The sequence below is a fragment of the Monodon monoceros genome, unplaced genomic scaffold (assembly GCF_005190385.1).
Source record: "Monodon monoceros isolate NGI ecotype Baffin Bay Population unplaced genomic scaffold, NGI_Narwhal_1 Super_Scaffold_5, whole genome shotgun sequence".
Taxonomy (NCBI): domain Eukaryota; kingdom Metazoa; phylum Chordata; class Mammalia; order Artiodactyla; family Monodontidae; genus Monodon; species Monodon monoceros.
Window position 1 is genome coordinate 102,850,524 of NW_021703782.1, and position 70,894 is coordinate 102,921,417.

The window sequence follows — 70,894 nt, forward strand, 5'->3', positions numbered from 1 at the left end:
CAGAAAGATGACCCTCTTGCCTCCGTGGCGCCCAGTGAGGCAGATCAGAATGGTCCCAGGAGTGATGCCAGCACGCAGTTTTCTCACGTTTACTGAAGGGTTTTTTGCCATGACTTAACAGCTTTCCAGGCACATTTTCAGTAGGATAATACCTAGGCGTTTTGTGAAGTTAACCACTCGGGTACCACCATTCTTGTCACCACCAACTGGTTTTGTGACAGTAGCAAGGACCATCACCTTCTTTTTCTTTTCAACCTTGGATTTAGCTGCTGAATACTTCATCTTGTACAAGGCCTTTCTGGAATACATAACCAATCAGGAATACTGGCCAATTCCTCTGACCAAGACAGGGTTTCAGCTGCAGTGGGGCTTCCCCTTCTTAACCTTTTTAACCCTGTCACCAGCATCAGCCTTTTTTTTTTCTTTTAATTTTTATCGGAGTATGGTTGCTTTACAATGTTGTGTTAGCCTCCACTGCACAACAAAATGAAACAGCCATACACACAAAGATATCCCCTCCCTTTTGGGCTTCCCTCCCATTTAGGTTACCACAGTACATTAGGTAGAGTTCCCTGAGCTATACAGTATGTTCCCATCAGTTGTCTAATTTATACATAGTATCAATAATGTATATGTGTCAATCCCAGTCTCCCAGTTCCTCTCACCCCACCCCTTTCCCCCTTGGTATCCATACATTTGTTCTCTACACATCAGCCTTCTTGGCTTCACATTTTTTCTCTTTAGTATCTGGCTTCTCAGCTTTTTCACTGCCATCTTGTAAGATGGGAAAATAGAGTTAGCCATTATTATCATAGTTGGGAAAGTCATTCTGATCTTCACCCTCCAAGCCACAAATATAAGTATACTTGTGAAATAGACTTCTTGATTAAAAAATATAAACCACTTTGCAGCAGCTCTAGGGAAACTGTTCCACTCAGTGCACACATAGAGAATAGGACCTTTTATTAAGTCATCACTCAGTGCTATTATTGAGATGTTGGCTTCTTGAGGAAGCTACAGCATTCATGTGAAAACTGACCTCTGGGTCAACCATTCAGATCTCAGATCACCAGACCAATGAAATAAATGACTGGGGCATGTTTGAGAGCTACAGATACTAGTCTACCCTGCCCAACTAAAATCATACTCTACTTGTATAATACATGCATCCTTTTAATTTTTGATACCTGTTATAAGGTCTGTCAGCTTAGGGGTAAAGTTCATCTTCTAACAGTATCATGCATTAGCATTAGCACAAACATAATGTAGCATTCTTACTTCCGAACATGTATCTCAAAACTAAGTGAAATACCAAAAATGTCACGCTTCCAGAGTGGGGAACCATTACTTGGTATACAGCACTTCTGATCTGACTTTAGCAATCCAGTTTCTGCATATGCTTCACATTCCTGAATAAGTCAAAGTGACCATATTTTTAGAATATTAGCTAATGATGTCAAGATGAGAAGAGTGTACTCATAAGGTCAACAAGGCAGACTGAAATACAAGCTGACCTGGAAACTGAAGTTGTGTAGACATACTGGTTGCTTACAGTCACTACCATGTTACAGTCTTCGTGTTTTCAGTTCATGATATTCATTTTTTTTTTGCTGTACGCGGGCCTCTCACCGCTGCAGCCCCTCCCACTGCGGAGCACAGGCTCCGGACGCACAGGCTCAGCGGCCATGGCTCACGCACCCAGCCGCTCTGCAGCATGTGGGATCTTCCCGGACTGAGGCACGAACCCATGTCCCCTGCATCAGCAGGCGGACTCTCAATCACTGCGCCACCAGGGAAGCCCACGATATTCATTTTTTAACTTGTTCCACATAGTATTAAGTAGCCTAATGTTATTTTGCTTTATTTCCTAAAAGCCATTAAGTATTACAATTCCTTCCCATTCCACACAGAGATCTACTTCTGTGTCACATGCCCAGGGCCAGCACTGCCTCCCTGTTTGCAAGGACATGTCCTAAATCCCACAACAGCATCCTTCTCCAACACCACTAATTGGTTTTGGACTTCATTCTTTTCCTTGGAAACACAAAAAGGTATCTTTTAAAAAAAAAATGGTCAGGGACTTCCCTGGTGGCGCAGGGGTTAAGAATCCACCTGCCAATGCAGGGGACACGGGTTCGAGCCCTGGTCCAGGAAGATCCCACATGCCGTGAAGCAACTAAGCCCCTGCGCCACAACTACTGAGCCGAGCCTGCGCTCTAGCGCCCGTGAGCTACAACTACTGAGTCTGCGCGCCTAGAGCCCGCGCTCCGCAACAAGAGAGGCCACCGCAATGAGAAGCACGTGCACCGCAACAAAGAGTAGACCCCGCTCGATGCAACTAGAGAAAGTCCACATGCAGCAATGAAGACCCAATGCAACCAAAAATAAATAAGTAAATAAAAATAAAATAAAATAAAATAAAATTTTAAATGGCCAGTTTAAAAAAAAAGTTAAGAATTTAAACAAGCAATTTTCAAGGGGCACAACTGTCCCCATGACTAAAAATGGAGGTGGCATTAACTCTGAAGTTTGGTTTTAATTTTTGCATCTGCCATTAAAGCAATGTCTTCTAAATACTAGACTCCTTAAGGTACAAATGGCCCTTAGGATCCTCCTCTATCAGAATATGGTGCTGAGATTCCAAGAGTGTGAGGCCTAGAGTCAAACAGCCTATATTTGAATCCCATCTCTCCCATTTACCAGGCCAAGTCACATAACTGCTCCCAGTTTTCTCATCTGCAAAATGACAGTAATAATGTAACTCTCCTTATAAGACTGCTGCACATAATTAGTACACGGTAAGCACACAATAAATTTCAATTTAAGAAAAAAGACAAACGCTTAACTACAAGATTTTCAGAAAAAGATAATGATCACAAACTAAGGACTAATGATACTAATTTTGCACATGAATAGAGTTGCTAAATCACAATTCAGCTAAGAAATTGGTTTGGGACAAAATTTTTTCCTTTCAACAGGAAGAACACAAATACTTCATGCTCTAATCAAGAGAGACATTAAGTTTTTATGATTTAGAACTTAAAGTGGTAAAATTCTAGATACAGCATATGAGCTAGATAATAAAATTTCAAACCCTTGTTCTAAAGTCTCCATTACTTCATACCAGGGCATGCTGACAAATCTTACCCTGGGATAAGCTCTGGGTTGAAACCCTGGGTTCAAAGTGTCAAAGAACAGTGAATCATATATTTTAGCTTATGCCAAGTACTAGAAAAATTTTATTAACGTATCAATTATACCAAGTTTGACCTGCCATACACTACACCAGTCTGGCCTCTGGGATTAGAAACCTATTAGGAATAGGTTTCACAAGATGATTTATCAAGAATCCACAGTAAATGTTCAAAGATATAACCTAGCACAGACAAAGCACAACATAGTAGACAGGAAAATCAATTCATGGGGACTTCCCTGGTAGCGCAGTGGTTAAGAATCTGCCTGCCAATGCAGGGGACACGGGTTCAAGCCCTGGTCCGGGAAGATCCCACATGCCGCGTAGCAGCTAAGCCCGTGCACCACAACTACTGAGCCTGCACTCTAAAGCCCACAGGCCACAACTACTGAGCCCTCATGCCACGACTACTGAGGCCTGCGCGCCTAGAGCCCGTGCTCTGCAACAGGAGAAGCCACCGCAATGAGAAGCACGTGCACCGCAAGGAAGAGTAGCCCCCACTCACCACAACTAGAGAAAGCCCACGTGCAGCAACGAAGACCCAGTGCAGCCAAAAATAAATTAAATAAATAAATTTATGTTTTAAAAAAAGATTTCTGCCAAATTAAGATCGATAGTTAGCACAGCAGCATTTTCAAGAATGTTCAATTTGTCTCTATCCCAGCTCTCTGCTGCTCCTGCAGCTGGAAAGAGCCAGGGCAGAGAGGGGACCTCTGCTGGTGGAAAGATACAGTCTGCTCTGGGCTGCAGGTAATGGGGGAAAAGATGGGGTACAGGAAAAGGGAGAGAAGAAAAGGGCAAAAAATGACAGGGTAGCAATTTAGAAGAAGGAAACTGACAACAAATTCTGTAAGTTCTACAAATTAGATTCAGCAAATTGATTTTTGTTGAACTGAATACTGGGTAAAGTGGATATTTGGCAAACCAGTTTCAATGACTTGGATTTCGGTGAACTGGCTTGCTTACCCAAGAAGTAGGTATATTAATGTTACTTACAGATAAGGAAATTGAAAAATGTTAAATAACCTTCGTACAGTAACACAGCTACACTCCAGGTTCTTCACACACTACATCAATTCATTCTCCAGTAACTTGTGTGGTGATTCTACATCCTTTCAGCACCACTACCCTCCAAAAAAATCAAAAAAGTAGGAGAGACAGGCTTTAAACCCAGGTCCAACTAGAGCTCATGCCTTAACACACCTAGTTAATCACTACATCATAATAATAGTTCTCTGAAATAATTTTAAATTGCCACCCATACCAATGCAGTTTGTCTACCATACTACAATAACTACTTATTCTACCCTCTTCTGCAAAAATTAGTATCTGCTGTTCAGAGGCTGAGTGGCACTGCTGCTGCCAGACTAAACTAGAATACTTTCAAGGCAAAAGTCAAGATTGTAGAGACATTATTACTTTATTTAGGCTGGACAACCTTATTACTCATGATTTTAGATCAAATTTTGCACAACTGAAATTGCTTGAGAACCCGTACTACCATCTTTAGGGATCCCACACTGACAATCCCTGATGTGTGTGTACATATACACACATACATATACACACACACACAAACACACACACACACAGGTATATAGTTTTATGATCAATTATTTTGGTCAAAGTGTAGGCTAGCCTCATTAAGTAAATGTAAAAACTAAAATAATCCTAAAGTCTACACAATCTATATAAGACATTAGTGCTTGCTCAAACTGTTTGCCTTACTACTGGGGTCTTCAGGGATTTATCACATTTATCATGCTAAGAGAAATGTCTTATCTCACCTACTGACACATAAAACTTGACTTTTCTTGTAGCAACATGTTCAACTTTCCTCCTATCAATAAGATAGTAGTTCAAGGCTCTCTAAACAACTGAAAATATATTTTGTTCTTTTTGGTAAGCAGAAAAATTCTCTACTCATAGATCTTATGATACAGCCCAAATATAAAGCATTTTTGCCTCAGCATAATCAGGAACTTTTACTAACAAAGTTCCCACTCCTGTAAAATATTTTAGGAATGAATTAAACTGTTACTTTTAAAAGGCATTAAACATTTATTCTGATTTTGAACACTGGGTTCAAAAATCTCTTTATGTTAAGATGGGGAAAAGAAAGATCTTTTAAGCAAACTGACACTTTGAAAAACATCACCCTACCTTAAACCTCTTCAAATACATATTTCAAATGCTCAACGAAGAAATGACAAAGCTAATTTTTTTTTGTCCATTCCAGGCTTCTCTTCTGCACTTTAAAAGTGCCTCTTATTATTTCTGATTTTCAACGTACACCCAAGGCTACCCTTAATGTTTTAGCAAATAGAATATGATTCTTCCTAACCTCTTGTGAAAACAACAAGGACTATAAATTTAACTCAAGACAGCTTTTGTCCTTCAGTTAGATTCAAGGTCATCTCAAGGCTTTTAATTACTAACCAGGATTTGAGAGGGTCTGCAATTGGTATAGTCGAGGGAAAGAGCAGCTGGCTTATTCACTTTCTTATTAAAGAGCCTTATAAAAACTGTGTCTTGGCAAATTGCAAACTCTCTTACCACCAGTGGTGAACACAAAGAAGCAGAGCAAATGATCTTCAAACATTTGTGTTTACTCTCAATCAACCTCAACTTTTAAAATTACTAGAAGACTCTTAAATCTTAATTTCAGCAAGTATGTTTTATGATTTAATTCAAAATTTGTAGATAGCCAGACTCTGAAAATATCTGTTTCCATTCTGAAACCAGCCCTGTTAAAAATTATGAATGCCCTTCAAATTAGCATAAAATTTATTTAGGTTTTTCACTATCAAACCCTGTGCAGGGTCAGTGTTTCAGCCACTGAGGAAGCCATGCAGATTATGCAGATATCTAAAGGAATGTAAGTTTAACTTCTCTCTCCATGTACTTAATTTCCAATCAAATTCAGTTTTAAGTTTCAGGACATATTCAAGACTTTGAGGAAGTTGATATAGTTGTATTTGAAGACACAGAGACACCCCCCCACCCCAATCCATCCTCCTGAAATTTTCAGAGGCAACCAGAGAAGGCTCCAGAGTGTCTTTGTGACCCATTCACCCATGATCTATAGGAAAAAGAAGGCAGCCTCAGAAGGGTCCTTAAGCACTGCTCTGACCAGGCTGGAGATACTGGGGTGGGGGGTAGAAGGCAATGTGCATGGGGGGCCTGGTGCCAGAAATCTAAAAGATTCAGAGGACAAAAGGCATTGGGAACGACTTCACATATCCCTCCATAACATAAGAACAGAGGAAATAGCCTACCAGTGTCTCAATTCTATCTCAAGCATGAGGCATTTATTTAAAAAATAGTAGTAAGTCCTAGACGTTAGTATACAAGATATCTTAGTGTAAATTAAACTGGTTGATGGCGATGGTACACCGAGGTAGATACATACTTCTAAAAATTTATCCCCCAAAAAATAAGCCAAAATAAAAGAAAGCACAAGATAGTCTGAGCAGTATTGTTATACCAGTGAGAAACTAAAAACTATCTTAATGTCCAACAGTGAAAAACAATGGGCTGTCATATAGCTATTAAAAGTTTTAAATAAGTTAATGTTGAATCAGTAAAGTTTATAACATGAGAAAAAGGCTTAAAATTAAACAAAAAGCATAAAACATAACGGTATATACTGTATGATCAGAACAATACGCTAAAAAACTAGGATTTGAAGAGTCTAGAAGAAAACATAAGAAAATGCTAATAAAAGTTGCTTGGAGACAAGATTATACATAATTTTCCCTTCAGTTTCCATATTTTCTACAGTGATTACACATTTCTAATTTTAAAATCATTAGATTCCTAAACAGCTCACACCTAAGGAACCTAAGGGCCACAGGCAATTCAAGCACAGAACTCAGAGATCACACCATTTAAAATCTAAATACAAGACAGAGCTAAATCCCTCCTGCTTGTATGCAAGCACTTCCAACTGTGTTGCCCAGGAAGCGTCCCTTAAACAACGCTCTAAACTTGCTTTCCAAACACAGCATTGGAAACACTGGGTATCCTTCAGCCAGGAGCCCTATCTATGCTCCTGAAACTAGCTTTGGAGAATAAATTTACAGTACTTCACACACTTCATACTACCCATAGATGCTCGGTAATTGTTTTTCTATTAATGGGCACACTATATGAAAAGCAAACTTACTTTGAAATATTTTTAAAAGGCTCACGGCAGATAGTGCATTTTATCTTCAAATGTTTAAATGCATTTTTTCATCACAGTAGTACTTTCAGTAACTGCTCACCAGCAGTTAGCTCTGAATTCCAGCCAGCCCAACTATCTTTCAGATTTAATCTGTCAGCAAGTAAGGGAATATTTTTTTGTGGGAAAGCAATTGTAATTTCCCACATTAGGTGATTGATTAAGTTCTCTCCCCTAAAAGGCTGATTGGTTTCCTGGTGCCAGTAAAATGATTGATGAATATTTCAACTGCAGCTCCCTTGCTAACCCCCCTCCACCCCTCCCCCATACATTGCCGCCCCTTTCCTGCTGGGTTCCCTTTTTCCAGACCAACAGCATTTAAGAAGGTTTTGCAATTTTCCTTAATGAATCCAAGTTCTCAAACTCAGAGCATTTGATCTTAACAGGATAGGACTCTTCTCAATGCTGAATGAGTTTTGCAGATAAAAATCCCTTTACAAGGAATAAGAGAAAACTCTGAAATGAACTGTGGGTTTAACTCAATGAATGAAAATGTACTTACAAAAGAAAAGTGTGACATTGAGGGGGTGGGGTTATAAATGAGAAGAAAAGTGATCGTGTTAAAAAGAAAAAAACAAATGAAAACTCTACATTGAATTTCGAGTTTACATTACAAATTGTCATAATGTCATAACTTTAACTGCAAACATTTCTATGCGGTAGACCCAGAGAACAGAATTTTCATGTAAATTATGTGATCCTACAGACTTTACAGCAGCCAGGTATTCTAAAATTTAAACAGGGAAACAAGGTATGGTAAGCATTAAGGAATGTAAATATTGTTTGAGGGATTATTGAACAGTATCTGTAATCAAAATCATCCCAATGAATTTGGGCTCTGAGTACCATAGTTATTTGCTTTAGGCAGGGCTTTCCTAAATTGCAACTTCCTGTTTTACCCAATTCATTTCATCATAAAGCTGGAAAATTCCTTCAGGGATTATCTAATTTAGCTCCTTCATTTTATACGTGGACCCATGGAGACATGCCTTTATAAGAAAGCTAGAATGAGAACCCAGGCAAAACCTAGGCGCATCAACTATTTCCTGAGCCTCATACCTCCTCAAATAATGTAGTTGGCCTCCTCTCACAAGTCCTTTCCTGCTCAAACTACATTGCTACCACAATCTATTAACCCCCACTGCCACATCAGTCTCACCATCTCCTTGCTAGGAAATCACTATCTATATTTTACAAGCTTTAGACAACTGGTTCTTATATTTCCATTTTCAAAGGGTCACATCAACCTTAGATTTGTCCTCCTCTTTTTCATATAGCCAGCTTTTGTGTGGCAGAAATAAAAAAGGTATAGGGGACAAAGCTCATCTTTTTCCTAAACCACATTCCCCAACATAGTCAAGCAAACAGCCAGGGGTTTATTGGCCATCGCATCTTAATCTGGTGTATCTGGTCACTTTAGGTATAATGAGAGCTACATTTCCAAACAGAAATGTAGCTATATTCTGGTTCCAGGAGGGCCTGTCAAACCTTGGATTTAGCTTCAACACATGGCTTGACTTACATACTTGCCCCAATTTTCTGAAGTGACTGAAAAGCACATTCCCTTCCCTTATATTTTGCAGACTTTCTCTGACTACCAGCAAAGAACTCAGACTCAAAGGGCTCTGATTAAAGCAAAAGACTCAAGATTCCTGACCTGACCGCTTTCATTCGTCCATTCATTCAACATTCATGAAACACCAATTTCTTGTGTTTTTAGTGCTGACGCTACAGATACAAGATATGATATCCCTGCCTTGAATGGCTCAAAACCCCTTCTTACCTTAGCACTCAAGGATTATCTCTGATTCTGCAAAATTATTTTCTGCTCAGTTGTTTTCTGGTTGGCTTATTAAAGCTAACATGAGAGAAAGAAAAAAAAATCACTTGCAACTCTAAGGGTGGATCTCTGTGACTCTCTAATCTATCGGGAGTTGAGTTCTGGGCCTCCTTAACAACTATAAATGGCCTGGATTCACAAGTGTCTGCTTTGAGGCAGACACTATGCTTGGCACTCTACAGACTTTGTCACGAGTCCTAATAACCCTACCCTCAATTTCAGAAACATTATAGTATGTGGGGAGAAGGAGTGGAAGGAGAGATTAAACCTAGGAAACAAATGATTAATGGTGTTACTAACTGTAAAATCTAGGGCTTAACCTCTGTGGGCTTCAGTTTTCACATCTGTAAAATGGAGATGATAATAGAACACCTACCTCATAGGGTTATGAGAATAAAGTGAGTTGATATATGTAAGGTGCTAAGAATATTATATAATAACAACTATATAAATGTTAGCTATTATTATTCAACGAGAACACTAAAGTTCAGAGAAGTCAAGTGACAAAGTCACACAGTTGTGATCTTTGTTCTGCCACACTCCAGAGTCCCTGCTCTTTCCCTCTCACACTATCTAACCAAAATCCTTCCTCCTTTGCTGAGACTACTACTGCGACTTCCAAAAAAACAAAGCCCTCTGAATAGATATCAGTGGGGGATTTCCCCCAGGTGGTTTATTATCCTGCTAAAAAGGCATTTTGGAGGAAGGACTGTAAGGCTAGAGAGAAGCCTCCTAGCAGGTTAGATTTCGAGAGCACAGCAAAAATATGGAAGAAAAAAAACAAATCTGCCTCAGTTATTAAGCTTAGTAATTAGCACGATTTAACTCATCTGAAACTTGAAATAATATCCAAGCATTAAAATGAAAAAGGAAAGGCATGTATCTTCTCATTACTAAGCTGCCCCCCCACCCTGCCTGGGGAACACAAAAATGCTTTGAAAGGTACATTACGTGAAACTCCAAGAACATCAAGATAACTAGAGAGCTCTCAGGAAGGTAGCCCAAATATCACACTGATCGTTCATCATCCACCAATCTTCATCTTAAATTCTGATCCAGTTACTCCTTACTGTTACTCACATTGTTCTGTGACATTTCTTCTGCCAGCAAGCTCACTACCTAGCAACTACCCTAAGGAGAAAATCCCTAACCCTTTAACAACACAGTAATTGACTTACACTAAAATGTTACTCACACTAGGAAAGGGTATTCTTAACACCAGAAGAGGAGATACTTCTCCTATACAGATTTTATTACCACCTCTCTCAGTGCAAACCAGGTTAAAGGAAAACCAATCTACAAATTGACTTTGCCAAAATCACAACTTTAGAAGTCTCTGTGAAAGCCAAACATGTCTACTGAAAGCAAACAAGCAAACTATTCTTTTCTTTTATGTTCATAATTTTGGGTTCTTTTCTTTTACTTATTTTTTTAATTGAAGTATAGTTGATTTACAATGTTGTGTTAATTTCTGCGGTACAGCTAAGTGATTCAGTTATACATCCATATACACATTCTTTTTTTTAATATTCTCTTCCATTATGGTTTATCACAACTATTCTTGATGGAAGTTTTAAAAAGCAAGATAGGATTTTTATCTCGTAAGTATTTAATTTTTATAGCAATGATTCTTATCAAGCAATAAAGTATTTCTGTGTTGTCAGATTTATTTCCACAATTATAAATCCACCCTTGGTGAGCAAACAGGTTCTATTGGAAAATTTCTAACACAAATAATTAACAGTTAAGCAACAGGTTTCATGTAGCAGGTAACAAAAGCCTTATCAGAGAACTCAGTGACGTGAACTTCATTTAGTCTCAAGTAAAGAAAACTTAATATGAACTCATTTTCATTTTTTTTTCCTCCATAGCCCCTTTACAGAGTTTTTAAAAAGAAAGAAAGGGGCTTCCCTGGTGGCGCAGTGGTTGAGAGTCCACCTGCCGATGCAAGGAACACAGGTTCGTGCCCCGGTCCGGGAAGATCCCACATGCCACGGAGCAGCTGGGCCCGTGAGCCATGGCCGCTGAGCCTGCGCGTCCGGAGCCTGTGCTCCGCAACGGGAGAGGCTACAACATTGAGAGGCCCGCGTACCGCAAAAAAAAAAAAAAAAAAAAAAAAAAAATCTGTTTAATTAATTATGTCCTTTTTCAAACAATGGTTTTAAAGGGAAAAATTAGGAACACAGAAATTTTGACACTACAATGATGGGATGGAAGAGCAAGCATTCACAGACCTCTGAAATGCTTTTATAGACAGATACAAAATTCCCTGATACTATGAAATATAAAGAGTTGGAAATAAAGAGTTGAGAGGGCTATCTACCTCTTCCACATGAAGAATTTAGTTGTGCATTTCTCTCCCTCAAAATTATAATTCTTGAGTATATTTTCTAAAAAACTACAAATTGTTTCCAATGCAAACAGTTGTTCAACCAAGTATCTACGTTTGATATATCCTTTGCTAATATCACCACTGCCATTCCAATGTGCTACAGCTTATTACTCAAACAATTCCATCATTATTACCAATTTCTCTTTATGATTTCTCACTCTGAGATGAGAGCAAAATCACTACTCTGGTTCAAACCACCCACAGAGTGTATCTTCAAATCAATTGCCCGGATTTGTTTCCAGAATACATTACATGTTGCTGCCTAGGGAATTGGTTTAGGAAACATTATACTTGGCAGCTGACGTATCAACAGTGCCCGTAGAATTGACACCAACCTAAAGGCCAGAGTCTGTCCAGAAAATAGAAAAATATGCTGCTACCGCCATCTGTGGTTTATGCTTGAATAGCTTCTCCCATGTAAACAAACTGAAAGGTGTAAGGTTCGCAATTAAGATCCAAAGACTTCATCATTTAAAGATACTTTTTAAAATTAACTCTTAATATAACAAACTATACAGTTTATTAAGTATATGACATAAGAATCTGTGATTCTCTATTTGAACTTTTTAATATAATGCTAATGGAGAAACCACAACTACTTTGAATGAAAATTTTTCCACTGCACAAAGGCTAACTTTTGTTTTCCCCAAACACACATTCCTAAAGAAATTCAAAACACTTAAGTGCCTCCTGTGGACTTACAATAAGGATAATTTCTCTTTTGAAATAGTGATTGTCAATACTAAAACACCCCCCAAATTTTTAAAGCAAAAAATGTATTTTTAAGGAAATTCAGGAATTTTCTATTTAGACATGAGAGTTTGCACCCTTCAAAATAAATTTTAAAGATTCAATTATCCCTATAATTTTTTTTCTAAGAACAACTTCCAAGATGCAAATGAAGCCTCAAAGTAGACTATTTTCGCAACTTATTTTCTCTCAGTTTGCTTTCTCAAATGACAACCACTGTAGCTTAGGGATCAAAAGATTTGGTGCTGCTGGGGGTGGGGAGAAAAGCAATTCAGGTCCCCAGCAGCCAGATGAGGAAATCCTGGTTCGCTCCCCAATTAACTGTTAATTAGAATTACCAGGTTACATAGTAAAGTCTTATTTAAATAATCATAAACAAAAAAAAATCTGTTTCTTGAAAAGCTGTTCTCTGCAGGCTACTGTTTAACAGCAGGTAGTAAGGGAAGAATGAAATACAGTAGGAAATGTTTTAATCTTTCAAGTAAAGTTTTCTATTTATAGTTATTTCTAAACCACACTGAAAAGGCAGGTTAGCCACCTCACAATGGTTTTCTTCTAATTTCTTCTAATTTTCCATTATCTAAGGTCTAACAGTCTTATCTTTTTCATAAAGACAAGCCATGGTGGAAAACAAGCAATAAATAGAAGACTGGGCCTGATTCTTGGAATACTGTATATCAAAGTTAATCCAGAGTTTGTTTTTTTGTTTTTTTTGTTTGTTTTTTAATATAAGAATAAGTTCAGACGAATCTGAATCTTCGGCTCTAACAGGGATGCAACAACCGAAAAAGAATTACCTGCTCAGTACTTCTTGCGGACTTTAAATAATGCTGGTATTTCTGAACCCTAGTTATCGATCAAAGGCATCCGTAAGCCCTTAAGAAATTACCTGAACCAGGAAAAAGTTGACCTTAAGAATACAAAAGTTTGAAAGAAAACGTTTTCTTTCACAACTTGTTGGTCTCAGAAATACTTTCGAAGTATTACAAAGAGTTGGGTATATTAGATCACTACCTGTGTGGACATATTCAATAGCTACCTTCTATTTAAAATTGTTTCAAAGACTCTCTTATTCTTTGCTAAAATGCAAGATTTATCTGTTGATTCATAACTTCTGATTTTTCTGACTGTGAACCTTTTTCACATATAAGACGACTGGTTCACACAAAATAAGGCGTTTTTATTGTCCTACTTTAATAGAGTAGATTTGACCAACAACGTAAAATTTACTCGTAAGTGGCATCTTCCCAAATTTAACTTTCAACCTAATTATATAAATGGAAAAAATACTTAAATGGAAAATGTCATTTAACTTGGCTACAACACAAAAGTATACAAGAACCAAAAATTATGACAAGGCCCCGAAGTCCTACATGAGCTCGCTGAAAATAGTCTCCTAATGTGGAAGGAGCTATCCCGGCTTTTGAAATTCTGAAGCCAAAAGCTACCATCTGAATACAATTGATTAATGGGCCAATTTATTCAACACAAACCAATAAATACCCACCTAGTTATAAAAACAAAGTGATGGCGTCTTAATACAGGATGAAACTCACAAATACAGCCCCAGGCCCCAGAACACGCAAGCATCATTAGCAATTTAAAGCCATCTTGCACAACAGGCACTAGAAGTGGTATGGAAACTTCCTTTACCAATATCATACTTGCAGTTGGCATTTCTACCCTCCAATCTCCACTAACCTAAACCTAGATATTTAAACCTTTGCTCCACAACCCCAGGAAAAAGTAGAAAAATCTGAGAAACCAAGAAGTTATGAATACAGAATACATGATTTGGGCATATTTTAGGAAATTTACCAGCAGTTTTTTCATTAGCTCATCTCCCTCCTCCCCCTCGCTAACTCCCTTTCACATGCTAATTCATGCAGTATATACACACACACACACACACACACACACACACACACACACACACACACACGCACTTTTGCTATAGAATTCAGAATGATTTATGGATTAGGAACATGTCATGTTCATATTCTGATTACATGAAACAGAAATGCTCAGAAAGAAGATAGTGGATGGTAAATAAGAGATTGGAAACGTGGTCATCTCACACCTCAGCTGCTCAAAATCACCAATGAATCTGTTCATTGTTGCCTTTCACTGTTCTTTGGAGGTCACAGAACCTACTAAAAAAACACCTGTTTGCTGTTTTACTAAAGAACAACTGTACTATAGTATGCTTTTTTTTTAATGGAAGTAGAAAATTCTGAGGTGACTCAGAACTAACTTGATCTTTAAAGTCACAGAACTGAAAAGTTAGACTGTCATGGAAAACAACTGCTAATGTATTTTCAGGGATGAACATTCGGATGCTATGGTCTTAGCAAAAAAAGGGCATGATGTTATTTAGTGAACTCTCCAATTCCTCTAAAGTGTAATTATATAAAACATGCCTTTAATTACTTAGAGTGGCTTATTATCTTCCTTTGCTTGAAATATTTAAGTCTACTCCCTTATTCTCTTAAAATAAAATGAACAAGTGCAATATTCAGCATATACTTCCTCAAATCATTCATCTTCCTTTAAAAATATGACTAAGTGAGTTCATGTTTGTCATCAAAACCTAAAAGCAACAACTGAAAATATCTAGCGGAGTCAGCACAGGGAATTCCTGGAAGGGTGATGGTGCATCAAAAGGCTAGCAACTCTACTGCAATAGAATAATAAAAACCATTAAAACCATTTAAAGGACTGTAAATTCAGCATCAGTGGCATTTCTGGCAGGAAAACATTTCTAAAATTCCACCTCCAGTTTATTTCTTCATGACACAAACCAAAAGACCTCCTATCTAGATAGCTATCTACTGCAAATAGTTCATATAAAATAGAAATCAGTCGCTAGGATAAAAAGCCAGGAGAATTCATTTTCTCTGCTTGGAACCTAAGCAGTTTCATTTACTTTTGGAGAAAAATATTAATTAGTAAGTGAACGAGAAAAAAAAAAAGGTCCCACCATTCCAAACTTTTTTTTTCTTTTTTGGTAATTCTTCTGTGAGCATGTTAAGTTATAAAAGATAATGAACATAAATTGTAAAACAGTAGACAATGCTCATTTTTACACTAGAAAATAAAACTTCCCACAACAGTCTAATGTTTCACATATTTTCTTTAAAGCCCATCAAACTGCCAAAATCCCATTCTGTTTTCAACAAAAAGGAAATATTTGTAGCACTAAACTGGACTGATGCCACCTTAGCCTAAATGTATTGCTTGATAACATTCTTTTAAATGGTCCAGAGGACTGAGGAAATGAGGCTGCAAAAGGGAAATTTGATTAAGAGTTAAAATTACCACTGAGTTCTTTAAAATGTACTAATGAATAATTAATAGCAAATGCAGTTCCTAGGCTTCCCTTACAACAATATTCTCAAGTAGAGCTGAAAGTACTGTCTGTAGTACAATCCATCAGCTACGTGTCGCACAGGTGGATACAGGAAGTACAGACACACAGAAAGGCATTATGAAAATACACACACTAATATGGGCCATAACATAGGATCTGGGACTTGGGTAAAAAATCAGCATGATAAATTTTACATCACGATTTACAACTTTAACACATTAACACCAAACCAAATCACCTCTTAAAAAGCTCACAAGTCAAAAGCACTAAAGAAATCCTTTGTTCCTATGATACTGTCTCCTTCTACCCTAACTGGATTCCAGCCTCCTCCTTTGTGACACGGGATTTTATTGATCTCAAACATGTTCACATTCAGAAATTAGTCTCCAAAGACATCCCAAGGGACTGCCAGCCACCTAGATACCACACATCACAGACATCTCAGAAAAGGACAAGAGCTTTGAAAACATATCACTATTTGGTCAGCAACATCTAGTGAAGTTAACCAGGCTCTCTTGGAAACAGACTTTTCCCTTAACTGGTAAAAAAAAAAAAAATACCAGATCTACTCAAACTGGCAATAAATGTTTGATGAGTTAATAAATTTATAAAGGCGCAGATCCACCCCAAGATTTCTCCCCTTGTGTAGCTCCTCATTCATTCAACAACTGAGCACCCAAGTGACCTATTTTCAGGTTACTTTCTTCACACCTGCCAGGTCACTGTCCTGATTGAGAAACTTCTCGCTAAAGCAATTAATTTTTAGTGCCTCCTAACTGTCCCGGGTGTTTGCATTCAATTTGAAATCTGTTACTTGTTAGACACTGTTCGGTCCTAGATCTTTCAGAGAATTGCGCGTTTATGGCGCAGAGAGGGGAGGAGACACCGATCTCCGAGAGCCTGCCCTTTATTCGGAAATGAGGAGATTTGAAAGGTGGAAGGCAGGGCAAATAAATAAATAAATCGGGTTTGCCGCCGAAGCGTTTGCGGGCCGGTACGAGCACCCTTTGTAATGCAGGCCTCCCGGGGCTAACGCCTGCGCTAATTGCTCCAGGGAGCTTTCCAAGTTCAAAAGTTCACCTTTTACGACCTCACAAAAGCTCCTTACACGTTACCAATAAAAACATTCCGCGGCAAACACTGAGGGGGAAAATATCAAACAGATACAAATAAAACACCCTGCGGGGGTAGCAGAGAGCCGGGGGGAGGAGGGTGAGTCTGGCCCAGCCACAGCCCCGAGGAACCTGAGGACTTGGCCCGGACGTGGGGGCAGGGAGAGAGCGGTGGGAAGGGCCGGGCCAGGTGAGGAATCCTCCGGCCCTGGGCTCCCGGATCGCGAAAGGAAGAGGAGAACTGAGGTTGGGCAGGCGCGGGCCAGGACAGACGGGTTTAAGAAGGGAAGAGGCAGGTGTCCCGGGCACTCGGTCGGGCCGGAGCTCTGAGCCAGCGGGCAGAAGGGGCTGAGCAGGGCGGGGGAGCAGGCGGGCAGGAGAGCGCGGGGAAGGAGCGCAGAAAGGCGGGGTGCGGGTCCGAAAGAGAAGAGAACCGCTGAGCCGGCAGCTACGGAACTGGGGGTCGGCACCGAGGTGGAGGCTGGGGCAGCAACGGAAGCGCGGCACCGCAGAAGAGAGGGAAAGAGGCTCCATAAAGGTGAGGGGCAGAGAAAACCAAGGGGTCGAGGGTGTGGCGGCGGCAAAGCGCAGAGGGAGAGTCCACGGAGGGAGGAGGGACCCGCGTGGGGGAGAGTTGTGGGGGGGAGGGGAAGGGGCTCGTCGCCGAAGGGACCCTTTGGGGAAGAGACCCCCACAGAGGAGTCCCCCGGGGGGAGGAAGCGGAGGCTGGGAGCGGAGGGAACCCGAGGAGGAGGGGGCTTCCCACTGACGGGACTCGAGGTGAGGGGACCGGGGGAGAGCGAGAGGGGCCGGCGCAGAGGGGACCTGGGGGAGGGGGGAGGATTCGCGCAGAGGGACGGGGGGAGGGGAGGCCTGTGCTGAGGGGACAGAGGGGAGGGGAAAACGAAGGTCGGGGTGGAGGGAACCAGGCAGGGGGAGGATCCGCGCGGAGGGGAACCGGGAAGAAGGGGGAGGAGAGGGAGGGTCCGCGCCGAGGGGGACCGGGGTGAAGGTCCGCGCTGAGGGGATCCCGGGCCGCCGCGGCTTCCCAGAGTGAGAGTCGGCTGAGAGGAGGGGAATCCCCGGGGTAGGGGACTGGTTCTCGCCCGGCGAGACTCTGCACGCCCCTCACCCACCGTTGCGCGGCGGCGGAGGGAGCGCGGCGGGCGGCTCCAGGAACCCCGCCGAGCCCCCGCCGCCTCCCCCTCCGCTAGGCGGCCGTTCGTCCCGCTCCATGCGGTGGTGCTCAGGGCCCGCGCTCGGTTCGCTGCTCCGCCATGACCGGCGCCCTCGTCGTCGTCGTCGTCCGCCGGGGGGGAGGGGGCTGTCAGGGGCCGGCGGGCTGCCGGCCGCGGCGCTCTCTGGGCCCCGAGCCGCCGGGCTCCGCGCCCCTCCGCGCCGCGCCCCCTCAGCACTGGCCAGCTCCCACCCCCGACGTCACGCGCCGCTGCCACGCACTGCCCTACGGGGCACGCTGGGAATTGGAGTCCGCCGAGCGAGGCCGGCCACGCGGGACCCCACCAACTGAAGGGGTGGGAGGAAGGAAAAGCGGCCTTGAGAAGGGAAGGCCAAGGCCTTTCAATACCATGAACCCTGATGAAAACTTCTGGTAAAAATTGAATAAAGATTGCTTCAGGACCTTCTCTTTATTGTGATTTATCCATGTTCAACATCCCCTACGACGCCTCGTATCCCCCCGCCTCGAGAATGAGTCTTTCCTAGAAGGCGGATCGCGAAGGAGCCGGGTGAGCACGTGCAATGAAGCCCAGCCCTGTGGGCGGGGCTTAGAGGGGGCGGAGCTTGGGTATTCACGAGGGCCTTCCTCCGCGGCTTCGGGACAAATTGGGCCCGAGATTAAAGGGCCGGAGTTTAACTCGAGGTGACTGCGTTCGTATGCTAATGGAATCTATAAAACTCCGCTTTCCGGAGTACTCTTTAAAGCCTTTTACCTCCGGGTGGGCGGGAAAGGTTTAAGTTTCTCTTCCTCCTCTTTAATTCTCCCCCTGCCCAAAGAACAGAATGGCAAACTAAGCTTCAGGCCATTGATGCCGATAAAGAAACTCAGACTCTTGACTCCTGAAGTCTTGAAGCCCTCCGTTTGAGAGGGTCCTTACCCGGTTTTGTTCGCCTTCCCTTCTCCTCAGCTTTCCTATCTGTAAAATGGGGTTGGAATAGGGACGGGGTCCAATTGGAAGTTCCCAATCTCCACACCCGCTCCTTGCCTCAGTTTCCCAGAGCAAAATCCCGGATTTTGCAATTTCCGCTGCTGAGCCCACCTCCTGCGGCCACCAGGTGGCGCGCGGCCTCCAGCCTCTGGGCCTGACGGGGGCGTACGCCTTAAGCGACCCTCTCAGGAAAGGGCTCATCGCGGCTGCCTCCCAAGGTCTAACTGAGCTCTACCTGGCCTGTTCGAAAACAAAGAACAAGAACACTGGTTCCTTGCCCACCTCTACTCTGCTGGTTTATGCCGCAGCTTCCTCACTGGCTGCTCATTCCCCACCCTGACCCCTACCCCGCCCCACCAATCAGTTGGCTCCTCTATGTCATTGCTTGCTTAATTTTCAAGTCCTCATCCTGGCATTCGCACCCCTGCCTGGTCTGACCCCTGCCACATTTCCCATTACACCCCTTCCCTCACCTGCTAGGCAGGATGTTTTGCAATGCTTCCCTGCATTTATGGGTTGGTTGGCTGTTCCTTACCGACACCGGTTAACCTGTACTGCATCCTTAATCTGCTCGGGCTGCCGTTCTGAGAGATTTACATTAACGCTATGCTCTGAACCTCATATCTGCTCTATGAGGTAGCTCCAACATTGCCGTTATTACACACTGATGAAATCACCCATCAGTAATGGGGATTCCAAAGCCAGTCGGTCAGACACCTGAACCTGAGCGCTTGGCTCCTTCACACTACTGGCTTCATCCAACACAATCCCAAACTCCTATTCATCTTTCAAGATCCTGTTCAAATAGCCCCTCACGGATATTAATATCTCCCACCAGGGAACATCTAGTTCCCCTCTGTGTTCCCTTACTGCTCTGTTGAGCTCTCTGAACTCTCTGTGGACTGTGAGAAATGATCTCTCTGTGATTGCTTCCCCACTACCGTTCCCCAGCCCCAGAGGGGGAGGGGAGCCCTTAGAGTTGGGGGTCGGGGGGGGGAGGGAGACAGAGGAGATGGGTCTTCTGGGCCATTCCCTCAGTTCTGGGTTCTAAAATGAGTTAGGACCAGGTGGCCTTCCTAGAGCCAAAACTTGCTTTTGTCATAGACCTCTGGAGGCAGTGAGTTCCCCTTCCCTGGAGATCCAATCAGGGCCTAAGTGGCACTGCAGAAACCTCCGGAAGGACTGGGGTTTCAGTGGTGGATGAAATTCTAAATCAACTCTCAAAGATGGACAGAAAAGTTCAGCCAAATGCTCAGCCCTTGGAAGTAGCTCCTCCTCATCCTTCAGACTCCAGCTCTGTTGTCACTTCCTCCCAAAAGCCTTTCTATAAACTTATTTATTTTATGTATTTATTTTTGCCTGAGTTGGGTCTTCGTTGCTGCGCACGGGCTGTCTCTAGTTGCGGCGAGCGGGGGCTACTCTTCATTGCGGTGCACAGGCTTCTCATTGCGGTGGCTTCTCTCGTTGCAGAGCACAGGCTCTAGGCGTGCAGGCCTTGGTAGTTGCAGTACGCGGGCTCAGTAGTTGTGGCGCACGGGCTTAGTTGCTCTGCGGCATGTGGGATCCTCCCAGACCAGGGCTCGAACCCGGGTCCCCTGCATTGGCAGGCGGATTCCTAACCGTTGCGCCACTCGGGAAGCCCCCAAAAGCTTTTCTAGATCTCCCTTTTTTCTCACTCTCATCATTATAACCCCAACGGCTGAGCACAGAACCTGAACACAGTAGATACTCAATAAATAATTGCTGAGTGGGTGAAAAAACAAGTAAAACATATCTGATTTTTCTACTTAATAAGTGCAACTTTGGTTACCTCCAAGCCTCAAAGTCCTGGTTTCTAAGGGGGGAGGGATAATAGTGATAGTTACTACCTCACAGGATTGTTATGAGAATCAAATAAGATGATGCATGCAAAGCAATTAATATAAGGTCTGGCATAATAAATGGGACCTGTTAACTAATGTTATTTAAAGAGTGGTCCTAATTCCCAGTTACTTCTCTTCTGAAAATGCTTCTTGGGAAGAGTCAACTACCACAAAACTGAGAAAGGTGGGGGAAATGACTGTGTCCTGAGACCCCAGCCACTGACTGTTCTAAGCAGAGAGGGTCCTGTGAGGTAGGCACGTACTGTGGACCCTTTCCCTTACATTGTCCCCCCAACAATCCTGAGAGGTCAATACTTTTCTCCCCAGATTACAAATGAGAAAACAGGCTCAGAAGGACAGGTGAAGAAAACTCCCCCCACCAGCAGGACAAATGACAAAAGAGCTAGGAAGGAAAATATCTAAGAAGAATGAAGGATCTGGGGGTGGGGGGAGTGCTGAGGTCAGAGGTAGACAAACAATCAGTCAGAGCTACAGCTAAGAACAAGGCAGGTAAGGGCTCCATCATGAGGGCCTTGTCCTGTGGTGGGAGAGACAGACACTAATCAAACAAAATAATCGCATACCCACAATTACACATAAGTGCTACGACTGAGAACATGCTTAGAAGTTCCTGGTGCTATGGGAGTGTGTGACAGGGCTCAATTTGGTCAGGGGCGGTGACGGGGGGATAATGAGCATTGAAGATGGAAGGATGAGTAGGAATAAGTCACAGTGGGTGGAGAGAGAGAGTTTCAGGGGGAAGGAACAGCCTGTGCAAAGGTCCCGAGGTCATGTTGAAACAGAAAATTCATTGTGGCTGGAGCCTACCCAGGGACAGAGTGCAGGAGACAAGGGTGAAAAGGAGGAAGCCAGAGGAAACCATGGGGCCATGTGGGAGAACAGCCAGCAGGGGGGGCAGAATTCTCTGATGACAGCAGCCTTGCTCTTCCAAGACCTAGCCAGAGAGTCCCAGCCAGGCTGCATGGGGAGAAAGGGCTAGGAAAGGAAACCCCCACCAGTTTCTGTTTGTTTTAAGTACATTTTGTCTATTATCTGAATAGATAGGAAACACACTGCAAAATTCCCAGGTTGCAAAAAAGTATTCAGTGAAAAGTAAGCCTTTCTCCTTACTGGATTCCCAGCAGCTGGCTCTCCTCCTTATCCATTAATTGTGTCCATTCCCAGATTGTGCACATAAGAACACACACCATATTTGTTTTGTACACTAATCTAGCCCTCCCCAGGGGATCTCTAGTTATGAAAGAAGCTAATTTGTACTGAACACCTACTGCACATGATTCTTTAATTCAACTGAGAGTTATGGACCACCTGACCTTGTGCTGAGCCAGTGGTTCTCAAATTTTAAATCCCCTGGAGGGCTGGTTAAAAACCGCAGATTGGGGACTTCCCTGGTGGCGCAGTGGTTACGAATCCGCCTGCAAATGCAGGGGTCACGGGTTCGAGCCCTGGTTCGGGAACATCCCACATGCCGCGGAGCAACTAAGCCTGGGAGGCACAACTGCTGAGGCCTGCATGCCTAGAGCCTGTGCTCCGCAACAAGAGAAGCCACCGCAATGAGAAGCCCATGTACCGCATCGAAGAGTAGCCCCTGCTTGCCTCAACTAGAGAGAGCTCACACGCAGCAACGAAGACCTAATGCAGCCAAAAAAAAAAAAAAAAAACAAATTGGATCATTTCACAGCCCTGATTTAAAAAAACTTTCTTTAAAACAAACAGATTGTTGGGACTTCCCTGGCGATCCTGTGGTTAAGAATCCACGCTTCCGCTGCAAGGGGCACGGGTTCGATCCCTGGAGAAGGAAATAAGATCCCAAAAGCCGCACGGTGGGACCAAAAAAAAAAAGAAACACACAGATGGTTGGGCCCCACCCCTGGAAGAGCTTCTGCCTCCTTAGGTCTGGGTTGAGGCCTTATATTTGCATGTCTAACAAGTTCCCAGGTGATGCTGAGGCTGCTGGTCCAGGGACCACACTTTGAGAACCACTGAGCTAGCTGCTTGTGGACAAAGTATGTGGACAGGAAGGCCTTATTCCTCTCCCACAAGAGAAGGCATGAACAGACACAAAGAAACACATACCAACAATATAGTTCATAAAGTGATAGATTCCATGAGGAAAATGAAGAGGGTGGAGGAGTGCAGGAAGGGGAAGTGCTGGAAAGTAAGGATAGGGTAGGCGTGGAAGGTAGCAACACTTGAGGGCACAAATCAGTGTTCCTTTTTGAGCAGTTGAAGTTTACAAAGCCAGGCAAGCACACACAAGAGTAGGCTTCTTGGGCTCAGGGGAGTGGTAATCTACAGACATAGGAGAGGTTAGAAAAGGGGGTCCACTCCCCCCCACCCCCACGGCGTGCACAGAGGCAGAAGGACTTGCAGAAGTGACTGAGTCGTCCGCGTTGAGATCCGAGGGCAAATCCGAGAGAGGAGAGTTGGAGAAGGGGGCGTGATCAAGAGCTGTGGATTCTGAGAGGGTAGAGAGGTGCCGCTTTGGGTTGGGTTGCAGGAGGGCCCAGAGACCCCAACAAGGCATTTCCATAGTGAGACTGAAGACCCCTGGAGCGCGGGGGTGAGCAGGGAATTTGAGGATTGGCGACCGCAGATGGTTCCTCGGGAAAGTTTTGTTCCTCTGGAAAGTTTTGTTGCTCAGGAAGCGGAGAAATGAGGCGCTCCCTCAGGCGGATGGGGAGGGTGTTTAAAAGGTTGGAGTGGTGGAGTTCAGTTGGGGGTTGATGGGAGGGATCTCGGAGGGAGGAAGAAATGGAACATGCAGGAGAGAGGGGTCTGAGCCTTGAGAAGGGTAGAGCTGGCAGGGTCTGAGTGTTCAGAGAACTCAAAAGGTTCGCCTGCCCTGGAAACATCACTCATCTGAAATTTACAACCAACTCCAAAAGGAAAGCACTATTTTCCCCGTTTAACAGACGAGGAAACTGAAGCTCAAAGAGGTGAAGAGACACGTCCAAGGTCCCACATCTCAAAGAACAGGACCTCACTCGGTGTAGGGAGCCCGCGCTCCTCTCGCTGCCCGCGCTGCTCCTGCGGGCTCCGAACAAGACCCTTTTTTGTGTCCTTGCAGGGATGCCCTTTGGAGAGCCGCCCAATGGCAAAGAGGCCCGGCTGAGAGCGGGCCCGCGGGGTGGGGTGCCCCCCCTTCATCCTAGCTCCGCCCCCAGCGGCGCGGGGCGGGGAGCAGCGGGCAGACGCGGGGCGCGCGGGACTGGTAGAGCTGGCGGCGGCGCCCGGCTAGCAGTGCTGCCCGCGCTTCCCGGCCTTCGCGCCCACTGTCCGTGCCCGCCTTGCCCGTCCCGCCATGGCCGCAGCCGCCCTCCCGCCCCGGCCTCGCCCCGGGCCTGGGCCCCGGCAGCTGCCTCTGCTCCTGCTGCCTCTGCTGCTGCTGCTGCTGCGTGCCAGCCCGGTGCGCGCTGACAGTAAGGTACGTGCGGCCCTCCGACTAGGGCGCAGCTCGGCGTGTAGCCTGGCGCGAGGGGGCGCTGTGGCTGGGGGTGCCGGCTAAGCATGGTGTCTGGGCCAGGAACAGAGGACCCAGAGGGGAGACTTAACAGGGAGGCCGCAGGGGCAGGGACCCTGGGAGAGGAGTGCGTGGGGGAAGAAGGGCTGGAGATAGATGGCAAGGGTGCTTGGGATCCCGAGCCTCTGGAAGGGGAGCTGGACACAGTCCAGTGCAGGGAGGAGGTCAGTACTGAAACCCCGGGCCAGGGAGAAGGGGTACTGGGAGCTTAAAGGCAACCCAGACAGGGAGATGCAGTCCCCAGCCTAGGGAGGGGATTCCCGGGAGCGCTGGGCAGGGGCAGCCTGGAGATCTGGCTCAAAGTTTCCATGGGAGGCTGACCCACGTGGAGACAGACCCCTGGGTAACTGCTACCTAGCGACTCCTAGGTTTGCAGCAGGCCCTGGGCCAAGGCTTTCAGGCCATACGTGGGACCCAATGAACCCAGCTGGGCTGGCCACTCTCCTGACCTCTGGGTGTTCCTTCCAGAGATCTGATGCACCCTCCAGAAGACACGGTGTCTCCAGAAGTGGCTGAGCTGTTCTCAGTTATGGCTGAAAGGATCTGCTCTGGTGTCAGGCAGACCTGGGTTCAAATCCCGCCTCCGTCTCTCAGCTAGGTGACCTTGGGCCTTTATGATCTCTAGATTAGTGAGATCAGGCCTGGATAATGCTTAGCATCACTCTGGCACCTAGTGGGTGTCCAATAAATGATACTGTGATTTTGAAATCTTACCACAGAGACCCCAAAAGGGGGTGTGATCCAGAATGTAGAGAGGAGAAGCACTTAGAGTCAGTCAGAGCAGGGACCTCTTGAGCATGTTCTAGAAATGACCCGGTGAGGACTGGGTTGGGACTGGGGGCAAGTGAGAGGCAGGAGGGAGGTACTGCAGAGCATGAGAGTAAGAGTGACTTCTCTTGATGTCTCTCCAGCCTCTTTCCTGGGTAGGAGGTGAGGCTGCCCTGTCCACAGGCAGGTAAAGGGCAGAGGTCACTAGCCACATGGTAAGTATATAAGCAGTGGGCACTGGCAGACCTTCAGCCTGAAGATTCAGCTCAGGGTATGCAAACAAATGAGCTGCAGCCCTAACCACGTGCTCCAAAGAAAAGGAGGGAATGAGTATCATTCCCATTTTACAGATGGGGAAATTAGGATGTATAGAAAGACAGCTAGCTTGTGGATCAAAAAACCTAGGTTCTGGCCCTTTGTTGTTTTTTGTCTTTGTGACCCCGGGCAAGTCACTGACTGTTTCTGGACCTCCGTCCCCCCATCTGAAAAACATTGTCTCCCCAACTTCCCTTCCGTATAGGGTCTTCTAGGATTCCCTGGCCTGGCTCAGGTAGGGGAACAAGTGAGCAAAAAACCCCAGCTAACCTGGTCAGCACTCTGCCACCTCTCATCTCTCTGGCTGGGAGGAATATTTGGTCTTGGGCATCCTCTGAGCCATGCAGAGGGCTGTAGAGCTTGTGGGGGAGGGCTCGCATTCAAAGCAAAGCAAAGACAAAGAAAACCCAACACCCTGTTTATGTAGTGAGTCAGCCAAACACTTGCTAGGTTGCGGGTGTGTGTGTGTGTTTATTTGTCCCAGGGCAAGCTGGGGCTGGTGGGGTGGGGAGGCACATCCTAGAGTTTGGAGGATGAAGCAGCTGGGGGACTCAGCACAGCCCTCCCCCAGACACCTCCCACCCCACACCACTCAGCCAGCTGGGAAAAATAAAAATCAAGTGATGGGTGAATTTACTCTGCATTCCTCAGCACAGTCGGGCTCCTGCTGGCTCTGTAGAGAGAGCTGTTTTCATTATCACCCTCCCTCCCCCAACAATCCTCCTTCCTCTTCAAGCCTGTCCTATTTTCTGAGGGTGAGGGGAGAGCCCTTTGGAAGGCCAGTCTGGGACTTGAAATCTATCTAGGGCCCTAAAGGGTTAAGTTGGCCCCTCCTCAGACTTCCTGGTCCTGGGCGGTCCAGCCTCACCTTCTGCCCAGTACTTTCAGGGGTCCGGGAACAGCTCAACCCCAGTACTCACCAAGGAACTCTGTGGTCTTGGCCAGGTCCTCACTCAGCGTGTTTTAATTTTGTGTTTATAACAAGGTCTCTCCTAAGCAGGACTTAGGGTTTCCATCTAAGGAAGTGCTTTGCCCATCTTGGGAGTGGGAGAAGGAGTTCACAGCTTCCCTGGCATATCTGAGGGGCTGCCCAGTGTGAAGGTTAGGATGGACAGACAGGTAACCACATGAAACCCAGGCACAGCACCAGAGACCTCTGGGAACCTGCTTTTTGCTGCGTGTCCTAGGAATGTGGCTAAGAATTCCCCATCTCTACCTCAGTTTCCCCATCTGTGAAAGGGCTGCTGGCACCTCATGTTCCCCATGCATCCTGGGGTGGGAAGGGGGTCTTTGGTCAGCCCTGCTGCTTATCAGAGGCCCGAAGACAGTGGGGAGGCCAAGGCCTGTGGCAGCTGGGCCAGGGCAGCAGGAGGGCTAGCACAGGCAGGCGGTGGTGTCCCAGGCTGGATCACATGTTCCCGGCAAGGCCGGTCCCAGAGGCTTAGGTGTTGCTGCGCCTCCACTCGGGGAGTTGCTGCCTGTGGGTGTAATCGGAAACAGGCTCCAGAGCAGGCAAGGGCTGCACAGTGATGGAGTCCTCCTTCTGCACACAAAGAGTGTGGGACCCAGTGAGGCCCCGCGGGCTCTCTCTGCAGGGAAGGTCTTGCTCCATCTCTCCTATTGGCTGGGGCACGGGAAGAGCATCCTGGGCGCCAAGCCCCTGCCCAGGATTTACATTCAGGATCTCACACAACACTCTAAGACTTCAGTGCTCCCTCCCCGTTTGACAGACTTGAACACTGAAGCTCAAAAGAGTCAGGTTGGGGCTGCTGAAAAATCCAAGATAGGGAACTTGGGGAGTTTGGAGATTCCTGGGACTCTAGGATTCTCAGCCTTTAGCGGGCATCCAAATACCTGGGGAGCCTGAGAGAGTCTGAGTGAAGGGATGTGGAGTAAGGACAGGGCATATGCATTTTCCAAGTCATTCCACCCCAGGTAATTCTGAGGCACATCTCACATCTAGTTGAGAACTCATGGAGGTTTGTGGAGCAAGAGAATAACAGATCAACAAAAAGGAGCTTTTGGAAGGTTAATCCAGCAGAGAGGAGGCTCCTGTATTGCCCAGGTAGCAGCTGACGCAACCTGAGCTTGGGCTGCGGCCGGGGAGTAGAGACCAAGAGATTGAGATAGGAGATATTTAGAATGAAGCATCCATCGGAAGAACATGACTGATGGGTTCCAGAGTAGGAAGGAGGCTCAGAGACCTGGGTTGGGCAGGAAGGTAGGTAGACACGGGTTTGGGAGAAGATGCTGGGCCCAGTTTTGGATGGATTAAGTTTGGGGTACCTTTGGGGTGTATCCAGAGGGAGGTGTCCAGCTGACCATGGGCTCTAGGGGAGGTCTTTCCCTGCAGGAGGACATGGAAACTGTCTCTCAGTGAATCTGGGCTGGCCATGAGAGAATAGGGAAGATTCAACCTCAAGGCGACACAATTTGAAACTGTTCTGTTTCTAGAACATTTCATCGGTTGAACCCCCTCTTCCCCATTCTGGCCAGATTTATCCATCTCCCTTCAGAAATACCAAGTACACCTTCTCGCCATCTTATTGTGGGATTTCCTTGCCAATTGCTAGGGAGCTTTTTAAGCACAAGCCACCCACACTTCTGGGGGCTTTGGCAGCAGTGTGTGCTCAGCAAGCCTGCAGGGAGGCATGGGGGGTGAGGCAGCAACTCCAGCCCTCAGGCCAAGGGCAAGGTGGGTCAGGCTCAGTGGGAGCCCCATTTCCCCTGCCCCACCAAGGCCTGATCCAGGGCCAACATCTCTATCCCAGCTCAGTTGCTGGTGGAGAAGCCCTTGCCTGGTGATTACTGGTGGTCATAGGAGGAAGAGCATGTGAACTAAATTTTGGAGCCAGCCTGTGCTGTGTGACCCTGGGCAAGCCCCTCATCTTCTCTGATGCTCAGATTTCTCCTCTGCAAGATGGGTCTGTGGTGAGAGCAAAGAGGTAGAAAATGATGTACAAACGTGAGGGAGATTTATTGGGAGCAACTTCAGTAGCAAGTAGACAACAGTTGTTCTATGCCAGGCACTCTGCATGCATTGACTCATTTTAGCCTCAGGACAAGCTTATGAGGAAAGGAGTGTTATCCTCCCCATTTTACAGAGGAGGAAGCTGAGGCTCAGAGGGGTCAAGGTCATGCGGGGAGGACACGTGGGAGCTGGGATTTGAGCCCAGGCCGGGCTCCTTTCCATGGTGCTCTGCCGCCTCCAGTCAAGCAGCACAGGACATAGTAACCACAGGAGGTAGGGGCCTGCCTGGGCTCCTGGCAGCCGGGGCTGGAGCAGAGGCCCTCTTCTGACTCCATTCCTGACTCCTGGCCTGTGTCAGGGCCTTGGCCGCCCCCATCAGGACGTAGCACCTCATCTGAGGAGGGAAGGAATGTTGCGGTCTGATGTGGAGGCCGCTGCTGGTGGGGATGGGCGTTGGATTATGGGTGAGTCCTGAGGAAGAGGCCTCTCTGGCCTGGCCACACAGAACACACACACATCCCCTCACTGGGCTCTTACCCCAACCTGGGGGAGTGGGTGGGGGGTGGCTAGGGGTTCCAGCGGAGCCGGGAAGGGGGCCCAGAGTCTCAAAGAGAAGACAGGGTTACCATAGTAGCAGCGATCTAAAGAATGTACAGCATCCAAGCCTGGCTGTCCGCGTTCACAGGCGGGGAGAATTGCCCAGCAGAGCCCAGGGTACACTTCGCCCACAGACAACCAGGGACAAAGCTTCCACCCGTAGCCACCTCCTTCCCCACACTCATCCTCCAGGGGACAGCAAGTCTACCCACCCTGGGCCCTGATCCCCTTGAACAAGTCATTTGATGGCTCCAGGGCTATTTCCTCATCTGGAGGACACTGCTAAGAATATCTACCAGTGCACCCATGTGGAGAAACAAAGGGAAAAACAAGCCCCTGTCAGGATTCTTGGTGGTAATAATAACAACTACAACATGTTCCTGGTATTCCGTCTCTCATTTCTCACACGGTCCTTTGCTGGGTACGCACTAGCAGTACCCTAATTTTACAGATGAGGAAACTGAGGCACAGAGAACTTAAGTAATCTACCCAAGAGCACACAGCTGTAGGTGGCCCTTGGCTGTGTTCCTAACCACTGCCCCACACTTCCCCAGCACTCAGTGAGTTCTCAGTAAATGTCTCCTCCCTGGGCTGTGCACCCCAGGCTTGCTTCCTCCACCCACCGTCTGTCCACAAAGCAGCCTGAGTGAGTGTCCCATGATGCAGATCTGACCCTGGCTCTCTCCTACTTAAAACCCTTCATGAATCCCCAGTGTTTTCGGGAATAAGTCCAGATCCTCAGCCAAGTTTCAGGGCCCTCCATGAGCGGGCTCTACCACCCCCAGCCTTAGCTCCTGCCACCCAGACTCTGCAGGCACCAGCCAGAGTCAACCTCCTCCAAGCCTCCAAAGTGCCAGGCCCTTGCTTGTCTTTGCATATATGACTTGCTCTCCCTGGAATGCTCTACTCGTGCTTAGAGATGTCCCCTGGGGTGCCCTCCTCTGAGCAGTCTTCATGGGTGTCTTTTTCTGTGATCTCAGAGCTCACTACATCAGCTTCTCTCATGGTTGAGAAGGTCAAGGATGTACCTCTATTTCTTCTGCACCTCCAGCTATCACCCAGAGTCTGCCTGAAGCCAGGGGTTCAAACAGGTGTCTGAGGGCTCAGAGCAGAAATGGAGTGCCTGCTGCCCTTCCCCAGAGGGCCCTGGGACACTCATGGGGACTGGGCTTGGCAGAAAGCCCAAGGGAGCCTTGAACTCACCTGGGTCCTGGTGGCTTCAGTGAGAGCTTAGTAGCCATGAGGCCTGCGGTGTTGGTTTGTTGATTGAGCCATAAATAGCTGTGTCCTGAGAGCCTGGAAGCCCAGGATGGGCTGGCTGAACCAGCTAGGGCAGTGGCTGGCTGGGGCTCCGAGAGCCCGGCTGGTGTGTGAGGGCAAGGTAGGCTGGAGGCGGTGACTGGGCCTGGCACCTACCACTGATCTCACCAAGCTGAGTCTTGCAGGCACAAAGTCCTGCTGCCCCAGGGACCAGTGACCACACTTAGACACTGGGTATGTGGCCTCCCAGGGTGGGATTGAAGGAAAAGGGAGGAGGGAAGGGAAACCACTAAATGCAGGTCATTTGAGCCTCACTATGAAGAGGCCGGGTATGGAGAGTCATCCATTTTACCACTGAGGAAATGAGGCTCAGAGAGGTTATGTAACCTGTTGAAGGTCACACAGGACATGGGGAGACAGATTTGTAGGAGATGCAGCATAAACCAGTGATTTCTATCTGGAGGCAGATATCCAAAGCTGGATGTTCCCAGGTGAAGCTGTGTGAACTTGTGACTTCTCCTCTCTGAGCCTCTGTTTCTTTAGCTGTATTAACAATGGCTCACACTTAAGACACACTCACTATTGCTTAGGCTCTGTTCTTTACCTATATTAACTCTTTTAATCCTCACGACAGCTCCGTGAGGCAGGAGCCCATTTTACAAATGAGGAAACAGAGGCACAGAAAAATTGGGTTGCCCACAATCTCACAGTTACTGGCCTAGGCTCCAGACACCATGCTCTCAGCCCTGTGCTCTAGAGTGTCTGTAAAATACGGCCTTGTTGATCCAACAGATATTTCCAGGGCTCCTACTATCAGCCAAGCAGGCACTGTTCTGGGTATATAGGAGGGAACTAGACACAAGTCCCTGCCTCTAAAGGTGCCTTCAGTAGAGTTGGGGAGACAAAAAATAAGAAAACACAGATATTTCAGATGGTAGTATGTGCAATAAAGAAAAGCAAAGCCACTAGATAAGGGGACAGAGAGAAATGGGAGGTGTGTGGTCAGGGAAGGCTTCTCAGAGGAGGTAATGTGTAAGTTAATGTGAGGGAATGAACTCAGGGAATATCGGAGGGATAGGGGTTTCAGGATGAGGGTACCAAATCCGCAAAGGCCCCTGAGGCTGGAGTGGAGTGAAGGAAAGAGTGGCAAAAGGAGGGCCTTGAGGGAGGGTGTCAGCCCACATAGGTCTTGAAGGCCAGGCTAAGGACTTTGGAGGTAACGATACCCCCCGCCATGCACAGATATTATTAAAGGGTGTAACGCACCTGAAACCTGGGATGTAGTAAGTGCTCCGTAAAAGGTCTCCATTCATATTTTTTTACTGTTGTGGCAAAATACACATAACATAACATTTACCACTTTAACCATTTGAAAGTGTACAACTCAGTGGCATTTATGTAGTACATTCATAATGTGTGCAACCATCACCACTACCTAGATCCAGAACATTTTCATCACTCACTCCAAAAGGAAACTGTGTACCCAATAAGCAAACGCTCTCCATTTGCTCCTCTCTCTACATCCTGGGAACCACTAATCTGCTTTTTCTCTCTATGGATTTGCCTATTCTGGATATTAAATAAGTGGCTCTTTCATTTAGTATAATATTTTTCAAGGTTCATCCATGTTGTAGCATGTATCAGTACTTCATTCCTTTCTATGGCTGAATCATATTCCATTGTGGGGCTATACCACGCCTTGTTTATCCATTGATCAGTTGATGGACATTTGGGTTGTTTCTACCTTGTGGTTATTGTGAATGGTGCTGCTGTGAACATTCCTGTACAAGTCCTTGCTTTAACACCTGTTTTCAATTCTTTAGGTATATACCCAGGGGAGTAGAATTATTGGGTCACATGGTAATTCCATGTTTAACTTATTGAGAAACCCCCAAACTGTTTGTCACAGCGGCCATTACTCTTTTCATTGTTGTTATTATTATAAGGCTTCTGTTTCCTTGTAAGGAAATTTGTTTCCTTCTCAGCCCACTCTAATGGTGCCCCCAAAGGCCAGGGGGCCCGGATCCTGCTACCTGTCCCTCCCTCTCCTTCTCTCCCCCTCCCTCCAGCGCTGGCCTTCGGCTCACCGGGGCCCCTCTTGCAGGTGTTCGGCGACGTGGACCAGGTGCGCATGACCTCGGAGGGCTCAGACTGCCGCTGCAAGTGCATCATGCGGCCGCTGAGCAAGGACGCGTGCAGCCGGGTGCGCAGCGGGCGGGCGCGAGTGGAGGACTTCTACACGGTGGAGACTGTGAGCTCCGGCACCGACTGCCGCTGCTCCTGCACCACGCCGCCCTCCTCGCTCAACCCCTGCGAGAACGAGTGGAAGATGGAGAAACTCAAGAAACAGGCACCCGAGCTCCTCAAGGTAGACTTTCTGGAGTAAAGGCCGGGATGGGACCGCACTCCTGCGTGAATACCTAGCATAGGCTGGCGCTGGCTGTCCCTCCAATGAAAAGGCCACACGTTCTAAGGCAGGGGTCCCATTTCACAGGTGAGGAAACAGTGGCTCCCTGAGAGGAAACCAATTCCTGCCTAAGAGCATTCGGCCAGTCAGTGATGGAGGCAGCATCCTTTGGCTAGCTTACCTGGATAGAGCCCTTTACCATCTAGTAGCATCTATCCCAGTGTCCTGTGTTTTACCCAACCAAGTCATCTGTCAGCACCTCCACGTAGTATTTTGTGGCATTTGATTGTTTTTTATGTAATAACGTTTCCCATATTCACGTACCGCCTTCGTGCCAGATGTTGTGCTGAGCTCTTTTTTTTTTTTAACATTATTTCTCTAAATTCTTAAAGCATTTTGTGAAGTATGGGATCTTTGTCCTCATTTTAGAGGCAAGAAAACTGAGGCTTGGAGAAGTTAGGTAACTGGCCCAAGCTCTCACATAATGACATGCAGCCGCAAGTCTATACCATATTTTTATGTAAATTTTGGGCTTATAGTCCCCTCCCCCCACCCCACCATAGGAAGATTAGAAAGAGGCGCCACTTCTAGGTGACACAGCCCTGTGCCGGGCCCACCACCAGGACCCATGGCTTGGACAGGCATGTGCAGGGAGACCACAGTCCCCCATCCAGCCTGGCACCTGCGTGCCATTCACACCATGCGCAACTCCGTGCTTGGCGGGCCTGGTGGGGCTGGGATGTGAACTCACGGCCTGCTGTGTCCAAAGCATGTGTTCTAAATCACCCTGCTCTCCTGTCTTCCTTTCTGTAATAGCCAGATAATTTGGTGGCTTTTGAGAGGATCCTTTTCTTTTATAATTCCTTCCAAACATGTGTCTGTTTTGCCCTTTTCGTGTCAAGAACCGTGAAGTTGACTGAGATGTTACCCTACTTGTAAGCTAACAAGTTAGCCTGCTAGTTTCATGGACGCTGGCAGTAGACACGAGCCAGAGACAAAGGACTTTATTACTCACAGTCGCCAGAGTGTCTCCACTTTCTTGCACTGGTTCTCCCACTCATTTCCCACAGGGTGATGCAGTGAGGGCCAGATAACACCTGCACACACAGTGGGATGTTTTCCAAGAGAGGAGCCCCAACTTAGAGAATCCAGATCTCTTATAATGAGCACCAAGCACACCTTCCCTGCTCCAGAGGGAAACACTCTCTGGATGCTCCAAGGCTGTTCACTCTGCAACAAGATGGCCTGGAACAAGGACAGTCAGTGCCTCTGCAGGCAAGACATGCAGAAAAGCAAGAGGCCTGGGAAGAACTGTCTCCCGACATTTGGCTAAAAATGTTTTCTTTAAATTTAACTTTAGTTTTATTTTTGTAACTACTGGATGGATACCAAAACTCTCGAAGTTGGGGGTGGTGACTGAATTTTAGGCCAAGTGGCCTCTTGACAACTTGGCAGTTCCTGGACCACACTGTCTCCCAAACCCAGTAGGGCCCTGCAGACTCCAGGCACTGAAGCCATAGGCCAGTCTTCAGTTACAGGGACAAAACCAACTTTTGCTCAAATCCACTTCTCAACAACTGAATTGTAAGCATACTTGACATGAGGATAGACAAAACCTTTTCCTAAATGCTGGCTAATTTAATCCTTCCTACAGCCCTTTGGAGAGGGAACTTATGTTCCCAGCTTTACTTGAGGGAGGAATCTGAGGCCCAGAGAGGAACTGTGACTTGCCTAACATAACACAGCAAGAAATCTGAATCCAGGAATTCTCTGCTGTGTCCCCTTGCCCAGTGGAGAGGTCACTGGGCAGTTCTCTCAGCCGGGAGCTGTCCCTTCAGTGCACAGCAGCCATGGGTGGTTTTATTCAGCCTTAAAGGACTGGAGTGGGGCAGTGGTGGGATTAACCCAGCAGGAGGGGTCGTAGGAGGAACACAGAGAAGATACTCTGCCTCCTTGATACTGTAGGAGTATAAGTGAGTACCCGACAGGTACCCAGTGAGCCCCAAGAGGAGAAGTGGACAGAGGCAGTAGGAGACAGAGCTGAGGCCCCTCTCATTTGGCTAGGCTCCCCCTCCCTCAGTGGGCAGCCCCCCCAGGAGAGGAGGTTAGGGGAAGCCACTGTGGAGGGGAACAGGGCAACCCACCCTATACCTGCCCCTGTCTCTACCCCAACCCTTCCCCTCAAGCTAAGAACTGCAGCTGTGATTTAGCCTTAGTTGCATGGCTCTGAGGAGGAAGAATGGGATTCTAGATTCCCTTTCCTTCTGGACCTGAATTCGGCATGGCCCCACCCTTGAGGAATTCCAGCCCTATGGGGACACAGCTCCTGACCCCAGTAATGGCAGTGCGGTCAGTGCCGGGCCAATGGACGTCCCAGGGACTGTGGGAACCCAGAGGAGGAGGTAACATTACAGCTGGGCTTTGAGGGATGTGTAGGAGTCCCTCGAGCAGAGCAGAAATAAGAACATTCTGGGTGAGAGTAAGTGGAGTGGGTGTGACCCAGGGTGCCTCCCTGCCCTCTCTCTGCCCCAGCCCCACTAGCCGCCTGTCAGTTCCACACTGTACTTCTCAAACCGTATGTGGTGAAAGACCAGCTTTTCAAACAATCTGTCAAGAACTGGGAATTCCTTGGCGATCCAGTGGTTAGGACTTGGCGCTCTCATTCCCAGGGGCCCAGGTTTGATCCCTGATCAGGGAACTAAAATCCTGCAAGCCACATGGCTCGGTCAAAAATAAAATCTGTCAAGAACCAACACTCTTGTAAAATACTGTAAAAATGAATTGTTAGGAAAATGAATTGGAATAGAAACAGACACGCAAAATACAAGTCCAGTGTTGTATTATTAGAGTCTACAGATATAAAATTTCTCTGTCAAATGGCTCTGAAAGTTTATAAAAGCCTACGCTTGCTTTTTGTAATTATTTTATCACAGACTGGTAACGAGCAGCTTGGACTTGTGCTGGTCCGCAGACTACATTTTGAGTTGCTCGGCTCAAACACACCACGTGTCTTCGCACCTCCAGCTCTTTGCACGAGCTGTTCCCTTTGCCTGGAATGTCCTTCTCCGGCCATCGTTGTCTGATTTGTGCTCCTTCTCCAGAGCTCAGTTCATACAAAACTTCCTGCTGGCAGACTTTACTAAACCACACACACTCCCAGACAAGGTCAGTGCCCCATCGTTAATGACCTGGGCACCTGTGTGTGTTCCCACCTGCATTCCCCGATCCAGGCACCTCTGTGTTACTCTGCACTCCTTGACAGCCTGTAAAGGACCATGAAGGCTCGTGTCTGTATTGTCATCACTGTCCTGAATGCCTGGCCCAGAGTGAACATTTGCTGAGGCCGAAGAAGGTGGCAGGGGCAGATCAAGAAGGGCTTGAATGCCAGGGTCAGGAGATAAGTAGTCACACTTGGGCAGTGGGGAGCCACAGCAAGTAATCTAGCAGGGAAGAGACCCATGGTCAAAGCTGTGCTTTGGGAAGCCAGTTTTGGTGGCCATGAAGGCAGCAGAAGTGAAGCTAGAAGGTCCCATTTAGCCGCCTGGAATAGTAATCATTGCTGGTATTCATGAAGGCCTTGCTGTGTGCCCATTCTGAGCTGAGCCCTATCCAGACGGCACTGCTCCGCTCCACAACCCTGCTGCCCATTTCACAGAGAAGGAAGCTGAGGCCCAGGAGAGTCTCCGTGCATGGTCCTCAAACTGAACTCCACAGAGCCCTGGGGTACCATGCAACCCCTCGGAGTCTGAACAAGGTTGTAGGGGAACAGAGAAGACTCGAGGCCCTATCCCTGCTTCCACCAGAGCCCCCCACCCCCTTTTTCTGTTTTAGAGATCAAAGTCTATTCAGAGAAGAACTCTCTGGCTTAAAACAGCTTGAACACCCCTGGGAGAGTGGGAGTAAAACTGTGTTGGAAACAGCTGGCCAAGGCCAGACAGGAGCACCACCATGCTCAGGCCCTGAGAGCGCGTACAGGGGTGGCTGGAGGAACCACCCGCTGGAAGCAAGGGAAAGCTGATCTCCCAACCGGCTCCTTGTGCCAAGGTTTCCCTGACACTCTCGCTGGCATCTTGGCCACTCTAGCTAGGATGCTGGGCTACTAGATGCCCACACCAATCAGGCATTGCCTACAGGCTGCCCCAGGAGGACATAGACTCCCAGGCATTTTGGTGGGCAAATGGCTCTTTGAAGAGAGTCACAGATGCAGACTGTTAAAAGGAGGCACATGGAAGCCAAGGCTGGGCACAAGAAACAGAAGCAGGGATCCAGGGGATGTGGATGGAGCTCCCCCCATGTCCACTACACACCTCGTGGGGTTGTTCAGGATTAAGTGAAATGGCTCATTCAAGCCCCTATACAGTGTCTGCCATATGGAAGTGCTCAAAAGAGCTTTTCTTGTGTTTATGAGCAGGGTGGGTCTAGTCAAGCAGATCACTCTGAGGCTCTGGGGTTCATGCTCTGGTGGGGCTCCTTTTGCACCCTCTGTGCCTGGCCGCGTGCTGTGCCTTTTCCCTAACCCTCACCCTTCCCCGGGCAGCTGCAGTCCATGGTGGATCTCCTGGAGGGCACCTTGTACAGCATGGACCTGATGAAGGTGCACGCCTACGTCCACAAAGTGGCTTCCCAGATGAACACGCTGGAAGAGGTAAGGGCAGGGCTCGAAACAGAGGCCAGGCTGGTGCAGTGCTGGCGGCCAAGGGCAGTGTCCGAAGGGGCCTAGGCAATTCTGTCTGGACCCTGGTGGCTGTTAGAAGCTGGACTCCTGCAGGGAGCTGGGAGAAGGAGATACAGGCCACAGGGTCCAGCCTTTGAGGAAGAGGTCTGACTGGGCCTCAAGGGCCTGTAGGAAGCTGGAAGGATGGGTGGAGAAACTGAGGCACCTGCTGGTTGTATGAAAGAGGTGCAGAGGGGGCTGAAACTTGCAGTCGCTCTCAGTTCCTCAAGACCAGGGCCCGTATATTGCACAAGTCTGGGGCAACCATTTGCATGAAACACCAGCATTGTGCAGGACCGGCCAAGCTCACGGGGGCCAGGCTCGAGATAGCATGGCTGTTCAAGGACCCACCTACCGTGGAGGCAGAGGTGCTAAGTGTCTTCTCCTGGTCAGGGTAAATGTGCTGGAGGGCTGGGCGGGTGGCTGATACTGCCCCCTGAGGACAGGGACAGAGTTGAGTGAGCATGGAGGTTCAGGCTGCAGGTTTGAGGTTTGCATCTCTGCTGGCACAGCCTGGCCTCCGCCTGTTTCCTGCATCCGGTCCCTGCTGGGCTGCTGGGAGCCTGGGGATATGCAGCTGCCAGGAGGGGCGTGAAGGCTTCCTTTCCCAGCTTCCTTTCCACAGGGAGGGGGGCACCTGGGCATCCTGTGCCCCACGAGAGGAGATTAACCCCTTACTCAGCCCAAAGTTGGGGTCACAGTGGCTTCAATTATTCAAAAAGTGTTTGGTGAGTATCTCTTATGTGCCAGGCCCATGCCAGCATGGCAGAATGGTAACAATCGTTGAATTTCTACTGTGCACCAGTATTTCCTGTGCATCTAGTACATGCCAGGCTCTCCTGTTGTTGGTTCTACAGTTAGCCTCCTTTGACCTCTCCTCTGGTAATCTTAGGAAACGTTAACTCACTTCACGCAACTGTGAGCCAGACAATCTGGAGGGTATGTCTGCAGAGCCTGGAACAAACCAGAAATGATTTCTGCAGCCACAAGGAAATGATTTTTAAATTATCTTCTGTTTTGCATTATCTGTGCTTTGCTTCTGTTCACTAAGTGATAGCTATGAAAAAAAAGAAAAAGAAAAAGTTTTTGCTAACACTGGGGGGAGGCGGAGAGAACAGCCTCACTGAGGAGGAGATGGCTCCCTCTGCCTAAGGGAAAAACATCGCAGGAGGTCAGGTGACAATCTGGGGTCCCAGCTTCCTTCTGCTTTCTTCCCTTACATCAGTGTTCTCAACCAGGGGTGATTTTGCTCCCCAGGGGACAGCTGGCACTATCTGGAGGCATTTCTGGTTGTCACAGTTTGGCGGAGGTGGGTGGCGGATGCTATCGGTCCTAGCGGGCAGAGGCCAGGGATGCTGCTAAACATCCTACAGTGCACAGGGCAGCCCTACAGCACCCAAATGTCAATAGTGCTGAGGTTGAGAAACCTGCCTTACACAGTGTGCCTTCTGTCCACCCTGTGATCCAGGTGGGAGTGGGGCTAGGGGCTGCTAAAGCCAGGCAGAGTCCCCAGCAGTAGGGAGACAAAGAGGCAGGGCAGGAGAACAAGAGGAAGAGTAAAGGTGGGGCTTGGTGCAGTGGGAGGAGCCAAGCCTGCCCAGGAGAGAAGTCGGAGGCCTGGAGACTAGGAAGGGATCAGAGACCGTAGCAAAACCCCACAGAGTTCCGGTGTTTGAGTATTTTATTAAAAAGAGGTATTTATGTATTACTTGCTAAATTAAAAGGTAATTTTAAAGTAGCAAAAGATTGGTAGCAACTTAAAAGGTGGATCCGTAAGGGACTGGCTAAATACATTTTGGCCCATCCATACAGTGGAAACTGTGTGGCGAGTAAAAGGTATGGGGAGTGCTATATATACAGATATGCAAGAGTTCCCAAAATAGGCTCAAGTGAGAAAGCAACGTGCAAAGGAAAGGAAGGCAGGGAGGAAGGGAGGGAACGCCCCGCCCGTTCCCCCAGGCCCTGCTCAGGAGACTGGGCAGCAAAGCCTTATGGCAGAAGCTGGGGTGTCCCCTGGGGCTGGGGACAGTCAGAGGCTGGAAAGGTCTTGGGTCCCGCCCCCACAGAGTATCAAGGCCAACCTGAGCCGGGAGAACGAGGTGGTGAGGGAGAGCATGCGCCACTTCAGGGAGCAGCTGGGGCACTACGAGAACCACTCAGCCATCATGATGAGCATCAAGAAGGAGCTCTCCAGCCTGGGCCTCCAGCTGCTGCAGAAGGACGCGGCCACGGCGCCCGCCGCTGCCCCAGCCCCCAGGCCTGGCAGTAAGGCTCAGGTGAGGCCAGGGCTCTTGTGACGGGCCAGAAGGTGGGTGGGCTGGGAGCACAGTGTGCCAGGACCTTGGCCCTGAGGGCCAGCTGGGTGGGGCTTCGGGGCTGCGGGATGGGCCGAGGGCTGGCACAGCGGGGGAGTCCGTGGCGGGGCGGGGGCAGGGGCTGCCTGCTGCTCAGTGAGCCGTCAACACAGGTGAACTGGGGGCAGACGTGGGGCTCCAGCCCAGGGACACGGTTGTAGAGATGACCCTCCCTGCCTGGTCCTGGGGAACCAGGTCGGCTGCGGCAAAACCACTTCTAACCTCCCCTGCTGCGGCTGGGCCCCTGGCTGGGTCAGGCCTGCTCATGGGTAGATGGACAATGCCTTGGGGACCCCAGCCGACTAATACCACTTCATCCAACCCATCCTGGAGTGGAGAACTCCTGCAGCAAACACCCAGCCTTCCATATTCAAACTCAGTGCACAAAGTGAGCAAAGGCCCTCACCAGGCTGAGCCACCAGACACACAACACACCTTCGGGCAGATTTGAAAAAGGCCCTCTTGTAGGCAGACATGCTGCAGAAAAGGCTCTCCCACAGGCCAGATAAATTAAAAGGAGGCGCCCCCTTTGGGTGGATAAATTGTACAAAGGCTCCTTCCTGTGACAGACACGTACCAGGGTGTGCGGCTTGGCAAATGGAGTACAGACTAGACTTCAGTCCCATTCGTGCCCTTTTGACCAGTTCCACATGCAGGATACAGCCCACCACTCCCACAGCGGCCTTGTGTTTTGGTGAGTGGAGGAAAAAGGGAGCTGACTTCTTCGCAGACATTATCTCAGTTAATCTTATAGCCACCTGCGAGGAAGGATGCTCGTCGCCAGTTTGGCAGATGAAGAAACACGGAGCGGGGTCACTCAGAGAAGGTGGCTGTGTTGGAACCCGGGCCTGCCTGGCGGCCAAGCCCACGCTCTTCCTCTCCACCCCTCAGCCTCCGTGCTGACATTTTGACAATGGGGCTATTTGTGTCTGCAGCAGGGACCGCCTAGATGCTGGTAAAGCAGGAGGAAGCCTAGTGCCTTGACCCAGAGCTGCCTTCCTGCTCATTCGTGTGCCAATTCCACAGTAAGAATGAATCCTGTTTGGGCAGTGGCACAGAAGGTCTAGATCCTGTACTTACTGTATCTCCTGGAGACCCTGCCTAACAATGGGTGATGTCACCGGCCCTAGGTTCTTGTGCCAAGCCAGCATCAGAGGCATTTAAAAGGAAGCAAAAATAACAAAATTCACAAAATGTTAGAAACAGCATGCCCTAAGGTCAATGCCCCGGTGACCAACCATCCCAGTTTGCCCAGGACTGAAGGGTTTCCCAGGATACAGGACTTTCAGTGCTAACACTGGGAAAGTTCCATCACACTGTAATGAATTGGTCACCCTGCCTTGGGGCCTGAGAACCTCTCCCTGCCCACACACAAAGATCAATGAGTGAGAGGGACAGGGATGGGAAGCTGACTTCCCCAGGGAGCACACCATTGTAGTCTACCCACAGCAGGGAGTGTACAGGAGTTGGGAAGTAGAACAGGAATCTAACCTATCAGGCTGGGCTTCAAGCCTGCAGGGGAGCTAGAGAGCTGAGTGGGGAAACTGAGGCACACCCCACTCATGGATGTAACTATGGGAGGAAAGCTGTGACTTCATGAGCACCTGGGATGCAGGGCCAGGAGCGACATGGCCATTACCAGCCCCCACATGCTGAGCCTCCTGATGCCCCGCAACATCCCTCCTACCATCCTCCAAATCTGAGACTTCCCTTCTCCCCCAGGACACAGCTGGAGGGAAAGGCAAAGACAACAACAAATATGGCAGCATGCAGAAGAGCTTTGTAGACAAGGGCCTCCCAAAACCTCCTAAGGAGAAGCTGCTGAAAGTGGAGAAGCTGAAGAAGGAGGGCAAGGGCAGACTCCCCCAGACCACAGCCAAGCCCCGGGCCCTGGCCCAGCAGCAGGCTGTGATCCGAGGCATCACCTACTACAAGGCGGGCAGAAGGGAGATGACCGAGGCCATGGCTGGTGAGTTAGAGGAAGATTGGAACCTTGGGGAGTGGGGGCCCCTACAGGGACCCAGGGTCTTCTCTACAGTCAGACTGCCCCAGATCTCAGCTCCATGGGTTACCTGTTGGTGCCCTTTGCTCATCCATACAATGGTGCCCTTTGCTCATCCATACAATGGTGCCCTTTGCTCGTCCTGGGGTTGTTGGGGATGAAATGATCAAATCAACACAAAGGGCCACTCAGTTCCTCTCCAGTAGCTATAGCTGTCTCCACCCTCACTGGCCTTTTCCTTCTTCATTGAAAGATATGCGGAAGGTTCACTATGTACGTGCTGTACCTTCCGGACTTTCTGCCTAACACGGAGCTCACAGTCTAGTGGGAAAAAGCATACCCATAACCAGGCAGCTGCCTCTGGTGGGCGGGCAAACGCAGGGACCAGACCAGGGCTCTGGGAAGTGACCTGGGGCCTTTGAGGCACCTCCCGTTTCCAGACTGGCCTTGGAGTGGATGGCCTCTCCAGCACCTCCCACTCTTTTCCCCCCAAAGAAGAGCCCACAGACTCTTGTATCTTTCTTACAGCTCCCTGCCCGATCACAGTGAAGGACAACAAAATAATGAACCGTGAAATAAGAGACAAAATTTCCAAGAGTTCCCAAATTTCTGGGCCATCCCCACTGGTGTGGCTCCTGATTCTTCCCCTGAGCCCCTCCCCAGATGCCTGCTCTCCTCTGATGTCCCTGAGAGGTGTCCCAAGCCTGCTCCCCCTTCCAGGGTCCTGCTGACCACCTCCTCCAGTGAGGTTCTCTGCCCAGCCCATGCCCAAGGGGGCCAGGGGTAGAACTGTGAGGGACCAGTCTCCCAAGAGCCTCCTCAATTCTTGGCCTCTCAGGGCTCAGGGGCCTCTTCTCCCAGCTCCTGGTGCCAGCTGCTGGCTCTGAGTCCTGCCAGGTCAGCCTAGCCACGGCATAGAGCCTCTGACCCCTGGCCAGGGCTCTGCCCAGGAACAGCTGCAGGCATCTGACTCTGCCAGTGAGGGCCGTGGGAACAAGCCCCTGCCCTGGCAGGCTGCCAAGGCTGGGCCCCACCGAGGCCTGCTGACCAGAGGGGGTGCCCGCATTCCCGAGAGACTCCAGGGGCTGCTCCACAGCAGGGCCTGGCTAAACCCCCGTGCAAAGAGGAAGCCCAGCAGGGAGAGAAAAGGAAGAAGTCAGGTGATTGTCTTGGAGTCAAGGGGCCTCAGTGCATCTCTGGGGGCCACACCATCGCGGTAACAACAGCGGCATTCCTTTGTCTCTGGCGTCACAGCCTGCTGAGTCCTTTCACACATGCTGCTGCACTTGATCCAGCAGAGGAAACAAGCTCAGAGAGGTGAAGTGACAGCCTCTAGGTTTCACGGCGAGTTAGTGGGACTGGAACCCAGAGGCTGAGGAGTTTTTGTCCCCTGCGCTGTGCCACTGAGTCTTTCCCTACCCAGACCCCATCCATTCCAACCCAGGAAAGCGTGGGTCAGGGAGGACGCAGAGATGGCCCCAAACCAGTCCCACGGAGATGAAAAAGTCCTCCTATCAGCAAAGCCCGTGCCAGCAGGAGTGGAAGAAGTGGGGGAGGGATGCCAAGAAAGCTGAGAGATGGGAGATAGGAGATGAACGAGGGGGCAGAGACAGAGAACTGGGGTCCAGAGGTGACGGGAAGCTGGCTGCACCTGCCCTTCCCTACCTGAAGTGGCAAATCCTGGGTGAGAGAAACTAGAGGGTGTTTCCAGGGCAGCGGACTAGGAGAGAGTCTGTAAAATGGGAGCAAGGGTGTCTGCCTCCCGGAATTGGATCCAGGAAATGAAAGAATTGGTACAAAGGGACATTGAGGGGGGAAAGGGGTCTCACATCTGGCACCTCATATTCGCCAGGATCTGTGCAAATGTCTTGTGCACATTTTCCTCTAATCAACACAACAGCTTGACGTGGTGGACCTCATGACTCATTTCACGGAAGGGGAAGCCAAGGCCCACTGAGGCAGGGGACTTGGCCGAGGCCACTCATCTCAGGGGCCTATAGCCAGTCTGCTGACCATGAAGCCTTCCCCACCTCCCACTTTTCAAGGCCTTTCACTCCTTAGGGGCCACCCGCACATCTCCCCCATGGCCCCAGCGCTGGGACCCAGTGGGCCTGGACCCCGGGAAGCGGCAGTGCTGCTGGGATGTGAGCACAGGGTCTTCTCTCCACAGATAACGCCCTCAAGGGCACTTCCTGGCTGGAGCAGCGGCCACCCCGGGTGGAGGGCAGGCAGCCTGAGCCCAACTCAGCAGAGCGTGATGAGACTGGGCCCAGGGCCTCTGAGGGAGCGGACTTGGCCCCTGGCACCCCTGCCTCGGATCCCACCCCCACCCCTACCCTGTCTCCCATCACTAGTCCTCTGCCCACCACGCCACGTTCACGCCCAGAAGTCCCCAGCCAAGGTGAGTAAGCCTCCCAGGAGTCAGCAAACTACAGCCCGTGGGCCAAACACAGCCTATAGCCTGTTTTTGTACAGCCCTTGAGCTAAGAGGGGTTCTTACATTTTTTAAGGGTTGTTAAAGAATATGGGACAGAAGTATGTGGTCTGGAAAGTCTAAAATGTTTGCTATCTGATCTTTACAGAAAAAGCTTGACAACATTAACAGTGAAACAAGGTAGTGTTTCCAACAAATTCTTCTTAAAACGTCACCTAGAACCCCATCATCAAATCCAGCAACTATTTTCACTTCTGTATTTCCTCTGTCTAGTCTTTGGCCCTGTTTTTATCTCCATGTTTATAGTTTTGGCTTGTGTCTTTGGTAGAAATCTTCCTCATTAAGTCATCGATCGATAGAGCCCGTCCTTCTGGAGGGCATCTTGGCTACCTGTGATAACAAGACAAAACCATTCCCTACTTTGGTCCACGTGCATTCCACTTCTAGGAATCTCTTTCCTAAAGGATCCATCAGATATGTGAACAACAGCTGCAGCTTAACTGGTTTCCTTGCAGCCTATTTCTAATGTCAGAAAACTGAAAATAATCTAAAGGCCTAACACTGAGGGGACTGGTTAAATAAATTCAAGGGCGCAGCTGTCTGGCGGCCTGGTGGAACCTTGAGATCACATCATTAAAAGGCCATTTAATGATGTGAGAGATTGCTCAGTGGAAGGAAAAAACAGGATACCTAAAACTGTATATTCAGAATCATGTTTTTTTTTAAGTATGTCTGCATGACTATACATGCAGAGAAAAAAAAGGAAAGGAAGGAAATACAACATGTTTAAAAATTTCTTTGAATAATAGAATTTTGAATGATTTTTATTTTCTCCATTCTCCTTTTCTGAATGTTCTGTGTTTTCTACAATGATCAGACATTGCTTTGATCACGAAGAAAGAAAAAAGAAATACATAAGCCTGCAAACAAAACCTCAGGAGGGATTTAAGTAAGACCCAGATAACGTTCCCAGGGCTGTTGCTCTGGCTCAGCGTCTGTGGGTCTGTGTACCAAATGCTGCACCCCTTGCTCCCCACAGGCAGAGAGGCGAGCTGCGAGGGCACCCTCCGGGCCGTGGACCCCCCTGTGAGACACCACAGCTATGGGCGCCATGAGGGAGCCTGGATGAAGGACCCCGCTGCGAGGGATGACAAGATCTATGTCACCAACTACTACTATGGAAACAGCCTGGTGGAATTCCGCAACCTGGAAAACTTCAAGCAAGGTCAGGGACCCCTGTGATGGGAAAGGGGCAGGTGTGGGTAGCCTAGGGAGGGTCCCCCATGGAGACTTGGCCCTCCTTTGCCTTGTGGTTTCCTGTGGTCCAGACTTCCCCTGCCTGGCCTAGCTCTGAATGGTCAGCCACCCCAAGAAGAGGAGTCTGGGGGCACCCCCTATGTGCTGGCCCCAGGCCAGAAGCTGGAATGCAACAGCAAACAAGATGGACATGGTCTTGCCCTCATGAGTGTAATTTACTGTCAAGGGTAACAATGCTTAGAATTTCCACTTGTTGAGGGCTTATTATGTGCTAATCACCAGTGTGTATCAGCTCACGATATCTTTGAGGTGGGGGTTATCACCCTGTTTTACAGATGAGCAGAGCCCTAGGCCTTACAGGACCTTCAGGTCTGGGCAGGGAAGGGCAGAAATTTGGTTATCAGATCTGGAACATGATGAGGGGAAAGGGTCATTTAGACATGAGCTGCCCTCCAGAAATGCACAATCTGATGTGCATGGCAAAGGCTTCAAGAAACAATTTCAATATAGTGCTAGAGGGAGGCCTCGGGGGCTATGGGGACCCAGCCTGGAGATCAGGGAAGACTTTCCAGAGGAGGTGATGCTGAGGCATTCCCCAGGCAGATAGGATGGGAAATGGCAGTCTAGGCAGAGGAAACAGCGTGGGCAAGCGCCCTGAAACAAAGCACAGGGGCTGGTAACAGCCTGTATCTAAATCCTGGCTGTGCTGTTCCACAACCAGTGACCTTGAACCCTCTGAGCCTGTTCTCTCCCCGGCAAATGGGATAATAATAGTACCTCCTTCATGGGACTGTCTTGATGGGATCAGATAACTGGCCCAGCTCCAGGCCCATAGCTCACTCAGTATCCTTGCTGGGCCACCCAAGAGCCCTGGTCCCTGGCCTCCCTGGTCCCTGGGGTGGGCTGGGGTTTTTTCGGGAAGCTCTGGTGTGACCTTCCGCCCTCCGCACGCAGGCCGCTGGAGTAACATGTACAAGCTGCCCTACAACTGGATCGGCACAGGCCACGTGGTATACCAGGGCGCCTTCTACTACAACCGCGCCTTCACCAAGAACATCATCAAGTACGACCTGCGGCAGCGCTTCGTGGCCTCCTGGGCGCTGCTGCCCGATGCGGTGTACGAGGACACCACACCCTGGAAGTGGCGCGGCCACTCGGACATTGACTTCGCCGTGGACGAGAGTGGCCTGTGGGTCATCTATCCCGCTGCGGATGACCACCATGAGGCCCAGTCCGAGGTGATTGTGCTGAGCCGCCTGGACCCCGGCGACCTGTCAGTGCACCGTGAGACCACGTGGAAGACGTGGCTGCGGCGAAACTCCTACGGGAACTGCTTCCTGGTGTGCGGCATCCTGTACGCCGTGGACACCTACAACCAGCGGGAGGGCCATGTGGCCTATGCCTTCGACACGCATACAGGCACCGACGCCCGCCCGCAGCTGCCCTTCCTCAACGAGCACGCCTACACCACCCAGATCGACTACAACCCCAAGGAGCGGGTGCTCTATGCCTGGGACAACGGTCACCAGCTCACCTACACCCTCCACTTCGTGGTCTGAGCGAGACCTGGGCTCACGGGAGAGGAGTGGCCGTGGGCATGGGGCCTCCCCACAGTGACTCCTGCAAGGGACTCCCTCAGCAAATATTTATTTACTGGGCCCAGGCCTGGAGCTAGGTGCTAGGCAGTGGGCACAGCCAGCGTCAAGCTTCCTCAGCACTCAGTGGAGTAATAATCACTTACATTTGCACAACACTGCCAAGAGCTTCATGTGCACTAACCCACTTAATCCTCCTGACACCCTTGGAGGTAGAGACAGTTAAGCCCATTTAACAGGTGAGGAGACTGAGGCCTCACTTTGGATCCAGCAAGCCCATTTTACAGATGAGACCTGACCATGCTCTACCCTAACCTCTCCCCTACCTCCAACCCTCTCCCCTCTCCCCTCATTTCTCTTGTTCTCTCAAGTCTATCTCCCTTCCCCGGGGCTACTCAAAACCAGAGGCCTTTGGGACCAACACACTAGTGTTGGGTGGAGGCCCAGCTCTGCGTGCCACCCCAGGCCCCTGTTCTGACGGAGCTGTTGGTGGCCCTGGGGCTTTGGGCCCTTTGGCTAATGGGCTAATGTCCTTGTTCCATGCCTTTGGCCAGCCCCCCATCCCCACCCCACCCACCGTCTGACCACATTCCAAACCTCCACAGTCACCCAGCCACTGAGCAGAAACCACACCCCGAGAAAAAATACCAGCCCCCGTTCCAAGACCCCCCCCAGCCCGTACTCGTTTTTATTTTCTCTTATTCTTCATCAGTGCCGTCATTTGTTTCTGCAGCAGCAGCTGAGAAGGCTGCAGGCGGCTGCCTGCCAGCAGCGACTCTACCAGGGTGGGGGACTGGGCCAGGCCCCGAGGCTCCCTCTCCACCCAGAAGTGCTGGCTTTGGCCACATACCCAGGCTGTGGGACCTCTCCCCAGTCCCTCCCAGAGCCTTTGCGCCTGGGGTCCACCTCATTCTTTCTCTCTGGGCCTTTGAACCCACAACCTATATGCACTCAGGGATACCTCCAGGTCGGCCACGAGCAAGACCCTAGGCCTGAGGCTGGGTGGCACCAGGATGAAACAGGTTTCTTCTTCCTTGTCAGTCCTAACCTGGTTATTTGGTGGGCTGGCCTGGGGGACCGGGGGAGGCTGAGATCTGGGCAACCAGGTCCAGAGGAGGCTTCGGACCTTCTGGGTGCAGGGAGGAGTCAGAGGTGAAAGCTGGGAGGGAAGGAGAAAGGGATCTGTGGATCAGACTTTTCCTGGCTTCAGAGATAATGGTGCCAGGGCTGCCCCGAGCCCAGGACTTGGGGCTGAGGGTGCACGGGTGGGCTGCCCCGAGCCTCAGACCCAGCAGCCCCGGGGACAAGACCTTCAGGCCTGCCCCACATCTGCTTTGAACAGTATTTTCAGAACTGGAAGAAGTTCTCCGGTCTGACTCCCTATATCTACAAAGGAGAAATAGGCCCAGAAAGGTTTAGAGAATGGCTCAGGGCCACACTGGGAACAGGACCCAGCTGATCTCCTTCCAGAAGGGCTTTGTCTTTATCCTTTATTCTCCACGCTCAGAGGCAGCTAGGCAATAGACCACCCAGCACCCAAGTCATCCCAACACCTTTGAGGGGTGTTTACTGCTGATCTCTACACAACCCCGGACCCTGCTTCTTTCGATCTGTCCCCATGCCAGCTCCCAGGTATCTGTATATATGAACACCCAGCTGCCATGTTGGGAAATTCAGCTGCATACCCAAGAGTGTAAAGAAATGCATTTTGTGCAGGATACATTTCTTTCAGGCATTGTCAGGTGATGTTGTTTTGTTTAAGCCGTAACTCACTCCAGAAGTAAAGGGGAATGATGACGCCCAGCCAAGCAAGGCCTGACTCATAGTGGTGGACACATCCAGCCTCCCCCGCCCAACTGAACTCTGAGGGCTCCACTTAGAAACTCTTCAGGGGGCTGCAAGTCCCAGCCTTTCCCTTGGCCCTGGGTGTGGGTTTTAGAAGACTCTGTCTTTCGTGATATCACAGCCCAACCACGTGAGAAATGTTCAGGCTCCTCTTTCCCCATTAGTCTTAGAAAAGGGAAAGTTAGAATGGACCAATTTTGGAAAAGGACAAGCAAAATGGTTTTCTCGGGGAGAGGATGCTGGCTGCAGCCTCTAAACATTCACTAAGCCCCTTCTGTTTTCAGGCCCTTGTATGTAGGTTATGTTGTAGGTACAATTATTTTCCTCATTTTACAGATAGTCAAACTGGAGCCCAGAGAGGTTAAGTGGAGGCAGGGTCAAGTGGAAAGCCAGGTTTCCAAATCGGTAATATAACCTGAGCATCAACAGTGGACTGAGCAAGCCATGTGCATATTCTTGCATCTTCACAACAGTGGAAGGTATGTACTCTGAGTGTGTCCATTTTACAGACGAGGAAACTGAGGTGAAGGGACTTACCCAAGCACAACAGCTTAGCCTGTAGCACAGTCAGGTTTTCAGGGCTGGTCAGCACATGTTCTTTGCCAATTCTGTGTCACTCTAGCAGCAGCTCCAGAAATGGTGGTCGTTGCATTTAACCAGTGTAGCCAAGCCACGAATTGCATCTACATAGGAGACCCAAGAAGGAGGTTGGGGTCAGTTTATAAAGAGCCTTGAATGCCAAACCAGAGAAAAGAAAATTCCAAGACAACTGGATTTTGTTCTGTTGGTGACAGGAGGCAGGGAAGAGTTTTTGTTGTGGGATTTATTACAGTTGGTAACAGGTACTTCAAACAAAGAAGGAGAGGGCTAGCTTTTCCTACCGACCTCAGCTGTGACAGCAAAGGAAGTTGTCTCTGGTGTTTCTGAACAACATGCTATGTGAAGGGGCTTTGGCTGCCACCTTTGACTCCTCCCAAGAGATTTCTAGACCTTAATATTTAATTTGCTCTGTCTGGGAGGCAGCCCTAAAGGTGAGGCTGGGGGTTTTTCCTGGGAATGACTTGAGGGCTACTGAAAGCCCGTATGTTCTAAAGCACCTTTTCCTCCATGACAGCACTGGAAACCACTCTGGTGACAGGAGGACACAGCACTGGATGGTTGTCAGGGAGCCCTGGATAGGAGTTAGGGAGTACTAGGTTAGAATCCAGCTATGCTTCTGACATGCTGCACAGAGGGGACAGATGTCAACTCCCTTTTATGGCTGAAGACCTGCAGCTTAGTGAGGACAAAGGGCAGCTGAGGGCCCAAGCAGTACCCTCCTAGAGCTAGAAGTCACCTTTACATACATTATCACTAATCCACCCAGGAACCCCAAGGTTGGCATTACTTTTCCCTATTACAGGGAGTGAACCTCAAGTTCAGAAACGTTAAGCAACCTGCTCAGGGTCACAAATCTAACAAGTAGTAGAGTCAAGAGTTGAACCAGGTCTGTTTTTACACCAAAGCCCCAAACTAACTGTTGTTAGGAATTTTGTAACCAGTCAGGTTTTCTTCCTTGCTTTGGCTAATGGGAAGCTCAAAGTCAAATTTGAGATTATTTTTAACAATTGTACTGAGTCTCCTACTGGACTCTGGCTTCATTCTGGCTTTCTGCTTTTACCTTTACCCTGATCTCTTTATTTTTATTATATTGTATTTTATCTATTTTTGTAAATTGCCACAATACCTTTTTTTGCAACAAGGTGGAATATACCTAAATAAATACGTGATCAAAAGCTTGATTTAAAAGTCTTGACTAAATGCTATGGTCTGCATCCTTATCATAACACAGACATTTAATAACTTTAAAACAATACTTTGTTATGAGAATCGGCCTTGTTGCTAGAAACTGATCTGGATTATGAACTAGGGCAGAAGAATCCAACTCAGGCTGACAACCAGGCCCCTCCCAGTGAAGAGGAGAAGCAAGCCATTCCCAAAGGTATGCAGACACTACCTTGCAGCCCCGCCTTCAGCTGCAGAGAGAGAACCCCAGGGAGGGAGCCTTGAGCATCACTTAGTCCCATGTTCTCAAACTTCAGTCCTTCATGTACAGACCCTCGTTGTGATCTTTGTCATTTCCCTCTACCATCTTCAGTATAGTTTACTATTTCTTTTTTCAATCATTTCATTCTTTTTACTAAAATAATTTTATTTCAAAGGGAAGCTTTATAAGCTGTCAGCAAAAACGAAAACAAAAAATCTTTAAAAAAATTTTTTTAAGTAGGAATATTACAATAGTAAAAAGAAAGCCAGTGACCACAAACACAAGGTGACCGGGATGCAACACAGAACAAGCAGCACTGTCGCATCCCACTGGACACCGTGCCGGTGAGGCCGGCCAAAGCGCTTTGTGTAAAAAGGAAGATTAGCAAATGTTCAAGGGACATAAAGGGCAAACCAGCAGCAAGTGGATATTGTCCTTGATGTAATCAGAGGGATGGGATTGGAGGGGAATAGCTTCTCCCATGTGGCTTAATGGCCCTTCACGTGGTGGCTTAGGTACCTCCAAGGAGTTCTCAAACCACTGATGGGTGACTTGGATTTAGACTAGCTTCCCAAACACACACACACACACACACACACACACACACACACACACACACTCATTCAGCCAGGCCTTCCCTCCCCGGCCTTCCCCAGCTACAGGCCAGCCTCGGCAGAGCCCCTGCCTTGCCTGGTAGCTGGGCACTGTCCCTGTGGCCCTGGGCAATGACGAGGGTCCCAATCCCCACAGTACAGACAGGTCAGAAGCACAATGCCACACCTACCATGGCAGAGGCTGATGGGAACATGTCCCTCTCACAATTCAGACTCCACTAGGGCTGACCCTAGTCCCAAGCAAGCCAAACATGGCTGGGTTTTAGGTAATCTGGACCATGGCCTCCCCTCTCTGACCCCCTCGCCAGCACCAGTCCCATCTGCTCTCCACCCCATCCTCCCCAGCCTTTGCATCAGCTTTGCATCCCTCTGCCTGGTACACTGGTGCCTGCACCTGTGCGTGGTTGCCTCCCTCTGGTCACTCAGGTCTCAGCTTCCCCAGGGAAACTGTCCTTCAATGCTGAGTCTAAAGTCATCCCCATCGGGCTTCCCTGATGGCGCAGTGGTTAAGAATCTGCCTGCCAATGCAGGAGACACGGGTTCAAGCCCTGGTCCAGGAAGATCCCACATGCCACGGAGCAACTAAGCCCGTGCACCACAACTACTGAGCCTGCACTCTAGAGCCCACAAGCCGCAACTACTGAGCCTGCGTGCCACAACTACTGAAACCTGCGCGCCTAGAGCCCATGCTCCGCAACAAGAGAAGCCACTGCAATGAGAAGCCCGCGTGCCACAACGAAGAGTAGCCCCTGCTCGCTGCAACTAGAGAAAGCCTGTGCACAGCAACGAAGACCCAAAGCAGCCAAAAATAAATAAATAAAATTAATTTTTAAAAAAAACTTAAAAATAAATAAATAAAGTCGTCCCCATCACAAGCCCTCTCGTCTCTTCACTAGCAGGTATTTATTTATTAGTTTTCCTGCTTAGGGCCTGTCTCCTGTCACTGGAATCTGAGCTCCATGAAAGCAGAGCTTGCTCCCTACTTGTTCATCAGCACCCAGAAGACCCCCAACAAATGTCTGCAAATAACCGAGTGATCTGTCTCAGAACCTTGGGCAAGTTCATGAACAGTCTGCTGAGCAAGCCACCCTTGGTTCCGAGGTCATGGCCACTGAATGGGCCACACTTCTTTCATTTTATTCGTGCAGCATATTTGTTGAGGCCATCCCTAAGTCAGGTTCCAGGCAGAAACCTCTAGAATGCAATCTCAGATCACTAAGGTTGGAGAGCAGATGGGATATTTCCAGTGACTCTCTCCGTCTTGAAATTCTATGAAAATGAGAAAACCCATCTTCAGGAAAAAATACTCCACCTAAACACCCCATCCTGGGCTGCAACCAGGGACCTGGGCAGCAAAAAAAGCTGTGGCGTTTCTGTTGTCTGTGGCAGGCACGCAGCTCTGAACCCCAGCTCAGTGTTTGAGGCAGCTCAATGGCCAACAGAGGTCAGAGGCTGTAGAGTTCAGTGAGCTTAGGCGCACCCTTACCATCCTGGTTAACAGCATGACCTGCCAGAAAGAGCAGTGACAAGGCTTGTGCGGTCTCGTGAGCCCTAAGCGTGATGCCCAATACAGGGTGGGGGTTCAAGAAGCAGTAGCTACTGTTGCCATTGTAACCAGTTAATTCCCTGCTCAGAGGATCTGCCAGCATTGTAACCAGTTAATTCCCTGCTCAGAGGATCTGCCAGCTCTCCTGGCAGGTCTGTGTCATGCACTGCGGGCTATCCAATGTGACTGATGCCTGTGTGCCAGCCTTGCGGGCACCAAGCTGAGCGAGGCTCACCCCTCCCCTTGAGAACCTGCTGGGAGGCGCGGAAGCCAGATGTAGCCGCACGCACATGGTGTTCTTGGTGCTTTGAGAGCCGAGATCCTGAGGTCTCCGTGCCTTGCCAAGGAGTGTGGGCTGCTCCTGGAAACACAGAGGTGCCAACACCTCCCAACCTGCCTCCCTGTCAGAGTGAAGAGCCTCCTCTGGTCCCCTCTTGGTGTGGTCCTCAAAGGGGACCTCTCTCTGCCCTCTAGATTTTCTCCCTAGGACTTTTAAGTCCTAAAATTTCCCCTTGGCAGGTGGGAAACGAAGAAATGTCAATAACTATCTATAGGATAGATATAGATGTCTACAGCGTCCGGGTGTGTGCTCCATGCCAGGCGCAGTGCCGAGTCTTTTTTTTTTTTTTGTATTTATTTTTGGCTGCATTGGGTCTTCGTTGCTGCACGTGGGCTTTCTCTAGTTGCGGAGAGCGGGGGCTACTCTTGGTTGCTGTGCGTGGGCTTCTCATTGCAGTGGCTTCTCTTGTTGCAGAGCACGGGCTCTAGGCACACAAGCTTCAGTAGTTGTGGCACATGGGCTTCAGCAGTTGTGGCACACAGGCTTCAGTAGTTGTGGCTCGCGGGCTCTAGAGCGCAGGCTCAGTAGTTGTGGCGCATGGGCTTAGTTGCTCCGCGGCATGTGGGATCTTCCCAGACCAGGGCTCGAGCCCGTGTCCCCTGCCTTGGCGGGCGGGTTCTTAACCACTGCACCACCAGGGAAGCCCAGTGCCGAGTCTTTACAGCATCGTCCCATTGAATCCTCCCACTGACCCCACAAAATAGGTACTGTTGCTGTCCACATTTCACAAATGAGGAAACTGGGGCACCAACTGCTATGTCACGTGTTCAAGGTCACACAGCTGCGGCACCACCCTCTCAAAACACCACACTGGTGGTTCTCAAACCCAGATCCCTTCAGAATCACTTCCAATGCCCAGGTACCACCCCAGAACAACAGAACATGGCCTCTGGGGGTGAGGACTGAGATTTGGTCTGTTTTTAAAGCTGCCCAGGAGATCGTGCCATGCCTTCAGGTTTGAGGGCCCCTGCCCTTCACCCTCCCACTGCTCAGAAGGAGCACCCCAGGTGTGATGGGGTAGATCTGTCAGATGCCAGGCTGCACCTAGGGAAGCACTCCCCTCCCGGCTGCCCCAGAAGAAGAAGGAGAGAGAGCAGGCATTAGCCTGGCATGTCAGCCATTTCTCCCCAACAGGGCGACGTGCGGGTGGGGGTGGGATTCCTAGGGCACAGAGCACAAAGGCTCCCTCTGCCCCCAGGCAGTGCCCAGACGCTACCCCACCCACCGGGTCCAGTCTAAGCTCTGCCCACAGCTGGGGCCAGCCCCTCAACCCCCTACATTCCAACAAGGACCCCATGAGGCAGGAACAGACAGGGCTTTCAGGATGCATGCCTGCCAGGGGGGAGGAATTATCACCCCCCTGCTATGGCAGAATTATCTGCCATGAGCTCAGGGTGGCAGTTCACGTGCCAAAGGTTGGCTGGCCCTGCCCTGGCCCTGGCCGCTTGGCTCCGGGGCCCTCATTCCAACTGTGCAAGGACAGAAACTTTATTCTCTTCCACTGCAAGAGGCCTCCGCCCCTCACCATCTGTGCAGCATCCCCCTCAGGGATCCCCCTGCCCCCACCCAGGGGCCAGGGCCTCCCTTCTCCATGGCTCAACACAGAGCGGATTAGATAGGGTGATTCCAAAGTCAAGTTTCCCAGGTCCTTTTAAGTCGGGGATTTTATTGACAGGGAAAGCCATTGTTCCCAAGATGTCCCACCCCAACCTGTCCTGCTTTCTGCATGAAGCCCTGACAGATTTGAACAGCTGCTGCAGCTGGAACAAGCTTCTTGTGGAAGGAGCCAGGGCTTTGGGAGCCAGACAGCCCTTGGTTTGAATCCCAGTTCTGCCACCTACCACCTGTGGAACTTGGGCACTCTACCTGAAGTCTCTGGTCTCAGTTTCCTCCTCTGTAAAATGGGGATGACAACCTTGATCTTCCAGGAATGTTGTGAGGTTGAAATGAGCTAATGGATGTGCGAAAGCACTGAGTGGGAGCACAGAGGGCGTACAGCAGGGCAAGGCACAATGCACCATGAGGGACCTCAAAGACTGACTTGGGGTATCACCCTCGGTCTGACCCCCAGGGCCTAAGGTCGGGCCAGACCCAAAGTGAGTTGTCGGCAAACGCGAGCATATCCTCAAACGGATGCTCTTCCTTGCCTTCTCTAACAGAGAGTGGAGAGGGCCAATGTCTTTCATTCAGTGAGCCTACTTGGATTGATTGGTAGTGGTCGTCCACGGGAGCTGCCCACACAGGCCCAGGACAAGGGAGGACAGTGAGGGATCAGCAATGTTTGCCATGAGAACAAGAAGTTTGGGTGGTGAGATATATGCTACGTTTGCCGTTTCTGTTATAGAACAAGGTCTAAATAATACTTCTCATTCCAGCTTTTGCCTGGATTTGCGTAACAGCCTCTACGTTGATCTTTCTGCTTGTTGTCCCTTCCTACCCTCTGATCTTCAGCTTTAGCTTCTAGAGTGAATTTTCTAAAATGAAAATCTGGCCATTTCACTCCATTACCTGTCACTGTCCCATGGCTCCTCCCATTGCTCTGAGGATCCCAGGGGTGGCTTTTAAGGCCTCCATTCACCTTCTCAGACTCATCCATGGCCCCTCACTTCCAAATATCCCAACCTCAAGCCCCGTCGATCTGAGGGCCTTCAAGGACCAAGATGTGAGGATCCGAGGCAGCTTGGAAAGTCAAACCCAAAGCCCTGTGCCCAGACTCACAAGATCAGAGGGGTAGCCAGAGAGTTCACTTCATTTACCACCAGTGAGTTTAACAAACCAGAGGGAGCTGGTAAACTTTCAATGGACCCTGAAGTGCAGTTTAGCAAAGCTGTCACCTGCTCACCCTTAACCACACTGATGGGATTAGTCCGGAGTCGCCCCTGCAGAGGGGAATTTACACTGCTCTGTCTCCTGATTGCCCATTCCAAGACAAATCTCCTTGGCAGCCAGACACAGGGTAGAGGCTTCCAGACACCGCTGGGTCCAAAGCTTTCTAGTCCAGGGTCCAGGCATGTATGAGGGCCCTTGCTCCACAGAAGGCCAGTGGGGTTCCTCCTCATTCCCTCTCAGTTCCAACTCTTGCTATTCCCCTGAAGACAATCAGATATTTCCGTCTTTCAGTTTCACAAACTCCTACCCTATGCTACCGCTCTGGCCAGGTACAGAGATGAGCCTTGGGGATTCAGAGATGGCGCAATGCAAAAGTGTTCAGTGGACACTGTCAATGAGCCAGACAGGAAGGGCTGATGATCAGGGAGCATAACCAGTGCCACATGGCTGAGGAATGAGGAACTCATAAACAAATCTCCATTTGTTTCTAAAAGTTTGGGATGTCGACTAAAATGCTAAGGAAGAGTCTAGACTTGCTGAAGAGGCAAGCATATGAATGAGTTCCTTGAGGGAAAATAGCTTCTTTAAAGAAAAGAATCCAAACAGGTTTTTTTTCTTTCTTTCTTTTTTTCTGTTTAACTTTTTACTTTGAAATAATGACAAAGTTATAGAAAAATTAGAAGAGTAGCACAAATACCTCCTAAATACTCTTCCCCTTGATTCACCAATTATTCACATTTTGTGACATTTGCTTTATCACTTGAGGGTAAGTTGCAAATATGATGCCCCTTTTCCCCTAAATACCTCAGTGTATATTGCCTAAGAACATGAACGTTCAGATAACCACAGTACAATTAGCAAAATCAGGAAATTTCGAGATGACATAAAATTATATCTAATCTACAGGTCTTATACAAATTTGGTGAAGCTTAGAGCATTTTTTTTCCAGTTCAGGTTCCAATCCAGAATAACACATCACATTTAAGTCTCCCTTAACTCTAGAACGGTTCCCCAGCCTTCCCTTGTCTTCCATGACATTGCCATTTTTGAAGAGTACAGGTCATTTATTTTGTAAAATATTCCTCGATTTTCATTTTTCAGAGACTTCCTCATGATTAGATTCAGGCTATGCATTTGGGTCAGAGATACCACAGAAATGATACTATGTCTTTCTCCATACATCATATTAAGAAGCACTTGATGTCAATTTGCCTTATTACGGGTGATGGTTACTTTGATCACTTGGTTAAGGTGGTGTCCACCAGTTTTATCTACTGTACAATCCCAATTTTCTCTTTATAAATAATAAGTAATTTGCATGGGAGTACTTTGATGCTATATAAATATTTTATTTCTCATCAAGTTTTCACCCTCTAATTTTAGCATCTTGATCTTTATCTACATTAATTATTTCTCTGATGATTGCAAAATTGTGACTTAGAATTTTCTATTATTATGAGTCAGCGTTCTACTGAAAGAAGAGCTTACAGTATACATACATACAGTGGATGATGGGCACATGAATTCTTATCTTATTCAATGGGTTATAATTCATTACTATTATTGGGACTTCCCTGGGGGCCCAGTGGTTAAGAAACCGCCTGTTAATGCCGAGGACATGGGTTCGATCCCTGGTCCGGGAAGATCCCACATGCCGTGGAGCAACTAAGCCCATGTGCCACAACTACTGAGCCCGTGTGCCACAACTACTGAAGCCCGCACGCCTAGAGCCTGTGCTCCATAAAAGAAAGCCCATGTGCAGCAAGAAAGACCCAACGCAGCCAAAAATAAATAAATTTAAAAATTCATTACTATTATTATTTACTTGATAACCAAATTGTCCCAGATTTGGCCAGTGAGAGCTCATTCAAGGTGGCTGCTATGTCCTTTTGATGTGTCTCTCTTATTCGTTGAGCACTTCCTTATTTTCTGACACGAAAGGATGCTCTAGGCTCATCCTATATTTTCTCTGGCCTTGCCCAGGAACCAGCCATTTCTTCTAGCAGCTCTGGTTTCCCCAGGGGAGGATGGTATTGTGGTATTTAGAAGCAAGGAGCTGGGCACAGCTGGGCTCACTGTTCGCAGGGTATCATTGCTTCTAGGTCCTCTCAGTGGATAGAACTAGGAAACACATACACGTATAAATATGAATCCAAGAGTTCATACTGATGCCTCCAGTTCCCATCCGATACCACAGCGTTCTTCCTGGCCTTCTCCATTTCCTATTTGTATGTTCCTTCTACAACAGTGAGAAACCTGCCTCTCAACATCCTCAATATATTTCACCTTTTACTCAGTCTGCCAATGCACAGAGACTAGTTTCATAATTAGTTACTATGGAAAACAAGCCCATTAGGTAGAGTTCAGCATTTGTTTGCAATTCTTTTTATCTTTAGATTGAGCGTATATATCAAAGTTCTGTGTTCAAAAGCTACTTGGGGTGCTTGCAGTACAGATACTAAAACTGGAACAATACAGAGAAGATTAGCATGGCTCCTGCACAAGGATGACCAAAAAATAGTTACATAAATTAGCCCTTTTTTTCACTTCAGTGTGGTTTGTTATTCATTTGAAACATAATTCAATAATTTATAAATACAGAGCTATTTCATTAGAGATTTTTACTTCTTTCCATAGCTTGTTTTAGTTCTCTTATAAATAACATGTAACTAAATTTTCTTTTCCGCACTTTTTTCAGCTTGTCTTCTTGTTTTTGGTTTAATAAAGGAAATTAACCCAGTTACATGTATAGTGAAAGCTAATATGTCTGGTCTTTTCCCTGACATCTTGTTTGTGTTATTTCTTTAACATGGATGGGAGAGAATTAGGAGAACCTTGTATCTGCCAGAGCCCAGCACATGGTCTGGAGCGTAGCAATGCTCAGCAGGTATTTGTGGAATGTTGGCTGGAAGCTCAACAAGTGACTTCCCCTTGTACCTGGATAGATAGACACAGGGTCTTGACCTTACTGTGATTATAACGATGACTATGGCAGTAGTTACCATTAAGTTGAATAATTATGAAAAGTCTTAGCAAAGGGCCTGGATGGGGTGATCACTGAATAAACTGCACCTGCTATTGATTGAGCACTGACTAAGAACGAGGCATGGTGCTCCATTATCTTATTTAATCCTCCCAATAATCCCATTTTACAGATGGGGAAACCTGGGGTTTAGGGAGTCATTTGTTCTTATACCTAGGAAGCAGTCAAGTTGGGATCTGAATCCAGACCTGACTTCAAAATCCACACTTTATCCACCATATGTCCCAGCCTCTACAAATGCAAAGACAAACACATAGAGTCAGCTAATTCCAGGAACTCTGAAGCTCTTGCTCACAAGGTCAAACATTCCTTAGCTGGACCCAACTGCCAGCCAGTCCCCTGGAAACCCACAGCCAGAATAGAGGCCAATCCCAGGAAGTCAGGCCCATAAGGGTACAAGGAAATGCTCCTTTGTTGGACTTAAAACATTTGGCCAGAGTATGGGAAACGAACATTCTCATGCTCTGCTAGTGGAAGCATAACGACAGCCAACATTAATGAGAACTTATTCTGGACCAGGCCCTTTACACTGGGATTTTTCAACCTCAGCACTGTTGACATTTGGGACTGGATCATTCTTCGTTGGGGTGGGGAGCACTGCCCTGTGCATGTAGGATGTTCAGCAGCATCCCTGACCTCTACCCACCAGATGTTAGTAGCACCCCACCCCAGTCGTGACAACCAAAAATCTCTCCAGACATTGCCAAACATCCCCTTGGGGGGCGGGCAAAGGCACCCCAGTTGAGAACCACTGCTTTATATGTATTACACTAATTTAATTCTCACAACAAACTGATGAGATTGGTACTTTCATTATACAGATAAGGAAACTGAGGCACAGATAAGTTAAAGTCCTACCAATAATGAGCACAGAGTAGGGATTAAAATCCAAGTAGCTGGAGTCCAGAGGCCACAGTGCTTCACTGCAGTGGCCAGCCTATCTGATCTGACCTTTCCAGAGAACAGTTTGGCAGAATATTAAAAAAAAAGTAAACATGCATACCCTTTAGCCCACAGTCCCATGTCTAGGACGTTAAAGAAATGTACACACAAAGCTGTCATCTCATTGTTTACACTCAGCGGAAAGCTGGACGTGTGGTAAAGACCCATCTGGAGGGGACTAGCCTTCCTCCTGGGCCTGAGCACTGAGCTTGAGCCAGACATAATTTTTTAACCATGTAATTTATTCTGCAGACAATAAAAAGGGTTATGCAGATTTGTACTGACAAAGAAAGATGTCCTTGACACTGGATTGAAATAAAAAAAATTAAAAACCCACATGTATAGTATGGTTTTACTTCTGTAAAGTTTTATGTACATATAGCAAGGGGGGAAAGTGCCATTTGTAACAAGAGGTGATTACAGTAGCTCTTGCACTCGTTTAGAATATTATCTGATGGGATGCTTGGCATGAGAGGAAGGCCAGTCACAAAAGGCCACATGTTGTATGATTCCATTTATATGAAATGTCAGAATAGGCAAGTCCATAGAGACAGAATGATCAGTGTTTGCCAGGGCCTAAAGAGAGGGGGACAGGGGAGTGACAGCTAATGGGTATGGGATTTCTTTATAGGGTGACAAAAAATGTTCTAGAATAAGATAGTGATGACGGTCCCACAACCTTGTGAATATACTAAAAGCCAGCGAATTGTATGCTTTAAAAGGATGAATGTTACAGTATGTGAATGATGCTTCAGTAAAACAGATTTTGACAGGGAGAAACTGACCAATCCAAAGCAATGATTGGGAAGCCAGTGACACAATAGAGAATCTATTCCCCCAGGGATCCAGAGGACTACTGGAGGGGGCATTTCCCTCAGTGCGTGGAAAGAGGAGCTGCAATTAGTTGAATGTTGAAGAGTGCCTGGACAACTTGGGGACGGCTGGGGCTGACACGTGGCTTCCGAATACATAGATGTGTCCCTGCTTCTCCTGCTTCTCTTTACATTACTCTGAGTGCAAGTTCCAGTAGCCTCTTGAGTTAGAGGCTACTCCCTTTAACAGGCTTTAGTGGCACCAAAGGATAAAGCTCTAGCCGCCCCCCCACCATCAACTCCACCAGCCCCCACTCCCACCCTAGGAAGCCCACAGTCCAGGTAAAAACAATGTGCTCATCTCGTTACGTAATCACTGTGGGATAAACCCTTCCTGCTTCACTTCCAACCAGATCGACACCCCTGAAAACCCAACTCAAAATCACTTCAACAACATGGGGACTTGTTTTCCTTGTATAACAAGAAGTCCTGGGCATGGCAGTCCAGGATTGTTTATTCAAAGGCTCAGTGACATCAGTAAGGACCCAGATTCTTGCCTTTTTTGCTTGGCTGCCCTCTCATCTTGTCTCATCCTCAAGGGTGCAAGATGGCTGCTGCAGTTCTGGATCACACCTTCACCATCAACGTCCAGAGGCAGAAAAGGGATTGACTTGGTCCTTCTCAGAAGTTCTTCTGAAGCTCCTTCCCTCCTCATCGTCAGAGCTGGACCACACGGCCTGGCCGTACCCAACTACTGGCAAGGGGCTGAGGACCACCGTGATCAGCTTAGACTCATCAGGATTTACCTGAGTAAAATAGTAACTTAGTGACCGGAGGGGTAGACGCCAGAACAAAACCCAGTCTCTGCAGCGGTGGAGGAAGGGGAACAGGCAGCCAGCCACGGTGGCCACATCGGGATTCCTTCCCCACAGGCCTTGCCCTCTGCCTGGCACGCCTTTCTCAATCTCTCCAGGTTTACGCCTCCTCTTCCTTCACATCAGCTGGGCACCTCATCCAGAAAGCACCCCCGTCCTCACTGGCTAGGTCAAAGAACCAGCACCCTCTTTGTAGCTCTGGCCGTAGTTGCAATTAATTAATTACGTGTGTCATTATATTTGATTAAAATCTGTCCCACGGAGGCAGCTCCACCCTTTATCCCCAGGACCCAGTCAGAGGCTGGCACAGAGTAGGTACTCGGTAAACAGTTACTGGCTAGACAGATATGTCAGTATGTTACAAGAAGCAGATGTGAGGTCTGGAAGATGATATCAAGAGCTTTCTCTGAGCGGTGAGATATTTATTAAAACATAACCCACACAGCAGAGTGCTGACGTCTTAGGTGCAGCTTGATGACTATACAAATGAATACACTGCTGTAAGTAGCTGGAAGGTGTGATAATGGAGTAGTTTTATTTTCCCCTCTGTCCTTTTCTGGGTCGTTTAAATCTTTTTCAATCTTACAAGGGGCTGGGTCATTTTTACAAAAACAAAACTTTTATTTATTTATTTTTTTAACAAAGAAAACGTCATTTTCAACTATTTGGATGTGGAAGGAACCCATGGAGTGCTAAGAATTTCTTCTTCTCTTGTTTTATTTTCCCTCCCTCCTTCCCCTGACCTCGAAGCAGGGGCATCCTCTTTGATAACCTCTTCCTATCCTCCAGGGGATAGGTATGAATTTGTTACAAAGGCCCAAAGGCTGTGCTGGGCTCAGGAGTAAAAGTGAGGCAAAAAGGTAAATTTCCATGAGAAAATTACACAGGTGTTTGTGTTTTACTTTTCTTTTTCTCCAAAAGCAGGAAGATTTGGGAGATTCGAAACATCTGGCTCTTATAATAAAGAATTGGAATTTATTCTCAAAGAAATGCCCAGATTAATAACTTGTATGTGATGAAGCGTTCATTCACTCATCTGCTCACTGGTATCTGCTTCTGCGCCTGGTCCATCCCGAGTGTGGGGAGTATAGAGATGGATCAGAGCTGGTGCCTGTCCCCAGGGAGATTCCCTAGGCAGGGTAGCCTTTGTAAATTGCTAGCTCCTGGTTTTGGTGCGACGGGTATTGGGCATGGGGGCGGTAAGACTGAACTGAGACTGGGGAAGCTGGTGGGGGCCAGGGCGAGTTTTCAACAGGAGAATGACATGATCAGATCAGGGTGCCTGCAGCGGGAAGGTGGGCTGGAGGGTGAGTAGAGAGAGTCAACACAGTAGTCAGAGCACAGTGGTGTGGCTGGGCCTCGCAGGGGCTGTGAGCACAGGGAAGGTGGAGGATTCAAGACAGTCTGTTGGGGCTGAAATGTGTCCCCTCAAAATTCAGATGCTGAAGTTTTAATTCCCAGTGCCTCAGAAGGTGACTGTATTTGGGGATAGGGCCTTTAAAGGTCATTAGGTAAAATGAGGTCATTAGAATGGGCCCTAACCCAATATCCACTGGTGTCCCATAAGAAGAGATTAGGACAAGACAAGAACACAGAGGGGACCATGTAACAACACAGGGAGAAGGCAGCTACCTACAAGCCAAGGAGAGAAGCCTCAGAAGGAATCAACCCTGCGACACCTTGATCTCAGACTTCCAGCATCCAGACAGTGAGAAAGTAGATTTCTGTTGTTCACGCTCCCCAGCCTGAGCTGTCGAGCTGTCATGGCCACCTGAGAGAACAATTGCAGAGTCCAGCCATAGAGTGGAGAGACTTGGGGGATGCCTAGATGTGAGAGCCAAGGGACAGAGAGGACAACCCCTGGATTCTGGCTGACACAAGAGATGGAAAGAGCTACCATCACTGAGATGAGGTAGGTGCTGGGGAGAAGGAGATGTGGGCCCCATGCCAGCCTCCACCCCGTCCCATCTCCTGCCTCTTGGGCTCCGAGGACCCTGGCCCCAGGACCTGCAATGGCTCCACCAGTGCTTCAGGCTTGCCAGCTCCATGCCATGGTGACAGATGCTGTCATACCCTGCCTCTGTGCAGCCTGGGTGGGGTACTGCCAGCTGGGCATTGCCTCAGTGTGAAGAAGTGGAAGGAAGAGAGGCCCAGCTAAGGCCCAGGCACAGATAGGGCCAAGGGCACCCATCCTTCCAGGAAAACAGTCTGGTCACCAGGATACGGCTCATCACCTTGCAGATAGCCCAGCCCAAGATGCAGTTTACTTGGGTGCACTGGGTTATTGGGCATCTCTTTCACTCCTGGTGATAATAAGAGCACCTGCTACCCAGGTATTGCATGTCTCCCCAGGCTCAGAGAGGTGAAGTGACTTGTCTAGGGACACACAGCTGGTGGGATAGGTCTGTCTCACGCTGGAGCCCATGCTCTTAACTGTTCTGATGGCACATTTCATTAAGTTTTCTCTCAAAGGGGGCTTGGGCGATCAACATTGGACTTTGTTAGTAACTTCTAGAGAGCATGGAGATTACATAAAGAGGAGTCATCTCTGAATATATGTTTCTGAATTTTATGTTTAAGAATATTTTTTAAGAAGGTTGCACGGCTCATCTGCTAAAAATATTTAAGTGTAAGAACTTGGAAGCCCTTGGAGGCAGGAAATAGTAATTACTGCAAAGCTCTCAGTCGGCATGAATGCCTGCCAATTCCCAGGTCATCTGGGGAGTCCAGGCCCTGCCCCAGACCGGCCCTTGGGGAGTCCCCCACCACGTTAGAGGCCCCGGCCAAAGCCACTTCCTTGGACTCGGCTGAGCTCTGAGCCTGCCTGGGAGTTAGCCTGCTTCCGAGCTGCGGTTTTTGCCCTGATGTGCTAGGAGCCGTCCCATGGTCTGAGGCCTGGCTTTGGATGATTCCTTGCCTCCCAGGGGAGGCTAAGGGAGAACTGGGGCCTGCATGCAGTAGGTCCTGCGTTCAAATCCCACCTCTACCTCCTAAAAGTCCACAAGACTTGAGTGTGGGCTGTGGAGCCAGACCCTGGATTAGAACCCAGTCTCGACCACTTCTCAGCCATGTGGCCATGGGCAACTCATTGCCCTGTGCACTTTAATTTCCTTACCTCTCACATGAGGATTAGAATGGTTCTGACCTCACAGGCTGTGGAGAGCATTAAATGACACAGTATGTATAAAGCCCTTGGAACAGTGTCTGACACAGACTAAGTGCCCAGTAAATATGGGATATTACTGTTACTGTGTCTTTGAGCAGTGCCCTTTCACCTCCCTGAGCCTCAGTTTCCCCACCTGTAAAATGGGAATAATACTAGACCCTACCTCAGAGCACTGATGAGCAGATTAGATGAGACGATGCAAGGAAAACAGTTAGCACAGTACCTGGCAATTAGTGAATGTTCAACGAATTGTTAGCAATTATATTTATTATCCCAAAGCCCTTCTGGGAGGCTCACACGCTGGAAAAGTTGCCTGAGAAGGTTTAAGGATTAAATTAGTGAGAAAAGAGGCAAAGCCATACCATTTAACAGTTTCTAGAGCAAGGGTGGCCAGCAGCCCCGGGGCACTGTAAATGCCTTGGTGAGTGGCACGGGATGGGCACAGGACACGGAACCACGGAGGGGCTGGAAAGCATCTTGTTTGGATGCTGAGGCTGGAAGCTGGCAGCAGGGAATTCTAGGAGTGGAATGGGCTGGGAGGATGTCGGTTGTAAGCTTGAGGGACTGGACTAGGGGGGCAGACTGCCAAGGCCAAGGGTGGGGTGGGGTGTGGCAGCCTGGAATCTGAGCCTGTGGGTGGGAGGGGGGCATGGTTCCAATCTGGCCACAAGCTCAGGCAGGTCCCTGCCCGTCTGAGCTGCACTTCCTCATCTGTTAAGTGCAGCCAATGATGTACTGAATGACTCAAGGCACACTTGTGTGCTCCATTGCACGCGCATGGTAGAGACTCAATTACAGGGTTGTTAATACAACCTGGAAGCCTGGTCAGGTGTGGGGAGAAGCTAGTGACTGATCCACCTGACTGCATCTGAGACAGCCCACAGGCAGGTGGCAGAGGGTGCAGGACCCTCAAGCCTGGCGTTACAGTATCTTGGGCTTCCCTCCGCTGCTCCCTCGGCAGGCTGAGACCTGGATGGTTTCCCTCGGGTCCTAAATGGGGAAGCAGATTTCCCAGCCTAGTTGTGGGATTGGTCCTGATGCCAGTGGGCACTGGAGAGGGGCCCTGTGGGTGAGGCTGTCCTCCAAGTGCCTTCTGTACACTCCCCACGCCCTGCAAACTACTTCCTGAGACTCGCCCAGGGCCCTTTTTCCCCCCAGCTGGTCAGGATCATCACACCTTCCTCCCTAGGGCCTAAGCTGTGGGTCTCTCTGTGCTGGGAGTTCTGCCTGTAGCCTCACTGCCCTCCCAGCTCTGAGACCATGACCTCCAGTCACAGGAGCCCTGTAGGGGCTTGGCACACAGTCAGACTCTGTCCTCTGGGGGGATGCATTCTGTAGACTTTTATTAATAACAACAATAGTTTTGCACTTTCTGTGTGCCATGCACTGAACTAAGCTCTCGCTTGCATTGAGAATGAACAATGGGGGCTTCTCTGGTGGCGCAGTGGTTAAGAATCCGCCTGCCAGTGCAGGAGACACAGTTTCAAGCCCTGGTCTGGGAAAATCCCACATGCTGTGGAGCAACTAAACCCGGTGCACCCTAACTACTGAGCCTGCGCTCTAGAGCGCACGTGCCACAACTGCTGAAGCCTGCGCACCTAGAGCCCGTGCTCCGCAACAAGAGAAGCCACCGCAATGAGAAGCCCGCACACCGCAACGAAGAGTAGCCCCCGCTCGCCGCAACTAGAGAAAGCCCACGTGCAGCAACAACGACCCAACGCAGCCAAAAATTAATTAATTAATTAATTATTTTAAAAAGAAAATGAACAATGACCCTGTGAGGTGGGCTCCATGATCCCATTCCTAGGCTCAGGGACATCCCATATCTCACCCAGCATCACGCAGTGCAGGGTCCAACCAGGGCAGACTGATACTAGCTGTTCCTTATGCAGGAACCACACTGTCTTTGTGGAAAGAGCACTGCTTTAGGTGTTTATAGGCCTGAGCTCTGCCTCTCTCAGGTGACCTTGGACAGCTTTCCAACAGCTGAGATGAGCCCTGCCCTGCCTCCCCTAGATGGGATCATGGATAACAAATATTACCCCATTACCCCCATATCAGTCGTGGTTCTTCAGAGAAACAGAACCAATAGGATAATCTATATCTATGTCTATGCCTATGCCTATGTCTATATCTATATCTGTATCTTTTTTAAATATAAATTTATTTAATTATTTAGTTATTTATTTTTGGCTGTGTTGGGTCTTCGTTGCTGTGCACAAGCTTTCTTTAGTTGTGGTGAGTGGGGGCTACTCTTCATCGTGGTGCACGGGCTTCTCATTGTCGTGGCTTCTCGTTGTGGAGCACGGGCTCTAGGCACGCAGGCTTCAGTAGTTGTGGCACGTGGGCTCAGTAGTTGTGGCTTGTGGGCTCTAGAGCTCAGGCTCAGTAGTTGTAGCGCACGGGCTTAGTTGCTCCGCGGCATGTGGGATCTTCCCAGGCCAAGGCTCGAACCCATGTCCCTTGCATTGGCAGGCAGATTCTTAACCACTGCGCCACCAGGGAAGCCCTATATCTGTATCTTTTTAAGGAATTTGTTCATGCAATTGAAATTCGTAGGGCAGGCTGGTAGGCTGGCAGGCTGGTAACTCAGGTAGAATTTGATGTTGCAGTTTTGAGGCAGAATTTCTTCTCTGGAAATGTATTTTGCTCTTAAGACCTTCAACTGATTGAAGGAGGAACACCCACGTCATTGAGGGTAATCCTCAGCGACTTAAAGTCAACTAATTGTAGAAGTCAGTGTTAACCACATCTACAACACACCTTCAAAGCCATAACTAGATTAGAGTTTGGTGTTACAGCCTAGCCAAGTTGACACATAAGACAGACCATCACATCCCCAATTCATATCCAGGGAAACTGAGGTCCAGAGAGGTGAACAAGCAGCCCAGATCCCATAGATACAACTTGGAAAGTGGGAAACAGGATCCTTGTCCACATATATGTCTATGCTAACATCTTTAGGGAGTAGGATTTCAGGTGATTTTTACTTTTTTCTTTATATCTTTCTTACTGTCTAGTATTTTTTTAATTGTACATGGATAACTTTTATAATCACAAAAAAAGTAAATAATTTTCACTTTGAAAAAATGAGATTTTCTGAGACTATATCATCCTAGGTAGATAAAGCATTAAAAAAAAAGTTATTAAAAACAGTGACAAGTCTACAACTGATTATCCAAAGACTCAGAAAAACAGCATAGATAGATGAAAGAAATGTAACCAGAGCTTAGCTAATGGTGATTCTAGGTGGAAGATAAATTGATACTCATTGAATATACTTGGACATTTTCTGTGAGCCTTATTGTTCAAAATAAATACTTGGTTGAGAGGGGGATTTCAAAATAACTGGAGAGCGGGAGTAAGTGTCGACATAAATGGGCCATACAGTCCTTACCAACTTAGGTGATGGATATGTGGGGAAAGACTTCAGATTTCAAAATGTTAAGAGCACGGGCTGTAATTTTTAGGGCAACCACTAAAAGTGCAAACTTTCCAAATGATTAGAAGGAAAAATAGATAAGCGGAGTAAGATAAGAAAGGAGAGAAAAAGGAAATGTATAACAAAACAAGAAAAACAGAAGGCACAAAAGAAGAAGGTGGATTTAAATACCCAAGTAACTCGGGAATTACATTAAGTGTGAATGGACTAGATGATCCAACTAAGAGTCACCTCTAAAAACAAAGGATATAGCAAGGTCAAAATAAAGATACACCATGAAAATAACAACCAAAAGAAAACCGGCATAGCTATATCAACAGCAGACAAAACACACTTGAAGGCCAAAATCACTACTAGAAATAATGACATTTTATAATGACAAGAGGTTTGATTTGTCCATAAAATTAGCAATTTAAAAACGATATGCACCTAATAAAGTAACTTCAAAATATATAACACAAGTAGTAGAAGAAATACAAGGAGAGACAAGACAAACTTCACAGTCATAACGGGAGATTGTAACATATTTTCCTCAGTAATTTATAGAAAAGGCAGGGGAAAAAAATCAGTGAGAACCTAGAAGATTAAACAAGATTAAGAAACCTGATCTAATGGAACCATCTGGAACGCAGCAGCCACACTTCCAGAAGGCACTGCCTTTGCAAGGACAATGCAACATCTGCAAAAAAATGACCACATACTGGGCCACAAAGTGAGGGACTGAGATCATTCTGAGCATGCACTCAATCTAGAAATCAATTACATAAAGAATAACTAGAAAATCCCCACACATCTGGAAATTACGAAACACACTTCAAACATAAAATCATTAAGAAAACCTTAAAAATGGGCAAAGGTGGAGAGACCCACTTGGGGCCTGGGGGAGGGGAACCTGCCTAGGAACCTCATCAGTTTTGTTTGTGGGGACAATGGGATGTGTGGCCATCTGACCCCATTATTCCTGAGTGGTTTTGCAAAGCCAGCACTTATTGAGCACCTAGTGTGTGCCAGGTCTGTGTGCTCTCTCCTGATTTCTCACCAGGAACTTCTGTGGCAAGTCCCCATTCCATAGAGGACCAAACTGAAGCTTGAAGAGGTCAAGTGACTCACCCAAAGTCACTCAGCTATAAAGCAGCCCAGGGTTGTCAGATCCTATGATTGTAATTACCTATGAGGCTGGTAGGATATACTCCTGTTTTTCAGATGAGGAAACTGAGGCTTATGGCATAAAGCCAGTAAGTGATAGGATTTGAACTGGGGATTTGAGCCCCGGTCTAACTGGGTGTTAAGCCTTTACAGAGTGGGAAACTGAGGGAGGGCCGCTGGGACTTGCATGGGAATGCACGGCTGGGGGTGACTGGAGGCTGGGATTCAGGCCTGAGCTTCTGGAAAGGCTGGAAAGGGAAACAAGTCTGAGAGGAAATGACTGCAAATGCCTCCCACCCGGACCCAGACAGGAAGGGAAGGACAATGCCCCAGACAGACTGAAGGAGAGGGCTTCTCACCCCCTAGCCCCGGGGCTGACAGGATTCCATTATTGTGAGGTCTCAGGGGCAGGGGCAGCTGAGCAAACAGCAGTCCTCTGGCAAGACACAAAATGGCCATTGAGGAGGGTTGGGGCCTTGGGGGAGCAGGCTGGGGGGGCGGGGTGCACGGCTGCTGTGACCAGCCCCTAGGTGGAGGAGGGAAGTGCTGCCTGCAGGGCATGCCAGCCACCAACCCTCTCAACGTATTGATGAGGAAGCCAAGACACTGGCCTGGGATCATACTGAAGGTCAGCCCCCAGCACTCTGGCCGTGCGGTGAAGGACTCAGTGGCCCCCTGTGGGCGCCAGTGCGCTGTTCCTGGCATGAGCAGGTGAGCCCAGGAAGCCACAAGTTGCCTATAGTTAATCCTGGAGCTCCAGGTTCCAGTGGCCAAGAGCAGACCTAGCCCAGAGAGGCCCGGCAAGGAGCCCAAGGTCACACAGCAAATGGAGGCTGCTAGTCTCTCCCTGCCCTGCCAGAGCTGCTCCTGCTTTCTGGCCAGAGCTCCATTTCCCACTCCACACCTGTCTCCCAACCCCCATGTACCAGCTGTCTTCTCGGAGGGCAGCACAAGGCTGGTCAGATTTCCACAGGGCATGTGGTTGCCAGGTGTGGCTGAGACAGTTGGCAGGGCAGGTGGGTAGAAGGGGCTGTAGCTGCAGGAGGCTCCAGCTGGGATCAGCTGCTCCACACCTGCTCTGGGCTGCCTAGGGGGCAGGCACTCCGGGGTATGCCAGACCCTGGGTCTGCATCCTGACTCT

The 70,894-nt window shown here is 48.4% G+C and overlaps 2 protein-coding genes, 1 non-coding gene and 1 pseudogene across 5 annotated transcripts in view; 2 read left to right on the forward strand and 2 right to left on the reverse strand.

Moving 5' to 3' along the window:
- LOC114884132 overlaps nt 1-527 on the reverse strand; it is a 1,653-nt pseudogene extending 1,126 nt beyond the window's left edge.
- NR6A1 (nuclear receptor subfamily 6 group A member 1) overlaps nt 1-18,278 on the reverse strand; it is a 202,885-nt gene extending 184,607 nt beyond the window's left edge. Inside the window, exon 1 of one of the 2 annotated variants that reach the window (XM_029202822.1) lies at nt 18,019-18,266. In XM_029202822.1, coding sequence (XP_029058655.1) covers nt 18,019-18,118 — 100 coding nt within the window. In that variant the 5' untranslated portion in view covers nt 18,119-18,266. Of the gene's footprint in view, nt 1-18,018 lie in introns of both variants that reach the window. The other variant, XM_029202823.1, reaches the window with a different exon arrangement.
- A 5,883-nt stretch (nt 18,279-24,161) lies between these two features.
- On the forward strand, nt 24,162-50,742 carry OLFML2A (olfactomedin like 2A). 2 transcript variants are annotated; one of them, XM_029203920.1, is made up of 8 exons: nt 24,162-24,357; nt 32,469-32,732; nt 37,309-37,416; nt 39,552-39,761; nt 41,562-41,808; nt 44,012-44,242; nt 45,315-45,500; nt 46,487-50,742. In XM_029203920.1, exons 1-8 carry the CDS (start codon nt 24,235-24,237, stop codon nt 47,089-47,091), a joined length of 1,974 nt encoding a protein of 657 aa, XP_029059753.1. In that variant the 5' UTR covers nt 24,162-24,234; the 3' UTR covers nt 47,092-50,742. The 2 variants fall into 2 exon arrangements, with proteins under 2 accessions (XP_029059753.1, XP_029059754.1); XM_029203921.1 differs by lacking the exon at nt 44,012-44,242.
- An 8,025-nt stretch (nt 50,743-58,767) lies between these two features.
- On the forward strand, nt 58,768-58,869 carry LOC114884910. The gene has a single exon (XR_003790970.1). It is a non-coding gene; the product is annotated as a U6 spliceosomal RNA (small nuclear RNA).
- Nucleotides 58,870-70,894: the final 12,025 nt, after the last annotated feature.

Excerpts from the sequence above, each read along its gene's own strand:
- OLFML2A (XM_029203920.1), top strand. The coding sequence starts at position 24,235 with ATGGCCGCAGCCGCCCTCCCGCCCCGGCCTCGCCCCGGGCCTGGGCCC. Across the intron at positions 24,358-32,468 it reads CGGTGCGCGCTGACAGTAAG|GTGTTCGGCGACGTGGACCA; the intron begins GTACGTGCGGCC and ends CCCCTCTTGCAG. Across the intron at positions 32,733-37,308 it reads AGGCACCCGAGCTCCTCAAG|CTGCAGTCCATGGTGGATCT; the intron begins GTAGACTTTCTG and ends TTCCCCGGGCAG.